At 32.9% G+C, this 72,089-nt stretch overlaps 6 protein-coding genes across 8 annotated transcripts in view; 1 reads left to right on the top strand and 5 right to left on the bottom strand.

Annotated features, from left to right (window-relative positions):
• The first annotated feature begins 30,983 nt into the window (after positions 1-30,983).
• LOC141686806 (phytochrome A-associated F-box protein) lies at positions 30,984-32,420 on the top strand. Its single transcript, XM_074491886.1, has one exon. It carries the CDS (start codon positions 31,227-31,229, stop codon positions 32,223-32,225), a length of 999 nt encoding a protein of 332 aa, XP_074347987.1. The 5' UTR covers positions 30,984-31,226; the 3' UTR covers positions 32,226-32,420.
• A 1,418-nt stretch (positions 32,421-33,838) lies between these two features.
• LOC141684388 (E3 ubiquitin-protein ligase RFI2) lies at positions 33,839-42,932 on the bottom strand. The gene is made up of 6 exons (XM_074489318.1): positions 42,658-42,932; positions 41,291-41,463; positions 41,050-41,108; positions 35,119-35,144; positions 34,666-35,044; positions 33,839-34,561 (listed from the first exon to the last, which is right to left on the bottom strand). Exons 1-6 carry the CDS (start codon positions 42,764-42,766, stop codon positions 34,174-34,176), a joined length of 1,134 nt encoding a protein of 377 aa, XP_074345419.1. The 5' UTR covers positions 42,767-42,932; the 3' UTR covers positions 33,839-34,173.
• Positions 42,933-44,312: 1,380 nt separating this feature from the next.
• Positions 44,313-47,891, bottom strand: LOC141682533 (uncharacterized). 2 transcript variants are annotated; one of them, XM_074487221.1, is made up of 3 exons: positions 47,464-47,880; positions 44,651-44,772; positions 44,313-44,565 (listed from the first exon to the last, which is right to left on the bottom strand). In XM_074487221.1, the coding sequence occupies exons 1-3, from the start codon at positions 47,798-47,800 to the stop codon at positions 44,446-44,448; spliced, it is 579 nt and encodes a 192-aa protein (XP_074343322.1). In that variant the 5' UTR covers positions 47,801-47,880; the 3' UTR covers positions 44,313-44,445. The 2 variants fall into 2 exon arrangements, with proteins under 2 accessions (XP_074343322.1, XP_074343323.1); XM_074487222.1 differs by lacking the exons at positions 44,313-44,565; positions 44,651-44,772 and adding an exon at positions 44,782-46,709 and having other exon boundaries at positions 47,464-47,891.
• Positions 47,892-48,746: 855 nt separating this feature from the next.
• Positions 48,747-55,871, bottom strand: LOC141683626 (ABC transporter C family member 4). Of its 2 annotated transcripts, none has more exons than XM_074488358.1 (12): positions 55,718-55,871; positions 53,360-55,570; positions 52,739-53,059; positions 52,347-52,433; positions 51,613-52,242; positions 51,267-51,431; positions 50,860-51,154; positions 50,373-50,587; positions 49,839-50,144; positions 49,637-49,700; positions 49,260-49,499; positions 48,747-49,084 (listed from the first exon to the last, which is right to left on the bottom strand). In XM_074488358.1, exons 2-12 carry the CDS (start codon positions 55,454-55,456, stop codon positions 48,984-48,986), a joined length of 4,521 nt encoding a protein of 1,506 aa, XP_074344459.1. In that variant the 5' UTR covers positions 55,457-55,570; positions 55,718-55,871; the 3' UTR covers positions 48,747-48,983. The 2 variants fall into 2 exon arrangements, with proteins under 2 accessions (XP_074344459.1, XP_074344460.1); XM_074488359.1 differs by having other exon boundaries at positions 55,679-55,870.
• A 9,686-nt stretch (positions 55,872-65,557) lies between these two features.
• LOC141686247 (uncharacterized) lies at positions 65,558-66,307 on the bottom strand. Its single transcript, XM_074491293.1, has one exon. It carries the CDS (start codon positions 66,305-66,307, stop codon positions 65,558-65,560), a length of 750 nt encoding a protein of 249 aa, XP_074347394.1.
• A 5,609-nt stretch (positions 66,308-71,916) lies between these two features.
• LOC141687289 (sm-like protein LSM4) overlaps positions 71,917-72,089 on the bottom strand; it is a 3,669-nt gene continuing 3,496 nt past the window's right edge. The window contains exon 7 of the mRNA XM_074492507.1: positions 71,917-72,089. This exon is cut by the window's right edge and continues 123 nt beyond it. The gene's annotated coding sequence lies outside the window, so the exon portion shown is untranslated.

Here is a 72,089-nt window from a genome sequence, read left to right as displayed (position 1 = left end):
CAATCCTAGATCAGTTGTACCCTTGAGGTACTTGAAAATTCATTTCACAGCTATTAGATGAGGTTCTCTTGGATCGGCCTGAAATCTTGCACAAAGACAGGTAACATACATGATATCAGGTCTACTAGCAGTTAAATAGAGTAAAGAGCCAATCATACCTCTGTAGTTAGTAATATCTACTAATGAACCAGTATCTTTATCTAACTTGGTTGCAGTGGCCATGGGAGTGGATGCAGTTGAACAGTCTTGCATTCCAAATTTCTTCAGTAAATTTCTGGTGTACTTGGATTGACAGATAAAAGTACCTTCTTCATTTTGCTTGACTTGAAGTCCCGGAAAATAACTAAGTTCTCCCATCATACTCATTTGATATCTTGACTGCATTAGTTTTGCAAACCTTTCACAGAGTTCGGCATTAGTAGTTACAAATATTATATCATCAACATATATATGTACCAAAAGTAAGTCATTTCCATGGTTGAGGTAGAACAGTGTTTTATCAATTGTGCCTCTGTGAAATTCACTTTCCAGAAGGAATTGTGCTGAAGTCTCACACCATTAAGGCCATAAAGTGCTTTGTCTAATCTGTAGACATGATTTGGAAATTTTGAATCTACAAAGCCTGGAGGTTGTTCAACATATACCTCTTCTTCCAATTCTCCATTGAGAAAAGCACTTTTCACATCCATTTGAAAGACTTTAAACTTTTTGTGAGCAGCATAAGCCAAAAAGATTCTTATGGCTTCCAATCTAGCAACTGGTGCAAATGTTTCATCATAATCAATACCCTCCTATTGAGAATAACCCTTAGCAACCAGCCTTGCTTTGTTCCTTGTAATTATTCCAGCACTGTCATTTTTGTTTCCGAACACCTGTTTTGTGCCAATAATAGATCTGTTCTTTGGTCTTGGCACTAGGGTCCAGACTTTATTTCTTTCAAATTCATTCAACTCTTCATGTATTGTTTGTACCCAATCAGCATCTTGAAGAGCTTCTTCCACTTTCTTTGGTTCAGTCTGAGATGGAAAAGAATGATAGAGACATTCATTTGATGTTGCAGTTCTAGTTCTGACACCTGCTTCAGGTTCTCCAATTATTAAGTCAGGTGTATGTGATTTGGTCCACTTCCTTGCAGATGGAAGTTGATTTCTAGAACTGGATCCTCCCCCATGATCCATGTTGTCTCCATCAGCATTTTCTGATGCTCCCCCTGTAGTTATGCTCTCTGAAACTTCAGAATTTGAGTTGGATCCTTCAGGATTTGAAGTATCGGAGTTTCCAAAATTATAATAATTTGGCTCATCAGAACTTGATGAATCAGAACTTGAAGAGCCAGTGAAAGGTTATGATGCTTTTTGTGAGTCTTGAGTTGTGGTAGGATCTTCAGCTTGCCCCCCCTGGACAGGTGCATTTTCCCTTGGAGTAGTTACCACAGTTTCAATGACATCAAAATTTAACCCATCAGAACTTACAGGATCATAGTTTAAGTCATCAGAATTTACAGAATCAGAATTTAAATCTTCATTTTCAAATCTCAGCTGATCATGATCATTGAAATCTTCAAGTCCAGTAATCTTCTTATCATCAAAAGATACATTGATAGATTCCATGACAACCCTTGTTCTTAAATTATAGACTCTGAAGGCTTTTGTGGAAAGTGGATATCCAACAAAAATTCCTTCATCAGCTTTTAGATCAAATTTTGACAGCTGTTCAGGATGAGTCTTAAGAACAAAACACTTACATCTAAATACATGAAAGTATTTCAGATTTGGCTTCTTTTTCTTCACCATCTCATATGGCGTTTTTCCATGCTTGTTGATGAGTGTAGCATTCTGTGTAAAACAAGCAGTTTGCACAGCTTCAGCCCAAAAGTAGGTTGGTAACTTTGCTTCATCAAGCATAGTTCGTGCAGCTTCAATGAGAGTCATGTTCTTTCTTTCTACAACTCCATTTTGCTGTGGAGTTCCGGGTGCAGAAAATTCATGTTTGATTCCATGCTCTTTGCAAAACTCTTCCATGATTGAATTCTTGAACTCAGTGTCATTATCACTTCTTATAATTTTGACAGAATCTTTGACCAATTTATCCAGTTGTTTGACATGATCAGTTAGAGTAGATGCAGTCTCATTCTTCTTGTGCAAGAAATACACCCAAGTGTACCTGGTGAACTCATCTACTATAACCATAGCATATTTCTTCTTTGTAATAGACATGACATTGACTGGACCAAATAGATCAACATGTAATAGGTGATAAGGCTCAAGAATTGAGGATTCAGTTTTGCTCTTGAAAGAAGATTTTCTTTATTTTGTCTTTTGACATGAATCACAAAGGCCATTAGGACCAAATACTGATTTTGGAAGTCCTCTCACAAGACCTTTCCTTACAAGCTCATTTATGTTGTTGAAATTTAAATGAGAGAGTCTTCTGTGCCAATTCCAGCTTTCTTCAATTGATTCTCTACTCAACAGACAGATTGCAGAAACATCAGTACTTCTTGAAAGTCTGGCTTCATAAATGTTACCATGCCTGTAACCTTTCAGAACCACTTTGCCTGTAGAATTGCTTACAACTTCACAGTGTTCTTCAAAGAAATCCACACGATAACCTATGTCACAGATTTGACTCACATTTAGCAAATTATGTTTAAGTCTTGAGACAAGAGCTACTATTTTAATGATGACATTCCCAAGATTGATATTGCCATATTCCAGAGTTTTTCCTATGTTGCCATCGCCATAAGAAACTCCTGGGCCAGCTTTCTTCATAAAGTCTGATAGCAGGGCTTTATTTCCAGTCATATGTCCTGAACATCCACTATCCAACACTAGGATATCTTTCCTGTTGCCCAGCAATCACAAAGACCACTAATGGTTAGTTTTAAGGACCCAGACTTGCTTGGATCCTTTGGCCTTTTTTAAGCTTGTTAGCATTTGCAGCGGATTTAATTTCAGAGTTTATGCTAACATGCTGTTTATCAGAATTTATATCAAACTTTGCATCAGACTTTACACAGAAGGAATAATACTAACTTTCTTTAAAGAAGGTTTTATTTAATAATAATCATAGTACAAACTATGATATTCCTTACAAGTATAAATGGAATGCCATAAACTACCACAATGAAAGCAAGGATTTTATGGCTTAAACCTAACAGACTGACTCTTAACTCCTGATTTAGGAGGTAAAGAGTTTATATCTTAATTCTTCCTGCAAAAAGAAGCAAGATGGTTAGAGTTTCCACAGTTATAACATTTCTTTCTAGGAGCATTAGGAACAGGCATATAATTATTGCTTTTGTTCACACCTTCATTTCCATTCCTATTTTCCCTAGCTTCCTTTACCTTGTTGACATTCCTAATCTCTTTCAGCTTATGCTTAAGCTGCTTCTTTGTCATTAAGCCTATGTTGACTTCAGCTGGTTTATCCTATTTTAATTTTTCAGAAGTTGACTTATCCTTAACTTCTGTCACAGACTCTTTCATCTTTTCAGAATCAGACTTTACAGTTTTTGCTACAAACTTAATAGGATTTACCTTTGGCTTAACAGTCTGTTTAACAAAAATTGGCTCAATTTGTTCAGTTCCTTTTTCACTTTTATCATCTCCATAACCTAAGCCCTCTTTCCAGTTTCCACTACTTAATAAATTCTGAGTTGATCTGCCAGAGTTAGTCCAAGTTCTGATAATCTCTCTTTCCTTTTCTGATTCAGCTTTTAGAAATTTATTCAATTTTAACACTTCATCTCTAACATATAAAGCATCATCTTTTTCTTTCTTAGTATGATGAAGAATAACTAACTCCTTTTCTAAATAATCATTTCTCTTTTTATAAGCAGAATTTTCAGATGTTAATCTTTCATATGTTGAAGTCTGGTCTCTATAACTAATAAACATGGTTTTAAGATATAATCTCAACTCAGTAATATCATCAGTATGAAAAGCATAAGTTTTTTGAGGTGACTTCAATTCAGCAGTTTCAGGGCTGCTATCAGCATTTGCCATTAAGGCATAGTTTTCATCATCTTCAGAATCTGAAGTGTCTGTCCAACTTTTCTTCTTTGTGACAAGTGTCTTTCCTTTGTCACTTTTTCCTTTCTTACAGTCAGGAGATATGTGTCCTCTTTCACCACAATTGTAGCATTTGACATTTAAGTTGTCTCCCTAGTCAGACTTTGCACTTTTGCCTTCAGACTTTCTGAACCCTTTCTTATCAGAACTTACACCTTTCCTGGAAAATTTCTTTCCCTTTCTAAATTTCCTGTAGGCTATCTTTGTGATACCCTTCACCATAAGAGCACACAATTTCATCATCTCTTCATCAGCATCTATTTCAGGTAAACTTTTAGTTTCTAAATCATCATCATCAGAATATGATGACTCTGAATCAGACTTTATGATGAGAGCCTTTCACATTCCCCTCTTTGAGGAAACAACTTTAGGAGATTCCTCCTCAGCCTTAAGAGCAAATTTCCTTGACTTTCTTCTATGCCTCTTCCTCCTTTGATCCATCTCAAGTTCATAAGTCTTGAGCATACCATAAATTTCATCAAGAGTAGTTTCAGTAAGGTCATAGTTGTCTCTTATGGTAGTAGACTTCAAATCCCAATTTTCAGGATGAGCTAAAAGGAATATTAAATTTGAATCTTCAAGATCATATTCCTTGTCCACCAGTGACAGATCATTCAAGAGTTTGAAAAACCTGTCATATAAGTCATTTAAAGACTCATCAGCTTTTGAGTCAAAGTGCTCATACTCTTGAGTGAGTATTGTCCTCTTGTTCTTCTTGATTGCATCAGTTCCCTGGCATCTTGTCTCCAAAGCTTCCCATATCTCCTTTACAGTCTTGCAATGAATTACCTTGTTTGGCATGACATTATCAATGGCACTATGCAGCAAATGCCTTACCTTTGCATCCTTGGCAATAGATGAGATGTCTTCAGCTGTGTACTCACCTTTCTCTTTTGGTATGGTCTGTGCTGGTTGATCAGCAACTACAATAGAGAGCTTGGTAGGCTTATTTGGTCCTTCATTAATTCTGTCAAGGTATTCTGGATCTGTAGCTTCCAGATACATATTCATCTTCACTTTCCATATGGGATACTCAGAAGGTCTCAGTATGGGAACCCTAATAGTCTCATATCGACTGTGGGTTTGAGTCTTTTGAGTTTCTTCAGTTTTGGTGGGCTTGGTTGGAGTTTGTACTTCTTCAGACATGATTGTTTGGATCTTTGCTATATGTGTGTTAACAGATAAGCTCTGATACCACTTGTTAGGTCACACAACACTGTAGAAGGGGGTTGAATACAGTGTTTAATACAATCAAATCGATTTTGAACACAAGTAACAGTAAATAGATATATTCAATATAATAAATTATGTTACAATGGAACTCTTCTCTCTCAGTGATGAACAAATATCACTAAGAGCTGTTAGGTTATAATGTATAATCTTCTCGATAATGATAACATATATAGTGTAAACCCTAAGTCTGTGTTTAGATACTACACAGTTATAAGATATATTCTAATTGATATGGAATACAATTTTGTCTCCTAAAATATTTCAATCAGATATCTTCTACCAGTCTTCCAGTCTTCTAACTCTTTCCATGCATATCTTCTTTTGTTTTAGTCTCGATCTTCTACTGTAAATCAGCTTCCTTCCTTATATGAAAGTCTTTCCATACTTAAGTTCTGATACGATCTTAAGTTCTGATATTAAGTTCTGACTTCCAGTAAGTCCTGATTTCAGTAAGTCCTGATTTGTCTTTTTGTTAAGTTCTGAAAACTAAACACAAATCATATTAGACATGACATCTCAAATATATCTAACATATAATATCAACAAGTCCCTATAATTTTCACGAAAATGGTTTTCATAAATTTTTTATGAAATCCACACGATAACCTCTGTCACATATTTGACTCACATTTAACAAATTATGTTTAAGTCTTGAGACAAGAGCTACTATTTCAATGATGACATTCCCAAGATTGATATTGCCATATCCCAGAGTTTTTCCTATGTTGCCATCTCCATAAGAAACTCTTGGGCCAGCTTTCTTCACAAAGTCTGATAGCAGGGCTTTATTTCCAGACATATGTCCTGAACATCCACTGTCCAGAACTAGGATATCTTTCTTGTTGCCCTGCAATCACAAAGACCACTAATGGTTAGTTTTAAGGACCCAGACTTGCATGGATCCTTTGGCCTTTTTAAGTTTGTTAGCATTTGCAGCGGATTTAATTTCAGAGTTTATGCTAACATGCTGTTTATCAGAATTTATATCAAACTTTGCATCAGACTTTACACTAGAAGGAATAATACTAACTTTCTTTAAAGAAGGTTTTATTTGATAATAATCATAGTACAAACTATGATATTCCTTACAAGTATAAATGGAATGCCATAAACTAACACAATGAAAGCAAGGATTTTATGGCTTAAACCTAACAGACTGACTCTTAACTCCTGATTTAGGAGGTAAAGAGTTTATATCTTAATTCTTCCTGCAAAAAGAAGCAAGATGGTTAGAGTTTCCACAGTTATAACATTTCTTTCTAGGAGCATTAGGAACAGGCATATAATTATTGCTTTTGTTCACACCTTCATTTCCATTCCTATTTTCCCTAGCTTCCTTTACCTTGTTGACATTCGTAATCTCTTTCAGCTTATGCTTAAGCTGCTTCTTTGTCATTAAGCCTATGTTGACTTCAGCTGGTTTGTCCTATTTTAATTTTTCAGAAGTTGACTTATCCCTAACTTCTGTCACAGACTCTTTCATCTTTTCAGAATTAGACTTTACAGTTTTTGCTACAAACTTAACAGGATTTACCTTTGGCTTAACAGTCTGTTTAACAAAAATTGGCTCAATTTGTTCAGTTCCTTTTTCACTTTTATCATTTCCATAACCTAAGCCCTCTTTCCAGTTTCCACTACTTAATAAATTCTGAGTTGATCTGCCAGAGTTAGTCCAAGTTCTGATAATCTCTCTTTCCTTTTCTGATTCAGCTTTTAGAGATTTATTCAATTTTAACACTTCATCTCTAACATATAAAGCATCATCTTTTTCTTTCTTAGTATGATGAAGAATAACTAACTCCTTTTCTAAATAATCATTTCTCTTTTTATAAGCAGAATTTTCAGATGTTAATCTTTCACATGTTGAAGTCTGATCTCTATAACTAATAAACATGGTTTTAAGATATAATCTCAACTCAGTAATATCATCAGTATGAAAAGCATAAGTTTTTTGAGGTGACTTCAATTCAGCAGTTTCAGGGCTGCTATCAGCATTTGCCATTAAGGCATAGGTTTCATCATCTTCAGAATCTGAAGTGTCTGTCCAACTTTTCTTCTTTGTGACAAGTGTCTTTCCTTTGTCACTTTTTCCTTTCTTACAGTCAGGAGATATGTGTCCTCTTTCACCACAATTGTAGCATTTGACATTTAAGTTGTCTCCCTAGTCAGACTTTGCACTTTTGCCTTCAGACTTTCTGAACCCTTTCTTATCAGAACTTACACCTTTCCTGGAAAACTTCTTTCCCTTTCTAAATTTCCTGTAGGCTATCTTTGTGATACCCTTCACCATAAGAGCACACAATTTCATCATCTCTTCATCAGCATCTATTTCAGGTAAACTTTCAGTTTCTAAATCATCATCATCAGAATATGATGACTCTGAATCAGACTTTATGATGAGAGCCTTTCCCTTTCCCCTCTTTGAGGAAACAATTTTAGGAGATTCATCCTCAGCCTTAAGAGCAAATGTCCTTGACTTTCTTCTATGCCTCTTGCTCCTTTGATCCATCTCAAGTTCATAAGTCTTGAGCATACCATAAATTTCATCAAGAGTAGTTTCAGTAAGGTCATAGTTGTCTCTTATGGTAGTAGACTTAAGATCCCAATTTTCAGGATGAGCTAAAAGGAATTTTAAATTTGAATCTTCAAGATCATATTCCTTGTCCACCAGTGACAGATCATTCAAGAGTTTGACAAACCTGTCATATAAGTCAGTTAAAGACTCATCAACTTTTGAGTCAAAGTGCTCATACTATTGAGTGAGTATTGTCCTCTTGTTCTTCTTGATTGCATCAGTTCCCTGGCATCTTGTCTCCAAAGCTTCCCATATCTCCTTTACAGTCTTGCAATGAATTACCTTGTTTGGCATGACATTATCAATGGCACTATGCAGCAAATGCCTTACCTTTGCATCCTTGGCAATAGATGAGATGTCTTCAGCTGTGTACTCACCTTTCTCTTTTGGTATGGTCTGTGCTGGTTGATCAGCAACTACAACAGAGAGCTTGGTAGGCTTATTTGGTCCTTCATTAATTCTGTCAAGGTATTCTGGATCTGTAGCTTCCAGATACATATCCATCTTCACTTTCCATATGGGATACTCAGAAGGTCTCAGTATGGGAACCCTAATAGTCTCATATCGACTGTGGGTTTGAGTCTTTTGAGTTTCTTCAGTTTTGGTGGGCTTGGTTGGAGTTTGTACTTCTTCAGACATGATTGTTTGGATCTTTTCTATATGTGTGTTAACAGATAAGCTCTGATACCACTTGTTCGGTCACACAACACTGTAGAAGGGGGTTGAATACAGTGTTTAATACAATCAAATCGATTTGAACACAAGTAACAGTAAATAGATATATTTAATATAATAAACTATGTTACAATGGAACTCTTCTTTCTCAGTGATGAACAAATATCACTAAGAGCTGTTAGGTTACAATGTATAATCTTCTCGATAATGATAACATATATAGTGTAAACCCTAAGTCTGTGTTTATATACTACACAATTATAAGATATATTCTAATTGATATGGAATACAATTTTGTCTCCTAAAATATTTCAATCAGATATCTTCTACCAGTCTTCCACTCTTCTAACTCTTTCCATGCATATCTTCTTTTATTTTAGTCTCGATCTTCTACTGTAAATCAGCTTCCTTCCTTATATGAAAGTCTTTCCATACTTAAGTTCTGATACGATCTTAAGTTCTGATATTAAGTTCTGACTTCCAGTAAGTCCTGATTTCAGTAAGTCCTGATTTGTCTTTTTGTTAAGTTCTGAAAACTAAACACAAATCATATTAGACATGACATCTCAAATATATCTAATATATAATATCAACAAGTCCCTATAATTTTCACGAAAATGGTTTTCATAAAATTTTTATGAAATCCACACGATAACCTCTGTCACAGATTTGACTCACATTTAACAAATTATGTTTAAGTCTTGAGACAAGAGCTACTATTTCAATGATGACATTCCCAAGATTGATATTGCCATATCCCAGAGTTTTTCCTATGTTGCCATCTCCATAAGAAACTCCTGGGCCAGCTTTCTTCACAAAGTCTGATAGCAGGGCTTTATTTCCAGTCATATGTCCTGAACATCCACTGTCCAGCACTAGGATATCTTTCTTGTTGCCATGCAATCACAAAGACCACTAATGGTTAGTTTTAAGGACCCGGACTTGCTTGGATCCTTTGGCCTTTTTAAGTTTGTTAGCATTTGCAGCGGATTTAATTTCAGAGTTTATGCTAATATGCTGTTTATCAGAATTTATATCAAACTTTGCATCAGACTTTACACTAGAAGGAATAATACTAACTTTCTTTAAAGAAGGTTTTATTTGATAATAATCATAGTACAAACTATGATATTCCTTACAAGTATAAATGGAATGCCATAAACTACCACAATGAAAGCAAGGATTTTATGGCTTAAACCTAACAGACTGACTCTTAACTCCTGATTTAGGAGGTAAAGAGTTTATATCTTAATTCTTCCTGCAAAAAGAAGCAAGATGGTTAGAGTTTCCACAGTTATAACATTTCTTTCTAGGAGCATTAGGAACAGGCATATAATTATTGCTTTTGTTCACACATTCATTTCCATTCCTATTTTCCCTAGCTTCCTTTACCTTGTTGACATTCGTAATCTCTTTCAGCTTATGCTTAAGCTGCTTCTTTGTCATTAAGCCTATATTGACTTCAGCTGGTTTGTCCTATTTTAATTTTTCAGAAGTTGACTTATCCCTAACTTCTGTCACAGACTCTTTCATCTTTTCAAAATTAGACTTTACAGTTTTTGCTACAAACTTAACAGGATTTACCTTTGGCTTAACAGTCTGTTTAACAAAAATTGGCTCAATTTGTTCAGTTCCTTTTTCACTTTTATCATCTCCATAACCTAAGCCCTCTTTCCAGTTTCCACTACTTAATAAATTCTGAGTTGATCTGCCAGAGTTAGTCCAAGTTCTGATAATCTCTCTTTCCTTTTCTGATTCAGCTTTTAGAGATTTATTCAATTTTAACACTTCATCTCTAACATATAAAGCATCATCTTTTTCTTTCCTAGTATGATGAAGAATAACTAACTCCTTTTCTAAATAATCATTTCTCTTTTTATAAGCAGAATTTTCAGATGTTAATCTTTCACATGTTGAAGTCTGGTCTCTATAACTAATAAACATGGTTTTAAGATATAATCTCAACTCAGTAATATCATCAGTATGAAAAGCATAAGTTTTTTGAGGTGACTTCAATTCAGCAGTTTCAGGGCTGCTATCAGCATTTGCCATTAAGGCATAGTTTTCATCATCTTCAGAATCTGAAGTGTCTGTCCAACTTTTCTTCTTTGTGACAAGTGTATTTCCTTTGTCACTTTTTCCTTTCTTACAGTCAGGAGATATGTGTCCTCTTTCACCACAATTGTAGCATTTGACATTTAAGTTGTCTCCCTAGTCAGACTTTGCACTTTTGCCTTCAGAATTTCTGAACCCTTTCTTATCAGAACTTACACCTTTCCTGGAAAATTTCTTTCCCTTTCTAAATTTCCTGTAGGCTATCTTTGTGATACCCTTCACCATAAGAGCACACAATTTCATCATCTCTTCATCAGCATCTATTTCAGGTAAACTTTCAGTTTATAAATCATCATCATCAGAATATGATGACTCTGAATCAGACTTTATGATGAGAGCCTTTCCCTTTCCCCTCTTTGAGGAAACAATTTTAGAAGATTCCTCCTCAGCCTTAAGAGCAAATGTCCTTGACTTTCTTCTATGCCTCTTGCTCCTTTGATCCATCTCAAGTTCATAAGTCTTGAGCATACCATAAATTTCATCAAGAGTAGTTTCAGTAAGGTCATAGTTGTCTCTTATGGTAGTAGACTTCAGATCCTAATTTTCAGGATGAGCCAAAAGGAATTTTAAATTTAAATCTTCAAGATCATATTCCTTGTCCACCAGTGACAGATCATTCAAGAGTTTGACAAACCTGTCATATAAGTCAGTTAAAGACTCATCAACTTTTGAGTCAAAGTGCTCATACTCTTGAGTGAGTATTGTCCTCTTGTTCTTCTTGATTGCATCAGTTCCCTGGCATCTTGTCTCCAAAGCTTCCCATATCTCCTTTACAGTCTTGCAATGAATTACCTTGTTTGGCATGACATTATCAATGGCACTATGCAGCAAATGCCTTACCTTTGCATCCTTGGCAATAGATAAGATGTCTTCAGCTGTGTACTCACCTTTCTCTTTTGGTATGGTCTGTGCTGGTTGATCAGCAACTACAACAGAGAGCTTGGTAGGCTTATTTGGTCCTTCATTAATTCTGTCAAGGTATTCTGGATCTGTAGCTTCCAGATACATATCCATCTTCACTTTCCATATGGGATACTCAGAAGGTCTCAGTATGGGAACCCTAATAGTCTCATATCGACTGGGGGTTTGAGTCTTTTGAGTTTCTTCAGTTTTGGTGGGCTTGATTGGAGTTTGTACTTCTTCATACATGATTGTTTGGATCTTTGCTATATGTGTGTTAACAGATAAGCTCTGATACCACTTCTTAGGTCACACAACACTGTAGAAGGGGGTTGAATACTGTGTTTAATACAATCAAATCGATTTTGAACACAAGTAACAGTAAATAGATATATTCAATATAATAAACTATGTTACAATGGAACTCTTCTCTCTCAGTGATGAACAAATATCACTAAGAGCTGTTAGGTTATAATGTATAATCTTCTCGATAATGATAACATATATAGTGTAAACCCTAAGTCTGTGTTTATATACTACACAGTTATAAGATATATTCTAATTGATATGGAATACAATTTTGTCTTCTAAAATATTTCAATCAGATATCTTCTACCAGTCTTCCAGTCTTCCAGTCTTCTAACTCTTTCCATGCATATCTTCTTTTGTTTTAGTCTCGATCTTCTACTGTAAATCAGCTTCCTTCCTTATATGAAAGTCTTTCCACACTTAAGTTCTGATAAGATCTTAAGTTCTGATATTAAGTTCTGACTTCTAGTAAGTCTTGATTTCAGTAAGTCCTTATCTGTCTTGTTGTTAAGTTCTGAAAACTAAACACAAATCATATTAGACATGATATCTCAAATATATCTAACATATAATATCAACAAGTCCCTATAATTTTCACGAAAATGGTTTTCATAAATTTTTTATGAAATCCACACGATAAACTCTGTCACAGATTTGACTCACATTTAACAAATTATGTTTAAGTCTTGAGACAAGAGCTACTATTTCAATGATGACATTCCCAAGATTGATATTGCCATATCCCAGAGTTTTTCCTATGTTGCCATCTCCATAAGAAACTTCTGGGCCAGCTTTCTTCACAAAGTCTGATAGCAGGGCTTTATTTCCAGTCATATGTCCTGAACATCCACTGTCCAGCACTAGGATATCTTTCTTGTTGCCCTGTAATCACCAAGACCACTAATGGTTAGTTTTAAGGACCCAGACTTGCTTGGATCCTTTGGCCTTTTTAAGTTTGTTAGCATTTGCAGCGGATTTAAGTTCAGAGTTTATGCTAACATGCTGTTTATCAGAATTTATATCAAACTTTGCATCAGACTTTACACTAGAAGGAATAATACTAACTTTCTTTAAAGATGGTTTTATTTGATAATAATCATAGTACAAACTATGATATTCCTTACAAGTATAAATGGAATGCCATAAACTACCACAATGAAAGCAAGGATTTTATGGCTTAAACCTAACAGACTGACTCTTAACTCCTGATTTAGGAGGTAAAGAGTTTATATCTTAATTCTTCCTGCAAAAAGAAGCAAGATGGTTAGAGTTTCCACAGTTATAACATTTCTTTCTAGTAGCATTAGGAACAAGCATATAATTATTGCTTTTGTTCACACCTTCATTTCCATTCCTATTTTCCCTAGCTTCCTTTACCTTGTTGACATTCGTAATCTCTTTCAGCTTATGCTTAAGCTGCTTCTTTGTCATTAAGCCTATGTTGACTTCAGCTGGTTTATCCTATTTTAATTTTTTAGAAGTTGACTTATCCTTAACTTCTGTCACAGGCTCTTTCATCTTTTCAGAATCAGACTTTACAGTTTTTGCTACAAACTTAATAGGATTTACCTTTGGCTTAACAGTCTGTTTAACAAAAATTGGCTCAATTTGTTCAGTTCCTTTTTCACTTTTATCATCTCCATAACCTAAGCCCTCTTTCCAGTTTCCACTACTTAATAAATTCTGAGTTGATCTGCCAGAGTTAGTCCAAGTTCTGATAATCTCTCTTTCCTTTTCTGATTCAGCTTTTAGAGATTTATTCAATTTTAACACTTCATCTCTAACATATAAAGCATCATCTTTTTCTTTCTTAGTATGATGAAGAATAACTAACTCCTTTTCTAAATAATCATTTCTCTTTTTATAAGCAGAATTTTCAGATGTTAATCTTTTACATGTTAAAGTCTGATCTCTATAACTAATAAACATGGTTTTAAGATATAATCTCAACTCAGTAATATCATCAGTATGAAAAGCATAAGTTTTTTGAGGTGACTTCAATTCAGCAGTTTCAGGGCTACTATCAGCATTTGCCATTAAGGCATAGTTTTCATCATCTTCAGAATCTGAAGTGTCTGTCCAACTTTTCTTCTTTATGACAAGTGTCTTTCCTTTGTCATATTTTCCTTTCTTACAGTCAGGAGATATGTGTCCTCTTTCACCACAATTGTAGCATTTGACATTTAAGTTGTCTCCCTAGTCAGACTTTGCACTTTTGCCTTCAGACTTTCTGAACCCTTTCTTATCAGAACTTACACCTTTCCTGGAAAACTTCTTTCCCTTTCTAAATTTCCTGTAGGTTATCTTTGTGATACCCTTCACCATAAGAGCACACAATTTCATCATCTCTTCATCAGCATCTATTTCAGGTAAACTTTCAGTTTCTAAATCATCATCATCAGAATATGATGACTCTAAATCAGACTTTATGATGAGAGCCTTTCCCTTTCCCCTCTTTGAGGAGACAACTTTAGGAGATTCCTCCTCAGCCTTAAGAGCAAATGTCCTTGACTTTCTTCTATGCCTCTTGCTCCTTTGATCCATCTCAAGTTCATAAGTCTTGAGCATACCATAAATTTCATCAAGAGTAGTTTCAGTAAGGTCATAGTTGTCTCTTATGGTAGTAGACTTCAAATCCCAATTTTCAGGATGAGCTAAAAGGAATTTTAAATTTGAATCTTCAAGATCATATTCCTTGTCCACCAGTGACAGATCATTCAAGAGTTTGACAAACCTGTCATATAAGTCAATTAAAGACTCGTCAGCTTTTGAGTCAAAGTGCTCATACTCTTGAGTGAGTATTGTCCTCTTGTTCTTCTTGATTGCATCAGTTCCCTGGCATCTTGTCTCCAAAGCTTCCCATATCTCCTTTACAGTCTTGCAATGAATTACCTTGTTTGGCATGACATTATCAATGGCACTATGCAGCAAATGCCTTACCTTTGCATCCTTGGCAATAGATGAGATGTCTTCAGCTGTGTACTCACCTTTCTCTTTTGGTATGGTCTGTGCTGGTTGATCAGCAACTACAACAGAGAGCTTGGTAGGCTTATGTGGTCCTTCATTAATTCTGTTAAGGTATTCTGGATCTGTAGCTTCCAGATACATATCCATCTTCACTTTCCATATGGGATACTCAGAAGGTCTCAGTATGGGAACCCTAATAGTCTCATATCGACTGTGGGTTTGAGTCTTTTGAGTTTCTTCAGTTTTGGTGGGCTTGGTTGGAGTTTGTACTTCTTCAGACATGATTGTTTGGATCTTTGCTATATGTGTGTTAACAGATAAGCTCTGATACCACTTCTTAGGTCACACAACACTGTAGAAGGGGGTTGAATACAGTGTTTAATACAATCAAATCGATTTTGAACACAAGTAACAGTAAATAGATATATTCAATATAATAAACTATGTTACAATGGAACTCTTCTCTCTCAGTGATGAATAAATATCACTAAGAGCTGTTAGGTTACAATGTATAATCTTCTCGATAATGATAACATATATAGTGTAAACCCTAAGTCTGTGTTTATATACTACACAGTTATAAGATATATTCTAATTGATATGGAATACAATTTTGTCTCCTAAAATATTTCAATCAGATATCTTCTACCAGTCTTCCAGTCTTCTAACTCTTTCCATGCATATCTTCTTTTGTTTTAGTCTCGATCTTCTACTGTAAATCAGCTTCCTTCCTTATATGAAAGTCTTTCCACACTTAAGTTCTGATACGATCTTAAGTTCTGATATTAAGTTCTGACTTCCAGTAAGTCCTGATTTGTCTTGTTGTTAAGTTCTGAAAACTAAACACAAATCATATTAGACATGACATCTCAAATATATCTAACATATAATATCAACAAGTCCCTATAATTTTCACGAAAATGGTTTTCATAAAATTTTTATTTTTGTAGTCCCCGTAATTCTCATTAAAATGTTCTTCAGCAAGAACTGTAGCTAATGAAATATGCTTCATGTTGATAACTCCTCAAGATTGGTAATTTGACTTGGCTTTATCACATGATTAGAATATGATGGTTCACTAAAATTATGTCTTCCCTTGTCCTTTAATATAAATATATACAAGTGATGTTCTAGATATACGTGTGTAGCGACGAGACTAGAGAGGGACAAGATTGAGACTTGGTCCTTCCAAATCTCCAAAATTATGAAAACTTTAATGTAAACTTTTGATGTTTTTTAAATAACTCGGATCAGTACCTCTTAAATATTATTCGGTTTCCACTATATCAAAATCACGGTCGTGTATGTGATTAATTTCATAGTTGAATTTCTGTATTGATTTGGTTGACTTCGAGGGAGGGGCATGTGCTCTTTCATGCAAGTTGAATATCATCACAATAATGGCTTCTTCAATCTATTGTAACTAATTATCTTGTTCTTCGTGTTTAAATTTTTTCGGTGTCAAATGCTGCTAATGTCAAAAAATATAGCCCACTGCCCTTATTTTTCTGGTAAGGAAAGATAATGAAATACTCTAATACTATACTACTTTAAACGGTTCCAGGCGATACAAATATATAAACCTTGTGATGGATCTTGGGAGATCACCTTGTTCAATTTTGATTACTTCGATTTACCAACCTGTTAGTCAATCGGTTATAACATTGAAATTGTAATAAATATAAAGGTTATGATTGCATGGGCTACACTTTTTTGATCCTGGTTCCACCATGTTGCATTAATAATGGATGTGGTGTCTAGTACGCGAATACATACGCTGCTCAAGATATTAATAACAGCCTAGTAGAAGATTCCTAATTTTTTGGGACAACTACTGACGTGCCTGTTAGATTAACCTATAGGTCCCCTGAACCATTTTCATTTTCATTTTTCGATCTCTTGGGGAGGGGCATGTGATCAACTTAATAACAATCCTTCTAGGTTTAGGATTGAGATATGAAGGATCAATATGAAGTTTAGGAACCTGAAACTGACTTGTCTTAGGAATCTCTTCAATCCTGACTCCACTAGACCTTATCCTTCTTTGAGAGGGAACAATATCTTGGCTAACAGTTGCAGCTTTTCTTTTTCCACATCTTCTACTACCTTTAGTCTTCTTCTTTCCTCTAGAAGATCCTTGATTAGATGCTTGTAGCTGACTTAAAATCTCTTCTTGTTGTTTAAGCATCTCTTCATGTGACATATCTGGAAATTCATCATCTAGATGAGTTAATGCTCTTCTTTCAAACATTTATTCAACTATTATATCCTTGTGATAAAGAGTAATGCTTGCACCAGCTTTAGTTTTGAAAATCTTGTAAAATTTCTCTGCATCTTTAGGATTATCAATTATCACCTCATCTCTGTCAGAAATTGTAGATCCTGACTGTTGCTTTTCCATCAGGATTGGAGAGTGAGTTACTATTTTGGTCTTTATAGTCTTAGCACCATCCTTGGAGACATGAGTTGACTGGGTAGTCTAAGTTTGTGTCTGAACACCATCTCTAGACTAAACTACCACAGCATCAGAGGTCTTATTTGCTTGTTTATCACCATCATTATCAGAATTGGCATTTCTTCTCAAAACTAATTCAAGTGCACATTTTGTCTTTGGTACTACTATCTCCCCTTTTTTGGCATTTAGACTTTATATAAGAGAGGGAATAACATCCAATTTGAGATTTGTAGCTTGTTGTTATTTTTCAATGGCGGCCAATCTCTCAGTTATAACCTCTTTCTTAGACTCCATGCTGAACATCCTTTTGACTAAACCATTGCTCTTATCTGTGCCTTTGATAGAGACTGAAAGATCTGCAACTTTCTCTTGTATATAAGTATTTGCTTCCTCTAATGAATGGATATAAGAATTCATGCCCTTGATCAATACAGTAGTGGCCTTAAAAGAATTTTTGATGTCATGATTTGAGACCAAGTTAACAGCATGATCAGTAATTGAATTTGCATCCTCAAAAGAAATGCTTTCATGTGGCAACCTCCATGTATAATTTGAGATCTAAGACCATCCAAAGGAGCATGACCTGATGAAGATCCAAAGTTAGACATTTTAGATGCTTTCATTACAGCTTTGAGTGCATCATCATCAGGATTATCATCATTGTCATCGGAATCACTATTGTTGACTTCAGAAACATCAGGTAGTGTGTCAGGAATCTTTCCTTTAAGCTTCAAATCAGAAATTGATTTAGAAAGCCCAGTATCCTGTGATGAACTTGAAATTAAAGAACCAAGAATACCTAGATCTTTATTTTCTTTTAAAGTGATCTCATCACTTTTCACACATATATTACTGTCAATAATAATATTTAGCTCACTTTTATCACTCTTAACTACCTCTCCTTTTGCCAGTACAAGAGACTGCCTCTCAATATTTCTGTTTTTCTCTTGATCTTTTCTCACAAACTCACCAGAAAGGCTCAACTCGCTAAAAATTGAAGAAATAAGAGGGAGCAAAGAGGAGTGGTCTGTAGTCATATAAATAGAGGTATCCCTAAAAACAAATATATTTATAATCATGATATCAGATAAAGTAGATTGAGAAAGTAATGTACCTTTAGAGTGTGATTTCATGGGTATAACAGACAAATGAGTGACCAAAATGGCTCTAGTGTTGTCCTTAGCAGTTACCAGTGCATCAGGAATTGAAGAATCAGGAACAGCTTTACAGGAATTGACTTTATGTCAGGAATGGACTGGTTGTCAGAAATTGATCCCCTGTCAGGATTTAATGCTAAGTCAGCAACAATACTTTGAATTGTTGGTTCTTGTGGGACTAGAGGTTTTGAAGCTTCTTCAATACTTTGAATTGGAGGTTCTTGTGGACTTCCCTCAAAGATTGGATCGTTGATGACAACATCCAATTTAGCAATATGCTCCTGATGAGTTTCCCTTTCTTATATAATAACTTGAATATCAGCATTTATAGAAATATGACTCCCTTAAGCAATGTCAGGAATAATTTGTTGATTAGCAGTGCATGCACCCTTACTTTGAGCGGGTGGTTCTTGTGTAGCTGGGGCATTAACAGTTGTATCTTCACTTTGAGAAGATGGTTCTTGTGGACTGTACCCCTTCTGTGGAGACTGAAGCTTGAACTATTTCCTTACATAAACCGTTATCCTCAGCTTTTCTTTTGGCATGTTTATCTAGACCAATTTCGCTAGCTATTTCCCACACCCTTTTATAAAAAACTTTAATGAATTTTGTTGGTGGGAAATCAGGAATTCTGATCACATTATCAGGATTTGACTGAGCTTGGTTAGGAACTAATGATGTGATGTCAGAATTTACAGTTTCCTGATCAAGAGCAACATGAGCTAGAACTTCAAAACTGTCTTTCTTTTGTTGAGCTTGAACCCTGTCAACTGCTTTCATCAATCTTCTTCTCTTTGGCAAAGAACTAGCAGCTTCAGTGTCAACTCTTTCTTCCTCTGCAATAGCACTAGTAACCTCCATTGGTCTAGCAGGCATTTTAAACACAAAAGGCCCATCACTTTTATTACCACAATTATTCTCATCAATCAACCTAGTATCAGTTGTTATCTTCTTTCTCTTCTTTATACCAATGATTTTCTTAGGTCCAGAAACCTTCCTAACTCAACCTTGTTTCTCCAATGATTTAGGTGAAGGTGTACCAACTCTTGGACCTGATTGTCTCTCAGACACATCAGTCTCAGCTAGTGATTTTGATTTTATAGCTAATTCCTTTTGAGAGAAATCAGAGATGAGAGACTGTTTAGATTTGGGTTTTGAAAGTGAAACTTGGGTCAGGAACGGGGTTGGATGTGCCATGTTCCAGTGTCAGGATTTGATGTAGAGTATCTGTGAGGCATTTTGTTGGAAAAAAATGCCCATATTTCTCTTGGTAAAGCAGTGCTCCTTCTGAAACTATCCTTTCTCTTAGCCAAGTCAATCAAAGATTTAGAATTAATTTGAAAAATCATCAGTAATTCATACTTGGCAAAAGTAACATCAGGAAAAAGATATATCCCAAAATTTTGGGATTTTTTAAAACGATGAATGAACAGTAATCCTGACGATTGAGGAAAAACTTTTTAGCCCACACTATATTAGAGTATGAAAATTAAGTTTCCGAGTTCATATTATGGTTATACGTACTAAATGAGTGTATATAAAAGTCGTTAGTTTTCGAAGAAAACCAATATTACAAAACGACCTTATTTTATGAACTATAGAGGAATACGAGAATCACTTCACAATCAATGATTTGGAATCCTACGAACTATGACTTCAATATATATTAGCATTTTAAAGTCGATAACTAGTTTATAAAATGTCTAATATGTACATATTATGTGATATCGTTCTCATTTGTTATTAGCATACAGATATATGATTGATTAATTATATAATTATGAATATAAATAACATTAATTAGATCGGTGCTCTACTCTCGTCGTCATGGAATAGAAAAAATCTTTTAGCAAGATTTAAATTCACCATCTCGGTTGTGCTCTAAACAACTTACAAGACCTTGTATTGATTTAGTGCATAATATGATTTTAATTTAAAAACAATCTTTTTATTTACACCGTCTATTGATACTATATTGTTAATTAACTAAAATTTAAATTTGGTAATCTCTCATTGACCAATATTTAGATCCATCTATTATCCCTTTCAATGCAACATATAGGCCATATACAAACAAAAAAACACGAAAAAGAAAAAGATATGATCATGCTCTCTCAAAGTTATCCCCGTAGATAAATGAAAGAGAAGAAGAAGAAAATGTATTTGTATAAAAATAAGTATAAATAGCAGTAAATAGTTCAATTTAAATAACATTGCGGCTTTACGTGACATTCTTTTGGCACTCAAAATGTATGTCACGGACCTTCAGCCAACAATTATATAAGAGAGATAATAATCATAAAAAGAAATTTGTAATATGTATTTTGAAATTTCAGGTATATAATGAACATGCTGTTTTTTTATATATAACTTTTTGAGTGTCTTTCCGATGAATATCATCCACTATATATTGGTATTATTTTTATTACTTATACTTTAAGATATAACATACAATTTATCGAATATTAACTAAAATTATTATACGAAGTCAACAGGAGAAGTCGAATCAACATCACTACCATCTGAACTACTATCAGGATCCTGAGATAAAACATAAAACAGTAACCAAGAAACAACATTAGGTTAATTCAAATCTTCGACCCACTCAACTCCCTAATCTAATCACTTTCTCAATCTACTCAGCACATCATACTATACCTAATAGTCTTAACTCAACTCTATATGAGTCAAACACTCTCGTGACTATTATATTCTAACACCCTTTTAATCATAACCTGTCTCAGGGACTAAATCATGTAGCTCTAATACCAACCTGTGACGCCCTCAAACTTGGTGTTAGGAAAGAGGACCCATAACACTAATATACTAATATAATATAGCATCAGAAATAAAATAAACCCCGGAAGCTACAAGGATCTAAACAAGATAAAGTATAAGACAAGATTACAACTATCAACCAGAATATTATAATTACAATCCTTTATTAATATATCTAAAAATATATGATTTCGACTTGGAATCTTCAGATAACCCAAAAGTATCTGAACCAGCTATTACAATCCCCACCAACTATCCTCGCTTTCTTACAAAATATTTACCTGATCTGGCATCTGAAATCTGACAGTAAGGAAAGGAGCGCCAGGGACACTCTTATGAGCTTTGCGCCTAAGTCTGGCCATCTTCTTGCTTAACTGCCATGGTTAGATTAACATAAATAAATGAGCTAAAAGGCTCAGGAAGTAACTAATAAACAGTTCTAAATATCGAAACAATAGAGGCATTCTTATTCTCATTAATTAGGTGGCAGTATCTTATCAATAACTATGAAAGGATTTCAAGAAAAAGATTTAAGGCAAAAAGAGATTCAAGCTCTGTATAATCAGTTTTCAAGATCAATGACAGGGTTCTCAAATGGATTCTCATAACTTTGAGAAGTTCAGTCAATACTATTCAATTTCAAATTAAATTGCAATAAATAGTGCTCATTGCACAAATTATAAATCTTTTTTTTTATTTTAACAATACAGAACCCTTGATTAGAATATCCATATTTTAATTATAATACGGGTGATCAGCCCGTATTGACCTCCATTTGGTCATTAAGGTACCTATGACATTATTTCAGCCTATAATACTGGACTAGCCCCGCTAGCCTTTTACGCTTCTATCCAATCTTTAGGAATTCATTGAAAATATTTATACTGGAAAATATAGAAGTTTTAAACTAAATTATTTTTAAGATTACCAGCATTTGAAATCATTAGACTCTTTCAGTCAAAAATCATTCTTAGGTTCAATTCAAGATAAATAAGTAAATGGGAAACGAAAGGTACGTAGGTTGGAGAAATGATCAATCATCAATTACATGTATTAACAAAGCTATTATCATGGTAGTTTTAAAGGAACAATACTTTATTAAGGCACAAGTTCACTATTATAAGAATCCGGGTTAAGAAGGTATATGGTAGGAAAGATTCATCAAGTTACATAGGGTCAAAGGATCATAAGGATAACAAGAATTAAGAACAGGGTAATTGTACTTGAAGCAATTGAACTAATATCAGGGTTTAATGACATGATTCAATAACTATTAAAAGGGCCATTTACTATATCAATTCATATTATCAACAATTCTTTATAATCAAATCACAATAACAGGGCATAGTTACTTGCCTCAAAAAGTTTTCCTTTTTCGTGGGATTTGAATTACTGCCACCTAAAACATCTTTTCCTTTCCTAGATCCAACGCCTTCGCTTTCCGAATCTACAATACAAAATGAACCCTAATTAAAAACTTTATCAATTCCTGACGTTTCTCAGAACGTCTAACTGTGACGCACCCGACCTCGGGTTGTCCTTAGGAACCTGACCTGGGAACGCCAAATAAACTAAACAACTCAATAAATTCTTACAAAATCTAAAACTTATTTAAAAACATAAAGTTCGTGCAACAATCTCAAATTTCCCAAAAAGGTACTATACATCATAAGATCCTAACAGGGTACAAACATAAGTCTACTGCAACAATTTTCGTCAAGATGTTAGACGCCTCTTGACCCTCACTAAAACCTTAGTTTATCACATTTTTCTCCCTTCTCGAACTTCATACTCCAAAATTACTTCCTGTAAATGTTAGTCACATAATAGAGAGAGCTCATAAAGCTCAGTAAGCATTTATCGTATTAATTCAACTAAGGTTTATCCAAGAAAATCGGAGTTCTTCAAATCATCAAATAAATAGGATAATCATAGTTTCATCACAATCATCAAGAGTTCATCAAAATAATTCTCACAAGATTAAAACGGAGTATTCAAGCACGATAGGTTCATCAATTCATCAATTCGCTTACTTCCAAAAGGAAGCATCATCATCAGTTCATCAAGTATCAGTGCAAGAATACTCATTTTTCATCAGTGAATCATCAGTCAAATCAAATCAATCATCATTTAAAGATCACAATATCAACAATGAAATAGTACAGTATATACTTATCGTGCACCGCTTAACTTATTCTTTATGAATCCCGAACTTTGAATTGATTTTACTATCGATCTTTCGTCCACTTGAATCTACAGTGATATGGTTGCTAAAACTTAATTCCACTTGTTACGAGCTTCGATTCGACTACTTGCACGCTAAAATCGGAGTTCGATAACGCCTTCGAATCCTCGTTTGATTCTAAAGAACATTATGAATATACGTATTTTCTTTGGGTAATTATAAGATTTTACTGTTTGTTTATGATTATCTGAACAAGGTACTGTAAGGCTATTTATAGTTACAGAAAAGATAAGATAGGATTGCACATACTACGAAAAGATAAGATAGTATTGCACGTACTACGAAAAGATAAGATAGAATTGCACGTACCTTCGAAAAGATTAGATATGATTGCACGTACTACGAAAAGATAAGATAGGATTGCACGTACTACGAAAAGATAAGATAGGATTGCACGTACTACGAAAAGATAAGATAGGATTTTAATCAAAATATCTCATATATCAAAAATATCTGGTTTATCGGTTAAACGAAACAAAAATAATATCGTAAATATTTATGTCGGGAACCGTATGGGTAAAACCGTAATATGGATTGAAAAAATCAAAACACGGAAAATGTTCGAAATAATCAAATGAATATAAAAATGAGTTTTCCCGAAACTTCTGGGTGGTGAAAACGTAAAAACCGTTGAAGTTGGACGATTCCCGATTATTCAAAATAATTAATTTGATAAATAAGTAATTAAATCTATAAATCATTTATAAAATCATATAATGACATATAATTGCTAGAAAAATATCAAAATTATCTATACTTTATTTTAGATATATAAAATTAAAATTTACAAATTTTATCGCATGTAAACATCGAACACAGATGTCAAGTAACAAATAATTTGAATATTTATTCTATTCATTTCATATAATATTTATTTTTAAGTTGGGGGTTTTACACTAACTTTCTAACCCATTCGTATTATCCTCTTTTCTAACTATATTTACATTACACATATCATATTATAGGTAAGCATCTTAATACGCTTTATACCTTCGACTATCCATTCACTTTACAATAACAAGTAATCACGTACTCACATAGTCCAATTTGATTTATCTATATCCAATATTATTAAAACTTTCACGTCTATATTCCTTATACTTATATATATATATAACTTCTCTCGTAAATCGGGCATGACGTATTCGTAAATACGCTAAACCTTTACTCAACAGTCAGAACAATTAATCAACAACCAGTCACAAACTGTCATAATCCCAATCAGTTCGTAGTAATTAACTTCTAACATAACCTTTTATATAATAACCCAACGATCAACAACTTATCCATTTATTCTTATACAGCATAACATGCAATTCACTTAATGCGATTACCCAACTAACGATTCAACATCTCGAATCAAAGTTATAATATGCGACTTGAATTTCAGGGACTCGATTCTTACTTCCTTTAAAACTGAATATAAGTTTAGATTCTATAACTGACAATTAAACTTATTACATGCAAATCTATGTTAGCACATAGTTCGATTCGTATACCACAAAATCACATAACTCGACTGTAACCGATTAACCGAATAAAAAACCTTATTTCGAATTATAAAATCTGAAATTTCACATCTCGGCATGCAACCTTAATTACGATCAGTTAATCACTCAACAGGTCATAATACCACATATTAACTAATATCTGGATGAATAATTCAAGAAAATTCGATATTAAATTTCTGAAATTTTTCGAACACAACATGCAACTCGAAATTTAACTAAATTTTTTCATTGATTTTGCACTCAATCATCATCATTGTCCAATCCATCGGCTCACCGGAATTCATTGTCGGCGGTGGAGTCGAATGGAGGTGCCCTAACGGGTTTTCAATCACATCAAACTCCTATTAAAGCATATATATCAATTCTCAGTCGAATATAATCAATAGCAATCACAGCATCATCAAAACCGAATTAAGATTTGGATTTCGAACCAAGAACCCGAAATGGAATTACAGAAAACTATAAAAAATACACATGCAAGCAGGGACGAGTAAAGATGGAGTAAAACTGAGCTCATAACCGGCTTTGGATAAAAAATCGGGTAAGAAACAGATGTGTAATGGTAGAGAGAAGTTACCGAGATGAGAGAAAAAGGAGAGACTGAGAGAGAGCTAGACAGGGAAGTGAAAAGAGGAGGGGGAGGCTGCTCCTGGGTTTTATATGCCCAGGGGCGGTTTCGTAATTTAAAAAATATTTCAATTAACCCATTTCTGATTAAAATAATATTGATTATTATTGGTAAATTCAATAATAAATAGGAAAAAGAAATTATAAAATCGAAACTTATTTTTAAAATAGAGTTTATGAAAATATCTATCTCCCGGTATTTTTAAAATAATAATTGAGCGAACGGTTTATTTTATGTGAATTTAGCAAGATAACTCGGAAAATAGAAATAACTTTTGAAAAATCACTTTAAAATACCTAGACCTTAAAATAAATCCCACTCTTATTTTTAAAAAGTATCTAGTACTATTTCAGAAATACTAAAATAAATTTTACACTTTGACCATACTCTAATAATTTTATAAAAAACATATATGGATCAAATAATTCTTCAATTTACACGTTAAATCATTTTTGAAAATATTTAAAAACTCGCGAATCACAGATTCACACACGTGATCATCAATAACATACATTCATATGATAACATCAACAACAACTCGTATTCATACACTTTAATATATAAATTTCCTTTTATAATTGATTATGCTTATACCAAATATCCGGTAATTCGAATAACTATATAACATCCTGAAATTCGAATCCATATAATACAGATACATAGAGAACTCGATATCTTTCATAGCTAAACATAATTTACTTATTCCTTATAATTATAACCAATCTTTCCGTTAAATCCACTTTTCTGCATAACGGGTCACGTCCCATCTGACGACCCGACAACAGCTGACTCAATTATACTTTCAAAACATATCTTAAACCCTTTATTGACTCATCAAATTGGAACAAGATATTTGTATTTATTATTTCTTTAATTCATAGAAATTGCACATATGCCACAAAATTATATAGTATTATATTTTATTCTCATAAACTATGTCGCGAAAATCCCACGTTACAATATTAAATCGATTTATTTATCATTTTCACTTTAAAAAAATTGCTTTTAAAAAATAATTATTTTATATTTTCAATATTCATTGATCAAGATAATGGTGTACAAATCTTTTGAATTATTTTAATATTTTGAATTATTCAAATAAAAGTTATATTTATACTATATTGTAGCATTTGATTCAATGCATTTTATATTATTTAAAGAATATATATATATATATATATATATTATTCAATAATTTGAAATAATTAACCAGTTCAAGTGATATTTATAAAATTTTATCGAATTGAAAAATATTTAATGTTAGGTCAATAATATACAATGTTATCAAATTATTATATGAATAAATATTAGAGTCTTAATGAAAGAAACTGAAAAATGGTTAAAATAACGATATAATTACAATTTTTCTTTCGATTTCTTGAAAAAAATCATGGATATTAATAATAAGTATTTATAATATATAATTTATTTTTATGTTACAACAATGATTGATACTCGGTTGCGTAAAAAATAGATATGGATTGTTTGTCACTGATAATGTGAATACCATATATAAATTATTGTAATTTATTTATTACATAATTTTAATTTTTTAATAATTATAAATGCACGTTATTTAAGTCATCAATTGCCTCAGTAGATGTTAATGATGATTATGCATGTACATAAATCGGCTATTTGGCATATAAATAATTGAAACCATCGTAATTTACTAAGAAGTGTAATATGTGATAATTTACATGTTGACACACACATATAACTTAATCTTACTTTGTTAACATTAGTGTAAATAAAAAAACTAATATTTTTTCATACATAAATACGTTGAATTTGAAAAACAAACATTTTTCATTAGAATCAACTTTTATATCAACAGTAATATAAATTTTACATTATTGTATATTATGATTGCAAGTCATTCTGACTTCAGTTATGCATTTTTTATCTTTTTAAATTGAGTAACTTAATTATAAATTAGTAGTGAACTCAGTAATAATATAGACCAGCACATATAGTTATTTAAATAAAATTCAAATATTTTGGTCAATTTTGTATTCAACATATATGTTAATTTTTAGCTTTTTCTTTGAAAATATATATTTTTTGTTTAATGAGGTGTATTAGAAACATTGTGTAATTTGATAATGTCTTGTATGAAAATAATACACATTGATAAACAATGGGTGAAAAACCAAAATACCCGCCATTTAGGGAGATTTGGCCAAAACGCTGATTGGCGGGGGGTTCCGCCCTAAATACCCACTGAATACGCACTGCTCACATGCGAATTCTATTTTTTTAAAATTTGTAAAGAACACGCATGTACAGAATGCGGGGTTATTTTTTGATTTTTAGCGAATACGCATCTTCAAGATGTGTATTCTAACTAAATTCAAAAACAAAACACGCATTCTTGTAATGCGTGTTCTTTACATTTTTTAAAAGTCTGAATACGCATACGTACAATGCGTAATCCGTGGGTATTTAGGGCGGAACTCGCGCACATGGGTATTTTGGGCACTGGAAGCTGAAAAATGGTGTATTTTGGGTATTCTTTCGTAAACAATCAACTTATATTTGATATACGTAAGTTATTGTATAACATTTACAAATAAGAAAATAAGTAAGAATATTATAATTACATTATGTATAAAAAAAAACTTTAGAAAATGACTCATATCTCGCACGGGTTATTATACCAGTTGAGTATTATTGTTTAAAATTGACTAATTATTTAAAAAATAATTATTTTTATTAATTTTATATATAAATAGGCTAAATTTATTTATCGCCCTTTCGCATCTTGTATTTAACTTGCTCCCGGGTTTTTGATATAAATGTTGCAAGTAAGAACAACTCCAACAAGCTCTTAAAATTTTTGTTAAAAATAATATAGTTAATTGCCTCCTAGTGATTTAACAAACTTACTTGTCATCTTCAATAACATATTCATCTATCCCTTTTAAGTTTTTTTATTACTAAATGTATTTACAATATTTTAAGAAAGAAATGTTAAATTGCTAGAAAGTTGAAAGGGAATGCATATATATTAATAAAAAATGGAGTAGGGAGAGAAATGAGACTCCTAACTATGAAGAGAATGAAAGGGCACTTAACTTTTTGAAAAAGGTTCAGGAAATTAAATTATTGGAGTGTATTTTTATTACATCCTCCTCAGATTATAACTTGAGGAGCTCATTTAGTAACTTATTGGAATTGCTCCAAAGGAGTCGTAATAATGACAATGCCTAGCTAGTGAACTAAAGTGGTGAAGATAGAGTAGAATTTTAGCACAAGGGATTGAATGGCAAACAGGATGACACATATTTGAACTTGTGGACAACAAAATTCAAGTAATATAAACTTAATTATAAAATGAAATTGAACATGTGAGATGCTTGCTTGAAATTGTGGATTTCCACGATATAAGGATATGTGGACACAATTGCTCTCACATGTCCCGGACTTGAATGACCCCAATTGAAAAGGGCTTTGATACTAATTTTGTTTACAGTGTTTGCTGTCTCAAATTGACTGGGTCCTACCTTCCAGAAAATGGGAAACTAGCTGCCACACAAACAGTATCTTTTACCCCAACTTCAAATATGACGCAATTACCCGACAAAGTTCATGACTCCATTCTTGTAACTATACATCACTCCCTCCGTTCTGCCCGCTGTTTATATTTGATTTGAAAAGGAGTTTTAGGAAAATAATAAAATAATATAGAAAAATTAAAAAAGTGATTAAAGTAGCAGAATCGATTAATATTATATATAAAGAGTGTATAGTGTAGAGAATTAGTGGATGTACTTATTTTTTATATTATAAATACTTTACTATTTTTGAAAATTTTTGAAATATAAACAATTGGAAGAGATATCCCAAAAAAACAGTATTAACAAATGAGAGGAATAAATGGAGTATATAAGAGGTGATACGGAGGTTAGAATAAAATATAATTTAATAAAAAAAGTTAGAAGTCATGATATGAGAATAATAAATATTTAATGTGTAAGAGTATCTCCGATCCACAATTTGTTATCTACATTATCTATGTGGCAAGAAAATATAGCTATCTGGTAAAAAAATCTCACTCCAACGATCAACTCATGTTAGCTATATTTATAATTATCATATTTTGATCTTCCAAATTTGTTAGAACCATGGATAAAATATAGATTTTCTCTAAACAAATGCATGTCATTTGACTTTCTTTCTCTTTCTCTTCCTCTTTCCTTCCCTCTCCAAATACAAATATATGTTTTTATCTCCCATCTTATTTTTATAATAATAATAAAAAAATATTATTTTTAAAGGTTAGCTAACCATTATAGTTAACATTATTGGAGTACAACACCTTACTGGTTCGACGAATTTCAGCTAATCAAAAAATTATACGCACCAGATACTCCACTGATACTCCAGTATCAGAATCAGGATGATATGCCACTTTCAATGGAGTATCAAGATGATACTCCTTTGTCAATTGAGTATCATGACAAATACTCATCTGTTAATGGAGTTTCAGTCTTAATACTCATTTCCCAGTGGAGTATCACTTTTTTTTTAAAACATATTTTTTAAAGAATAAAAGTAAAATTTTAAAATTTTAGATGATACTCCACTGACAAAGGAGTATCTCACATATTACTCCACTGACAAAGTAGTATATTGGTCGATACTCCACTGACAAAAGAGTATATGGGTCGATAATCCACTGACAAAAGAGTATCATGTATCAACCGGATACTACACTGAAAATGAAGTATCCGGTGAGTATTTTGGACAGCTTAAAATTCTCGTGGCTATTTTGGGCGATTGTTATTTAAAAATGATTATTTTGATTTTTCGCCGTATTATAAATCTACTATTTTTGAAATGTATACAAAACATCAAAAAAAAATCAGTACAATTGAACACGAAAGATAAAGTATTAGTATAATAAATACGACTCGATTCTCGTCAACAATTTAATTAAGATGGAAAAAAATATCCTAATTACATAGTTAGAGAACTTACCTGACTATATATTATATTTTAATAATAAAATTGTAATTTTTTAATTAAATACTGTAATTATAACAATGTCTCTTACTACGCATTTACATTATAAACTTTTTTATACTCAGTACGTCCTTAGAAGAATACGAGTACTTGGAAATTTATGTGTATCGAAAACAGTAGGCAGCATGTTAGTAGAGAATCATCAAGATCTTTGTTGGGATGAAGGAGTACTTTGTTGGAGTAGTTGATGTGTTTATAATATTATTGTAAAGCTCACTTAATACTTAATTATTACTAGTGTTCTCTGATTTGATTTAACTATAAATAGCCTAACTTTACATTATTTAATTACTTGAATGATCCCATGGCTTACCACATATAGAAAATTATTGGTTCCAAGATATAATTAGATGCACTGCACTACATTAAACTAAATAATGCAAGTACTTGACATATCTGCATAATCAACTTCCATCTTCTACTTAAACTCAACAACTACAAGCCTTCATTTTCAACCAGAAAAACAAGTTTCATCCATACATAAAGTGTTCTCTCTCTCTCTCTCTCTCTCTCTCTCTCTCTCTCTCTCTCTCGTGTTCTCTCTACTCTCTCTCTCTCCAAGATAGCAACAGAAAATATGTCTGAGAATGTATTCTCAAAGCTATCAGATGATGTGATTCTGAAAATATTCATCAATCTCGAGGATGATCCAACACACTGGGCAATCCTAGCCTGTGTCTGCACTAAATTCTCTTCTTTAATGCGCACTGTTTGCTGGAAAGCTAAGTGCTCCGAGAGAATCCCTCTTGTTGTTTCTGATCTTCTTGACACACGCGCCGGCGACGCGCCGCCTGGAGGCTGGGCAGCTCTTCATAAGCTGGCAGTGTGTTGTCCCGGGCTTCATCAGTCTGGTGTGCTACTTGAAAACTCTGATTTTGGGCTTGAACGTGAACTGGGCCCTGATGAGAATTATCAGACTTCTAATCTTTATCAAGTGGGTCAGGCCCAAGTCTCAAATGCTTGCTCTGCAGCTGTTGTTGCTTCAGATTGTGGTTGGTCTTTATATGATGATTTATATTATGATACAGTATATGATACTTCTGAATCTCTGGATATGATTATTAATGATATTGATAATAATGATAATACTAAAAATAATCTTGTGATTAATGAAGAGCCCACTGAGTTAGTTGAGACTGCTAGTGATTTTACTGCCAGTAAAAAAAGGAAATTTTGTAGATTATCAAAATCACATTTAGCTTCTGGGGTATGGAATTTGAGCAGGGAACAAGGAAATAAGTTGCTGGCTAGTAGATTTAGAGGGGATTGTTTGTATATAAGTGATTGGCCTGGTTGTGTGCACAATGAGGAGAAGAGGGCTTATATGTTGTTTAGGGGAGTGTTTAAGAACTTCAAGAGATCAAGGGTTTGGAGAACGATTAACGATGGTGATCGGAGTAAGATTGATTTGAATTGCGAGTTTTGTTCGTGTAAGCAGACATGGGATTTGCATTCTGCATTCTGTTTGAAAAGAGTTTTCGGATACCATGATGACGGAGAGCCTGTTGTTAGAGCTTATGTTTGCGAGAATGGACATGTTTCTGGTGCCTGGACTGACTGGCCTTTGTACACTTGAGTTTCTTCTATTCCGGAGAGTTTGACTGCAGCTGATATGTATGTCCTTATTACTTGAATAAAGATGTACTTGTAGGAGGCAAAACTATGTATTCAAATTTCTCCCATTCTCCGGGTATCTAGCCTCATAAACTTGTTGTATTCTGATTACTAACGATATATGATTTCAGTTTGCAATTATCTGAGTATTATTATTCGTCCGATTGCCATTTTTAATATCATGGTTTGGAATTGCATTGCAACCTGATGTTGTAGTTGATGAAGAAATACATATAAAAATTATATTTTACAACATTGTTTTATAATCTACTACCTAGATTATGACTAATTTAACATTTGCTAAACATTCAAGATTACAACAATTACGCTGCCATGTTAACTGTGTAAGCTAGGTTAATGACCAAAGGATTGCTAAGTTGCAAGAATCTGAACTTATTTTGCAACATACATATTTTGTTTCCCATTTTATCATCTCTCTTTTAATGTGAAATTTGCAGTTTTTGAGGTATCCACATAAAATTAATGCTCCAAAACTTTAATATTCTGTATCATTTTTAGCCAATCTTGCAATATTCTCACACTCAGCATGTTAATTAGTGGACCACTAGATTCCAGGTTCTGACAATTTGCTGGTTTTGCAACTGATGGCTGAAAATATATTTGTAGAAATGTAGATGGTGAGTTTTCACGGTTATAGAAAAGTGCTTATACATTAAAATTATTGTAGCAGACCAGAGAGTTTGTCATTCTCTTATCTTCAATTTTTGCGGCCGTCTTTTTCTTTCAACTGGGTTTAAGTGCTTTGATGGAGACTCGGACTACAATTATTCATGGCACAAGTTGCATTTGCTATATTATTGAAAAACATTAAAGTTTGTTGTCTATTTACCAAATACCAATTCACCAACTGAATTGTTAGACCATCTTCCATGTATTATATTATTTTGGTGTGAAATTTATATCAAAATGGTATAAAAGTTGTACTATATAAATAACTTTAATACACTAGAATACAAAATAAAGTATAAAAGTAATAAAGTTAGTAGGATACAAAATTAATAGTTTTATTTTAGGCAAGGAAAACAAGAATAATGTATTATTGGCATTAATAAAAACTCTAAATATTTGGTGTGACACCAAATTTGGTGTAACTTTTGATGTAACATCAAAATGGTTTAAGATTTAGAGTTGGGTTGAAGAAGAATTTTACACTAAAATACAAATTTGAAGTTGGATTTGGAGATGATCTTATTGCATCAAGAAAACAAAGCTATTAGCAGAGTAGTTAAAGAGGGCAAGGGAGAGAGAGATGTACTGATCACTCTACGAGGGGAAAGGTTGAGATTCCAGGAGTGTAAGAAGGAATCGAGTGCTTGTTGAGAACGAGTGCTCACTCGACAAGCACAAAGTTAGGAAGAAAATGAGCACTAGGGACAAAAACATAATTATTGTTAATTCGACAAGTAAAACTTACCCAAGAGTATGCTTCTTTTACTTCTTAAAATAAAAATATTATATTAATGGAGCATTACTCTATCACTTTTTAATTGAAATTAACCAAATCTATTTAAAATTATACTCCACGGGAATATCAATCCTTCATGAACTAGAAACTTGTAACATGCAATTATGCAAATTACTTCATTTCGCAAACAAACAGCCAAATTCCATAGCAAAAAATGTTGTTGCCAATAAATTAGTCCTCGCAACCCAAGCAACAGTTTATATAGGAGCCACAGTGCTATAAATAGGTGCCAATGTTATGCAGACCACATGATTGGCAAGATAGGGTTTCAGTTTTAGGATCACATGATTGTACCGTTTGAAAACATATAGACATGCTTGCTCATTTTAATATGAACTTTTCACAGTTTGTAAGCAAGTTTCAAGCACTGTAATTGGCTGATAGAAGTCTTGCAACCAAATTGGGGCTTAGCCTTCTATGACCATTACCGCCAAAAGTTGCCAGACCTGTTGCTGGAATCTATACCACCCGAAGCATGTGGCAGGGATCCCCAACCTTGGTCCCTATCAAATAAGACAAACGGGAAACGAGATAAATGGTCCCTGTTTTCCGCTTCATGTAGGTTTTGACCTGATGAGCCTGGAGGAAAAATATAAAAACCACCTTGATGATCTGCATGAGGAAGAGCTGGCATCATGAGAGGCAATCCACGTGGTCCGCTGAATCTTCTGACACCGGGCATGACAGGCGATATCAAACTCGCAGGATTGCCTTGTGGATGATGGGAAACCTGAATCCTTTCATGGGGTCGAGTATTGCTAACGGGATGATTAAGTGAAGGGACAAACGGACTTCTAGCTCTTGGAAACGAACTGCAAATGAAGATTAATGAAAAAACAAAACAATTTCCCCATTATTTACTCGAAAATTCAGAAAGAATTTAAAAGGGGTATTTAAAGGTTTCAGATGGGCTTACCCATGGCCATGAAGAAAGGGATGCACAAAAGGTCCAGATCTTGATATAGCATCAGCCTCCACCCTAGTTGATCTCAGTGTTGGAGGTACTGAAGCTTGATCGATGCCATTAAGATGGTTCCTATTAGCAGACATGGGAGGTGAATGATGACCCCAGCTTGGATACTGAACATTCATAGCAGGGAAGCCATTAGGATTATAGATCTCGTTATGCCCAGATTGCGCATTTCTGCGATGACTGAAGATGGGTTCATCCACAGTCTCGCTGGCATTAGATAGAGCACGGGGAATAGGCCGGACATAGGCAACATGGGAATGGGCCAGAGTTGACGCAGTGACGTGTTCAGCAAATACTGCCTGGTTTCCTTGTAACTCATGATCTGAATGGGGAATCCACTTTAACATCACTTGTATACTGAAATTTTTAAAAATCATCAAGTAAAATTTTACTTACATGTGGTTGATGGTGGATCCACTTCCCTGTAAGATTTTTAAAAAAAAACTAGGTTAAACAGACATTCTAAGATACTCGGACGCAAAACAGGATATTGTTACAAGGAACACTAACATGATGAAAATACATTAAAAGGTATAGGCAAAACAAATTATACAAACATCTCCCAAGAGAGGGATGGCATCCTAGTTCATGTGGATTGATCCAGCCCCACGGATTTTGATTTCACTAAGCATGTCTAAGGAAGAAAACTGTGCAAGTCAACCCACATTCACGCAGCCCTAGTTCTTCCGGAATTACATATTGTAGCCAACCACGGCCAGTAAAGCAATTCAAGGACCAGCAGGCAGCAGGTACTTTTTTACACTCGTCAATATTCCCTTTATGCACTAGTAAGTTAATTCTTACTTCTAAGTATCGAAATTTTGTTGATAACTCAGAAAATATTTTAACAAATGAAATAAGAAATGAATTTCCTTTTGGTTCTTTCCCACCCATTTTATACACCGTCATTTTTTCAATAAAATTGCTGAATTGAACTCCATGTTCTGTTGTACTTCTATCTATCACAACAACTTGTCACTACTGTTGTCAATAGTGCTAATAACACATTTCTAAATCCTCCATTCATCAGATTTCTGCTCTCACTACCCTAATTAAGGTAAGCATTTCCCACCAGCGACTATCTTTCCTTTCAACAATCAGAAAGGTCAATAACAAATCCAATCAGAGTCCATGAAAGTTGATTGCCGCAAAAAAAAGAGAGTTTAAGTGCAGTTCAGTAGCTGACGCTGAACTTTACAAGATGCAAATTGTAATTGATTGGCGGCTGTAATATTAAATCTACAAGATGTTGGCTATACTTGGAATTTGAGTTTCAAAATGGCGAAGATCATTGGTCTTTTTAATACACTATTAACTACTCACCACCTTCTTTAACAAAATATATTTCCTTTTCATCGAACAGCCATATGTGAATCTTATCAAAATTCGTAACTTCAACATCTCCCACGTTTCTTAATCATTTTCAATAATTCAACTTTCAAAACAATTCCCTGAGATATCATACAATTAATTTTAGCAATAACTCCTGAGAAAATAATAATAAATATAAATTTAACAAAACCAAATATTATCAAATCCATTTCACCCCAAATTATTTAAAGAAAGAAGTCTTGACAAGAAAAAATAATAACAATTGAATTTACGAAAGTGATGACTAGAATCAACAAGCATGACAAATAATCGGGTGCACTATGCTTACACATAAAAAACTACTAACATTAATAGAAAAAAATAAATTTTAAATTCTTTGTAAAGAAGATTACTTTCATTCAGTTACAAGTCATTCTCTTTCAACCTCTTTAAAAAAAACATATATATTCGATGTTTTCTGTGAAGTTTTCTTCAAATGAAATAGAAGGGGATGATAAGAGATTTGAATGGGAGTTGAGTCGTTAAAAATGAGTAAGGAATGAGAGAGACATCAAAGTTTAAAATTTTAATACAAGTCATTCATGGTTGTTTAGGCATAGAGGAAAAATATTTGCTGAAGAAGATGATGAACAATGATGGTGTTAAAATTGATGGTAGCCACCGATTTGAAACACAATTCTTAAATACAACCATCTCGTATATTTAAATAAACAGCCACCAATTCTCTATACCTTGTAAAGTTCAGCCACTAAAATGCAATAAACTCCACAAGAGAGTCCTATCTGGCCATCTGCGAGGGGCTAGCCACTATTGCAGAAGTAGGGTCAATTGACCCCACTACACTTGCAATTGTATATACATATTTACCATATCAAGTATACATATATTAAAATTTGTACTGAAACTTAAGTTTTGAAACAACACAATTTAAATTGTGACACCATATAGTTAGAAGTATGACCCTGCTAAGTGCGACCCTACTTGACTTACTAACGGTTTAAATTTTTTACCACTGGATCATCAATGTATGGCTACGCCGCTGAACTGGCATTTCTGCCTCCACGGAAATAAGCAGGACCAGATAAGGAATATGCATCTAGGAAGCACCGACACTGATACGGAGACACGGGACACGGGACACGGGACACGTCAATTATCAAAGTGGCAAAAAAAGTAATAAAAATAGAAAAAATATAAGATTTGTATGTCAAATATTGAACAACTTCATTCATAATAATAATAATAGAGTTTCTTTCATAATAAGTGATAAACTACTGTAAGATCTATTCTACATTTTCATTCAAATGATCATCTTGTATTTTATCGGATAGAAAGGTGAAGAGGGATGTTAAAAAAGACAGAGAGACGTGAAATTAGGGTTAATATAAGATGGTTTGGACTTTTTTAAGATGATTTTGGGCTTTTTTTATATGGGCCGTGTCGGTCGCGTGTCGAACCCATGTCGGTCGCCTTTTTCTGTTGACACGCCACATGGCGTGTCGGACACGTACTCAGCCGTGTTGGTGCCGAGTCGCCGTGTCAGCCATGTCCGACACGCATACGGCAACCTTTTTTGAGTGTCGGTGCTTCCTAGATATGCATTAACATAGACAGCTTAATGTATCTTAGTTCCATACAGGGGGATAGACTGTTGTTGGAAATGTACTATTCTCAGAGTGCCTATTATATTTGAACATGGGGGATCACTCGCAATTAGAAGTATGACCTTGCTATATGCCCCCCAAAAAGTGCGACCCTACTTGACAAATTACCGGTTTAAATTTTTTACTACACCATCATCAATGTCTGGCTACGCCGCTGAACTGACTAGAACTGCCTCCACTATAAATCAGGACAAGATAAGGCATATGCATTAACAGAGACAGCTTAATGTATCATAGCTTCATACCGGGGGGAGGGGGGTAGACTGTTATTGGGAATGTACTATTCTCAGACTGTGTATTGAATTTGAACATAGGGATCATTCGCAAATTCTCCGGGGAGTGGGAATTTTATGACCTTAAAAAATTGTCTTGATAAGCTGCATATCAATTGTATGATATATATAATAAATTCCCTGATGAAAGATATCTTTGCCCCTCCTGGCTCCCTCCATACCTACATATATACATATATCCAAATTCCATAAAAAAATACCTCCTTCCTTCACTGACCACCAAACAGACCACCAAACAGATATGCCCAATCCTAAAAGACCTACCAGCCCCCCAAACCCCAATACCCTAAATGCCAAGCTTTGAAAAGACCTTCTAAAACTTGAGTAACCTACCCAAAAGTTAAATCTTAGCTTTCAGACACTATTAGGTACCACAGTACAATATTATTCATCCCAAAAATGCTGTTAGTAGTCACGTTTAAATTTTGGATAAACTATGAACTTTATAAGTTACTAGCTTATAACGATTTTTTCTAACGGTTATCTACTGTTTTGGATAGGAATTGAATTGTTAGTCATAAAAATAAAATTGGAATTGGAATTTTTAAGATGTGAACTTTGTTTATTCAAATTCTTTTATATGATGATATGATTTGATAATAATTATACATATATATATATGATTTTTTTATTTAGAGGCATTTAATTTTGAAAAAAATAATATTACTAATTGAAATATATAGTATTATTGTTATTTCTATATGTATTTACGAAAGATAACATTTTTTAATTTAAACGGTAAGTTTTAGCCCAAGTCAATAGTATATGAATCACATTTAACTTCATTTTAATTTCGTTTATCCCGAGACCAATTATACTGACCAAATCCAATCAATATATTTAGTTTGATTTTAATTTTGTCTAAAACCAGATCAATAGTATAATTTTGTTAAACTCAGATGAATAGTATATATTATTTTGTTTTAACTGGTCGAATTTTATTTTGATTTTAATTGTGTTTTAGCGTAGATCAGCTTTATAATTTTTTAGCCTGGATGGATAGATGTATTATTTTGTTTTAACCCGACGCTATTATACCGATCGACGAATTACCAGTTCAATAATATAAATTTTTTAGCCGAATTAATAATATTAATTACTTTGTTTTAACCCGAAATCTATTATACCAACAAATCCAGCTAATTATACTTAGTTTGATTTTAAATTTATTTTAACCTCGACCAATAGTGTATATAGTATAATTTTAGACATGATGAATAATGTATATTATTTTGTCTTATTTTAAGGAAATTACAACGACGAACGAATGATTTTTATTTAGGTTTAGAAAATATTAGCATGAATAACATAGTTACAAAAGCAATTGCGCGTATTATATAAACCGAGTGACGAACTATCAAACCAATATATCAATATACTTATATAAAGGAGAAGACGGGAGCGTTTAAGTGGCGATTGTCAAGTCATCTCATTCTATTTTTCTAATTTTCTCAATTTTTTAGAGTTAATAAATATCATATTCACCTAAATATATTATAATCATTCGTAATATTCTCCTAAAGTTTCTACAACATCTTCCATTAATATATCTACTTACCATCATAATATTCTCCTAAAACTTCTTTTCTCTTTAAATTAACTAACCATCTTGATATTTCCCTAAATATATTTTTAATACAATTTCTCATCTTTCTCCTAAAACAAACTTACTAAATTATATTTTTCTAAAAATTTTCTTTTAATTTTTAGCCTATAAAATATTACAATTTACAAAGACTACTATCTATAAATTAATAACCATTCATAATATTCTCCTAAAGTTTCTACAACTCTTTAAATTTTTAGCTTATGAAATATTACAATTTACAAAGACAATTATCATTAAATTTATCACCATTCGTAATGTTCTCCTAAAGTTTTTACAACATTTTTCACTAAATTTTTAGAAATCAACTTACGATAATTTTAAATAAACTTATTATCTTGATATTCTCCTAAATTTCCTTTTTTATACCATTTCTCATCTTTATCCTAAAATTAACTTACTATATTACATTTTCCTATAATTTTTAATTTTTAACCTATGAAATATTAGAAAAACAAGTATCTATGAATTTATTATATTTATTTATTATTCATAATTTCAGATAAAAATATAAAAATGAAATATTATTTTAGAAGGCCGTTGTGAAGCGTGACTTAGTAAACTAGTTTTTAATGTTTCAACGTGTAATGCATAAATGTTTTTTTTCTTATTTAACAAATGTTTATTAATTTAAAATAGTTAAAAAAAAGAATCCAATTAAAGTTCAAACAATTAAAAACAATTATTGACTTTCATTTGATTTTATTTCGGCTCAATCTTGATTTATATAAATCAGATTTTGATGCTTTCACAACACACGCGTAACTCACGAAGTAATGTTCAATTAAGTGATGGTTTAAAAATTCTGTCCAACAAATATTATCCAGAATTTGAAGAAAAAAACAACTGCGGATTTTGCATTATTATTTTATTCAGTCTAGCACGCCGACTTTTTGGTTTCAATCATTGAAAAGGTAGGATAATTTATTCAATTTAGAATATCTAGTTACCATTGGTTATAAAATATTCCTTTATTTTAGATCCGACAACCATGATCAATTTGTTTAAAAATCTAAATGTCCTTATTAAATTGGTGGTACATGGATCATAACTACCAAAAATTTGGATAAGATTCCCCTTATACATATTATATTAACAAGGATATAATAGGGGTCCGTAACATTAATATATTACATTGTCCGTCGCACATTACACTTATATCATAAATCTACATCAAATTCTATATGTGACTTCTATATTCCTTATATTCCTGACGCCTGACCTAAACAAATGAGACATATGTGCGATCGACATACCCGGACTGAAAACAATTGCATACAAATTGGAAGACACTCACAAAAAAAGCTCAATTGTAGCAGAGAAAAAGAGTTCGAAGAAATAATAAATTTTTAAAAAAATGTTCGTTATGATCTAGATGTAAATGAAACACAATATGATTAAAAAAAACACAAAGGCTAATTATTGTTCTTACTCAAATGATGAATGGACTCCTGTCAATCCACTAAATGGGCACCAGTGAACTCCAAATCGCTGTGAGGTTTAAAAGCAACAACAAAATCTTAATACATCATGCCTCATAGTAGATAAATCTCTATCACAACTTCTGATATACAAGCATTGCAGTAAATAAAGGCCCGGGTATGGTAAAGGAATCGAACCAGAGGCTATCATCAAAGGCATCTTAGACTCTTGGATAAAATAGAAGTGCTTACCATTCCAGGGAAAGTATACTCATAAGGCTCCTCGCTAAAAGTCCAGTCATCAATGCCAAAGTCAGGCAACGAACGGGAAGAGCCATTTGCATATAGCCATCTGCCATCCTCGATCTTACGGCAATTAGGGCACTGCATTGCTCCCTTCATATTGAATGCTGAACCAATGCAATCTATATACATAGTGGAACAGAATCATGAGAATATGCGGACACGATCATCCAAAAGTAGAAAAAGTAGTCAAATATTATAACTCCCACAAAGGAAAAACAAAAAATACATTCCTGAAGTAGACAATCCCATGGATTAAGTCATTCTGACAAGTAAATAATAACTGTCAAAAAGATAATCGCATTTATTGTGATTTTTATTGATTCATATAAGAGAATCGATAAAATTGTGGTTAATAAGCTATATAGCAACATCTTCAAACTATCTCTTCCAGATTCCAGTAATAAAACCCTAAAGCTATAGGAAAAGAAAGTAAAATTTTAAATCAATTACCATCTGTTAGCACCAGCAGAGCAGCTAACTAAACATAGCGGAAAACTTTTTGTCAACTTGAATCATATAACAGAATTATGAAAAGGAATTTAAAGATGATGGGTTTGGAACCAAAGAGGAGTTAATTCCTGTAATAACTTCAATTCAACATTTAAAAACTTAAAATATTGCATTTCAACGAACACACTGTACTTTAGATGTTTTTCTCATGTTTCAGTTCTTTTTATGTAACTACTGTTCGCTTCACCACTAATTTCTTGAACTTTCAAGTATAGTCGAATCTATTTCTACCTTTCAAGACCTACAATTTCTTAAAACCCAGCCAAAACATCTGCAACTTGCAAATTGCAGCACTATGATCTATAAGGATCCTCAACTAAGACACACGGTATGATCATCTCGTCCAATTGAAAGATTCCGTAATATAACATAAGATTACGGTACTATAATGAACTATTCTACACGAACCAAAATAATGGATATGATCCTTGTATCAGTAAGTATGCGATCCAAGATCAATCTAACTAAACCTACACAACAGATACCTAATTCCTCAAAGCCAGCAAAAAAACAATCCGTAAAAAACCGATCATCATTTCTCCGTAATCTAATCAAAGTAACCCCAAAATTCAACCAAACAACTCATCAATTCTAGTAACACAATTACTACTTCCAGCACTTCAATTACACACACACATATATCACTAACAACAAAACATCCATATTAAGCTCCCTTATTATATCATTTCAAGCATGTATTACAATAAAATCACAATCAACATTTACACCAACACAATTCACCACATTTCAACAATTAATTCATAATAAAGGAAAAAAATATAGGAAAAAAATAGAAAAATCACCGAGATGAAACTCGTGACCGCATTGGAGCTTAGCAACAGATCGTTCCTTGCAATCGGCGACCAAATCGAGGCAAATCGAACACGAATTTAACGAATTAGAATCATCCATAGCATTAAATTTGGCACATTAATTGATCGAAATTAAATAGTTAATAATTAAAAATGAGAAAATGAGGTAACAAAATTAGCCACAAAAGCTATGAAATTATAATGATGATGATAGGTATAAGATAGATAGATGATATAGATATATAGTTGGTGAAATTTCAGACAAGAGGAAAGCATAAGAAAAGGAGATGAAAATAATTTTAATAAATCTAATTGTTATTACCTTTTTAATATTTATTATACTTTTTTTCTAAAATTTATTTCTTATGAATATTTTCTCTCTTTCTCCTTGTTATCTTTTTTACTCAATATCTATCTGTTGGATTACGTGGTGTTAAATATATAATATTGTAATTGAATATTTAAATGAGATTATAATAATCGTATGATCAGGTTCATTGGATGGTCAAGCTCAGTTTGACTTTTCTGTAATGTTACTGTACACACCTGCTAAAAGTAATACCAAAATATTAGGTAGCAATTAATTACGGAAATAATCATTTAGTAATATTCTAATGAATATCCACTGGTATTTTGATGGAATTTTGTTAAAAGAAATGGAGGATTCTGCTTTTTTAAATTAAATTAATGCGTACAAAATATATCAAGTTTTATACACTTATTATCGTAATTTATAAAAATTTCTGAATTGTTTGCTGTACAAGATTCTCGCATTGTATTATATTTTATTTTTCTGCTCACAATTACAAATTAATTTAACAAATTAAATTTGTAAATATTGTATTAAAATGCTTCATGATAACAAATTGAATTTGTAACTAAAAAGTAATGTAGTAATTATGCTATTAAATACAATTAGCATGTAAGCTCTTTAAGTTTAACAAGTTTAAGTACCATAATTGTCTGCTTAAATTTATAGTTTCGATGATTAATGAGTTTGAATTTCAGAATTTTCAATAATTAAAGCAAGTCTTTAAGATTAATTAATATGATAAGAGTAGTAGTTATTATTATAGTATTGATAACTCGGTGATAAATGAGTTTGAATTTCAGAATTTTCAACAATTTGTCAAGTCTTTAAGATTACTCTGTAATTAACAAGTGAAATATTATCTGGATCCAACTAATCAAGCGATATTATTGATTATTGAAAATAATTGATTGAACTAATATAATAGTAATTGCGTTTTAAAACACACATGCTAGGTCAACCATTGAGTGCCTAATTTGTTTTGTTTGGTTATGTTTGTAGTTAAAAGGTGTGGAACATGCATGCTATTAGTAATTAGGACTTTGAAGAAAGTCTGGTCAAGGTAAGGATGCCTAGACTTCCATATGTTTGTGTATGAACACATGCATATTGTGTACCACTTCTCACCTATAAAACTAAGCCAAATCTAAGTCAGTATAGAAACTAGAAAGAGTCAACAGAAGAAGTCCCTCTGCAGATGAAAACGTGTACCTGAGAATTATACACGCTTTCCAGATATAGAATCAAGTACACAACTAACAACAGTCTTGAAATTGTTAGTAGCACACTTTTCATTCCTATGTTGTTCTATGTTGAGAACTAAGTAAAATCGAGATGTCAAACATAGAGTACATTATAATTAAACATGTGATTGGAATTTGATTAATAAGGAGTCTCGGAAATCAAAACTGAATTGTAGTTTACATGTGAGATTAAAATCTCGTACATTAATAGTCGGACGTGACAAATTATGCTCCTCCAACAAGCAACGGATTCTGATTTTTCCACATCACATATCTGGAGCATAGTTTCTCCAGAGTTGATACTGAATGCTGCATCTTATTTAATTTGGTGTCCCTGAACATACTCTGCAAACCATTATATTGTTATGAAAGGGAAAGGAAAGGAACAAACAAAAGAATTGTCAAGATTTTAAGAATGTACTCTTTTTACCTGGTAGTCATCTCCATACTTCTCCACAAGTGGACCAATATGAACACGTTGCATTCTTGTCAATGGTAGCAGTGGCATGGTTTTCCCATCTCTACGCTTCTTTCCTAGTGCGGACTTCAGATCTGAGATTTAGTAAATTGTAGGATTATAACTACAAACATGACCAAAAAATATACAAGAAATACCAAGCTCCACACATCTACACTTGAGAAGCTACTAATATAATGTTTGAAACTAATGCTAACTCTGTTTTATTCAGTGTGTGTGTTGGTGGGGGGGGCATACAAAAAAGTGTATGCCGCAATCATGTCCACCCCATTGACGAAGCTTAAACCTGAACACTACTGTTTATGCAAATCACGATATGCTTTTGTAATGTCTTTTTTAGTCTTATTACCACGTAGTGATGTGTTTTAGATTAGTGTGAGGACTAGGGCTCGAACAAGCATGAATATGGTCACATAAGAAACCCTCAGTGTTTTTAGGTGGCCCATAATGAATATGCTTAGGTAAATTTTTGTAGTCAGTTTGTTAAAGGCATCTTAATCCATCAATTTGCATTGCAGTAAGATGTCATGGTTCACAAACATGGACTGATTATGCTTCTAGCTGAGGCATATATTCACCAAAAAAGTTACACAAGGGAAAACCTACGGTCATTTAAAATTATATAATCTCAGTGACCAGCTTAAATGGTTACTATGTTAATTCAGAAGAAAGCAGAAAAATTTCTTAACATCTTATTGAGTGAAACGCCGCCATAAATGATACTTTAGATAAACAAACAATTCATAAGAAAGATAACATGACAATTGTGACAGTAAAGCCATACCCAAATATGTTTTCCATGGTAATAGTGTGCGTACCACCTCAATCATGTGTATGATTAAACAAACATACCAACTCAAAAAAATGTGCATGTGCTAAGAATGACACTGTAGAAAATTAGGTAGGAGTATTTTGTTAAGTCTGAGAAAGTTCAATATCAGGAAGAAATGCTGTAGATAGCATATTTTAAGATTTGGCAACTTAACAAAAATTACCGACTGTCAACTGCTTGAAATTATGTCAGCTAACACCCATTTAAATAATAATCTGATATTAATAGGATAGGTACTGTATCTTTCAACAAAAGACAAGGTCACTGAGCACTTCATTAGATATAAAAGTTTAAGACTCCTTGTTGAACTTCTTCTTTTCCTTCTTGCCCCTTCTGTTTTTGTGCTGGTCACCTACTTCTACTCCATGTTCATTAGCAAGAATGCAAGATTATTTACCTTTAGACGTGTCAGCGCTATCAAGAAATTCCTATATTTTTCTAATATTATTTGGAGCTTATTTTTATCAATAGGGATAGTTTGCAGAAAATATGTATGCATATTCCAAACTGGAACATGGAGCATTTTTACTCTATACCAGTAATAATCCAATTAGTTCTGAATAAACAGGGAGCATTTATACCAAATAATGATTAAAATTACCAGATCTTCGATTAAATCTAACCACTAGCATGCTAATTTTCTGTTTTCAAGCAGTTTCTCAATGAGGAATATGTATGTCTTCATTGCAGGTTATTCACTAAAAGATCACGATCTGATAATCTCTACATTCATACACTTCGTATAGAATAGTGTGACAATGTGTGAAATGAGAAAGGGTGTAGCTTATAATAACGAGAATTTCACTCTTGCAGCATGTCTGACTTATGCAACAGAAGGAACTCGTGACTGGGAATGTGTGTAAGAAAGAGGATGAGAGTTTAAGTGGAGAGAGAGAAGGAAAAATTAAAAGTGCGAATAATATGGTCAAAGTAGCCAAGCATCCAATTATTACTTATAAGATAGCTTATATTATAAAGGTAGTTCAACAATGAAACATATCAGAATTGCAGAGGTAAGCAAGGATGTACTTCGATATTTAAAGATGTGAACAGAATTTATGACCAACTTAAGAATTAGAGAGAATTTAAAATGTGAAACTGATTGAGAGACAATGATCAGTTGAACCTTGATTGAGGAAGAGCTGTCTTTCTGGAATGACGATAAAGGTCGCAGATGTGCTGCGAAAAAATTCTTAATTGTGAGATAATGTCGCTAAAGCCATTTATATCAAGTAGTCATCCTCCTAGGATATTTGTTAATGATCTTACCTGATAAAAACTATTCAAGACAAATTGGTCAAAACTGTTTTTTTAAGAGAGTTCTTTACAGAATGTCATTAAAGGCACCTTGCTTTGAACAAGCAAAGGAAAATTTTACGTTTTGAAAACTACTCCAAACTCAACGAAATAATACTCTAATCCTGTACATAGAATCCTCAAAATTCAACTTCTCCTCTATGATAGTTTGCAGTACATAGAATCTTACGTTCACGCAGAGGAGGGTGATTTGGAAACTAATCTTATTACGGGTGAAGGATAAACCCCTGTCACTAGACTATCCCTATTTCTTTGTCACATATGAAATCAAGTTCTACACCAAGTATCATAAAGGACAAGCATTGCTTTATTCCACAAAGAGAAATTATCACATGTAAAGAAGTACATGCCTTTGTACAAGGCTTGTTCCGAAATTATATATTTCTACAATGACTGCAAGATTAAAAGAAGGAACAGCACTGACTTTCGTTCTACTGATCCCAATAATTTGATTGTAAATTACGGAGCAAACAAGTCAGAAATACAAGTCAGAAATAATCACATTAACGCACAAATCAAATAAATACTCAACAATAACCCAACGCTATAAACACAACAGTATCAACACAACAATCACATTATATCAAAAACCCGACAAATGTATCGAAAAACTAACCATCTTCCTCGACATCACTCCCGGAATCAATAGTCTCAAACTCCGAAACAGGGCCATCAATCTTAGGAGGAGGAGGAACCTGAAGAGAATCACTCTCGACAATCTTCTCATACCTAGACCTAACACCAAGCAAATTAGGATTCGAAACGACACCAAAAGTCTTGTAATTCTCAATAACACTGGCTTGGTCATTCCATTGAGTATCAGACAAATCTAAGAGCTTAACAAGCTTAGGTGGCATATTAAAAGCCGGTTTGAAAACATTGGGGTTTTTCTTGGGTAACCCAACTTTCACTTTGGCTCGTGATCTCTTCAGCTTTCTTCTTGAACCGGCCATTGATTGAGTTCAACAACTGCACAGGGGTTTAATTAGGGTTTTAGGGTTTTGAGATAGATAGGGCGTGTTTGTGTGTTTTTGTGGCCGCTTTTTATATTCTGGATTTATAAATATTTTGCTTTTTTCTTAATTATGCATTTTTTTTTTTAAATTTAGGTGTTCAAATTTCAGAAAGGTTTATCTATGGAATTAATTGTCGTATACATAAAATCCTATATTAATTTAGAAAAATGAATAGTTTTACTTGATATGTTATGTTGGTGTACCTTTATAAAATAATATTATGTTATGTTGGTGTAACTTAAATTTAAACTTTATATTAGCACAAAAAAAATTGCATAATCTAAAGTTTAGGGACTAAATACCTAATTTTTAAAAAAAATATTAAATCTAATATAATTTAGAAAAAAATTAATATATGGCGGAATGTATTACTTGTTTAATTTTTTTTATTTTTTTGCATAATTTTTTTTATTAAAAAAATAATTTTGTATTGAAGTACTAATAAAAACTCAAAAATCGCTTAATTTAGTTTCAACTTAATTTAACAATTTATGTTGAGATGCAATAAAGGATCCAAACCTTTTTTTTTTTGAATGAAAAGGATCCAAACTTAAAATTTAACACATGACTGAATTTTTTTGACATTGGAATTTCTCACAAAATACAGAAACAAATGCTTCAACAACTCTGTTCATAATTGTAGCATGCTTTATTTATTGCACCTCAAATATTCAGCCTCTTTTCTCCTTTTTTCTCATAATTAATCACGCACTAGACAAACATGTGACTTCCCGCAAATTGACACGAACTTAACCTCTATACCAACACTTTTTTTGTCTTAAATATTCAGCCATAGATTACACATTAGATAGTTCTCTGCCACCTCACCAAACCCCCCGTGGATTTTGGTTATGATTATGCTTCTTTTATACATAAATAAAAATAATAGAATTCTCAGATATGTTATTCAGAAACTCATCCAAGCTTCATCTCTGCTGGTACATCTATTGTCTACTTACAAAAATTATTTTCTACAATACAGGGTTGATGCAGTTTAGTAGCTATGTGGTTGCATTTCAAATGTTAACAGGTACTTATTTTGCTTCTGCATTTGTCAGCATGAAGCAACAGTAAGCTCCAAGCAAGCTTGGCAAAAAATGATAGCTGGTGGAGTAAGAAATTATAATCCAACTGAACGATTTGCGTACTCCTGAACCAGTGCTCCGAAAAGTGAACGTCTCTCAAGCAAGCGAGATGGTTTGTCAAATTCTTTAACCAGTCCTATCGAAGACAAAACAAAGGGAAATTAGCTAGAGACAAAGCTGTTAAAGCAATCAGCAAACTTTCATATCAACACTATATATAAAAACTTTCCGTATCAATTGGATGTTAGCTCTTTAAAAAACATAACATTCATTGATGAAGATAAGGAGTTTAGAGCAGATGGTTTACAAACCTGCATCCATAACCATAACCCTGTCACAGTCCATGACTGTAGGTATTCTATGAGCAATGCTAATGATTGTGCACGCATTGAAGTCCTCACGGATAATTTTTTGAATTACAGCATCAGTCTGTGAATCAACAGATGCAGTTGCCTCATCCATAAACAAGAGACGACTACGTTTTAGCATTACACGACCCAGGCAAAGAAGCTGTCTTTGTCCAACACTCCAGTTATCCCCATTATCAACAACTACAAAGGTTTATCAAAACGATACAATTTGTTAGTGACCCTCAAATCATATTGACAACTATATATTGAGGAAAAATTTAGGGAAAAAAATCAACAGGCTGTGAAGTAGTAATAAAATAGAGTATAAGAGGTAATACCTAACGAATCAAGTTTCCCTGGTTTTGCAGTAACCACATCTTTAAGTTGGCATCGTTCAAGACTCTATTTGGGGAAATTCTTGGGTCAGTTAACAAACCAACACAATGCAAAATATGATGTTTTTAATTTTAAAAATATTACTTTTTCCAGAGCTTTTCATCACTTCAAATTTATAAATAATGAAAACATTGCCACAATTACCTTCCATATATCTTCATCTGAGTATTGTCCAATCGGATCGATGTTGCTTCTCACAGTCCCTTCAAAAAGGACAGGTTCTTGAGGAATGATTCCAAAACGAGACCTGAGATTATGAAGTCCTAGTTTGGAAATGTCAATCCCGTCGATGATAATTTTTCCTCCAGAGGGCTCCACCAACCTAAAGAAAACTTGAATCAATGTTGATTTCCCGCCTCCTGTTCGACCAACCACACCAATCTTCTCACCCCCTTTGATGTTAAGGGTAATACCTTTCAGAACTAGAGGGGTGTTCGGACGATATCTTACCTGTTCGCCATGGGTAAAAGCACTCATGTTAAAATAAGTTTTCAGACAAAACAATAATGAAAAGGGAATGCCAAGCTAGCCCCAAGCAAATAATATACTATAGCCTACACATATTATATGCTCGTGCCAAGACGCGGTTATATCTAGTAAAGCGGATGCTCCTTTGTTCTTTTTCCCTGTAATGTAACTTATCCTTAGATTACATCGGAATAAATTTATGGCAAGTACCTGAACGTCTTTGAGCTCTACATCTCCATGGAAGGGCCAATTTGGAGAAGGAAGGTAATCTTTTTTCTCCCATTCTGCTTCTGCTGGTATATTTGTGAACTGTCTAACCCTCTCAACAGAAACCATTTTATTTTCGACAAAACAACTCATATATATAGCCCAGAACAATACACCGTTAAGAGACAGGCCATAAGAGAGAGACAAGCCAACATTTTCTGAAGAAAACAAATCAAATTAGTTTACCGGAAGAATCAGTGGAGAGTTGAAAGGGATTGTAAACAGAATACCATTTACTTCATATAATTTTCGGCCAAAACTTGCATGTTGACATAAATTAAGCATAATTTTGATGAACAGAAGTGTTTTATACAGGTTTTTAAAACTAATATACTTAATTTTTAGATCGGTCCTATTCCCTAGATGTTAGCATATTGATGGTAATATTGACAGAAAAATAAGCAAGGACACATGTAGTGATATAAAGTACCTGGCTTTATGATGGTGCTAGGCAGCAAAATCATGAACATAGTGGAGATACATAAAATAAGGCTTCCTAGTAGTTCCAAACGGAAACCAAGCCATTCGTTTGATCCATTATTGTGGAAATCCATCCGCAAGTTTGCATTTACTCGATTCACATTTTCCAGGAAAAATATCTGCTGCTTCCTAAAACCACGAATCGTCATGACACCTGAGATACTCTCAGAAAAGTGATGAATAACCGGTGCTTTTGTAATTGAATCTAGACGTGTTATTTCACGAGATGTGGCAAGAAAGTATCCCTGCAATCCAACAACCAAACAAACTATTATAAAATTTAGCTGCATTTTACCACTAATTAAATTGTAAAAAAGTATTCCAGTTTACTGGCCTAATTCACGAAATTGTTCATACCCGATACCAGAAATTAAGCCAACCGAGAGGAAATAGAAAGAACACGGTTGGCCAAGCATATTGACAGGTGATGATGATAATTCCAAGCAGAGTTATGTACATAGAGAGGGTGATTCCCATCATAAAAGGAATAAAAACGTCGATGTTCGTCTGATCATTTGATGCCTACAAGTAAAATATTTTTAATTAAAATATTTGCAATAAACAGTCAAGATACAGCTTACACAAACGCCAGGGAATAAATAGTCCAGATACAGCTTACATTAACACCATGGAATAAAAGTTTCTGGAAACAAAAACAGCATTATTGCAAACATAACATCTTCAAATTTGTTGAAAAACTTACCCGACTTAGAATTCTTCCTGAAGGTGTTGTATCAAAGAATGACATAGGAGCATGCAGGAGGCTGTTAAGAATTTGCTTAAAGAATATCTGGGCAGTCTTGAGCCCAATTGTGGTAACAAAAAGCATGCGCATAGTTACAATCAGCAACGCGACCACAGCAATAATGCCATAGACTTCAATGAACAACGAAGGACGAAACGCACTGGCCCTCTCTTCTGAAGTTTCATATGCCAACCAGTAATCACTTGACATTTGAGTTGCTTGCCACAAGAGAGATACTAGCAAAACCAACACCACACCCCACCAACCAAAAGCCTCTGTGCAATATATTTTGTAAACGTTTAAGCTTACTTTTCCAGTTTCTCTTTCTTCTTCTTTAATGAGCTTTGAAGTTCCCTTACTAGACTCTGACCGTTCTAAGGATTTGTTTTCCCCATTCATTTCCCTGTGCTCAAATGAATTCCGAGGAGATTTTGTCAATTTTGGGGAAGTAATGCTTGTTTTTGATGTCTCGGCATCGATAAGCTCCATGGAGGATTCATGGGCAGACACCAGAGCGGTAAAATCTAAGCCAGAGTTGAGTAAATCATCGTACTTTCCTGACTGCACTACCATTCCTTCTCGCATAACCTGGTATACGATATAATCTTTTAGTTAAGGAAAAAGACGATAAGAAGTCATTCCATAGACATTAAAAATTAAGATGGATTTTGGAAATACAAGATAATACTTACTAAGATGAGATCAACATTATGCAAAAAGTCTACTTGGTGAGTAACAAGTAAAACAGTCTTGCCTTTGAGGGCTCCCCTGACACACTCCTGTTCACAAAAATAGAACAAAATCATTAACTGGCTCATATGAATAGTTGATGAGTTTCTCTTTTGAGGTTTATCATAAAATATCATCCAAATAGTGATCCATTAACAGGGTGGTGTTACTTAAATAAATGACGCAGTTTCCAAAAGTCTATCATTAAGAAAAATCAAATGGTATGTCTTGCGGCTGTGGATAACTGTATACAGTTTAATTGCTGTTAAAGGAAGATCGCATACAATGACGTGACAAGGAAAAACAGTGAACTGAAACATCATTTAACAATAATTGTCCTGAACATTGTTTTTACCTTAAAAATTTCAGAGCCAGTGTGAGCATCAACGGCACTGAATACATCATCAAGAAGATAGATGTCAGAATCCTGGTAAACAGCTCTTGCTAGCTGGATCCGCTGCTTCTGACCACCACTGAGGTTAATCCCGCGCTCTCCTATTTCTGTCTGATCTCCATATTCCATCATTTCCAGGTCTTTTCCCAAGCAGCACACCCTGATAACTTCCTTATATTTCTCTCTATTCATTGGCAAACCAAATAAAATGTTCTCCTGAATAGTTTCATTTTGAATCCACGATGTCTGGGCTACATAAGCTGTGCTACCACAAACTTTAACCTGTTTACAAGACCAACAAAGGAGTAAGCATCACGTAATAGGCCAAAAACGAAATATACTACAGTTAATAAAAATACTAAATTCTTTCAACTCAAGCAACAGCAGCATATTAGAAATTTAGCAACATGCAACAAAAATGAACCAATAACTAGTATTTATTTCATATTTTTTTCAGATAATGTTAAAAGAATAACTTGATGCAAAACTATTACTTAGGTAATTTGGTTACCAGATAAAATTATATGCATAAACATCAAAGATTTAAATCAAAAGAAGGAAGCACAGTTTAGGAATTCATACCTTGCCGGACATTTTGTGCATTTCGCCAAGAACTGATGCCAGAAGAGAAGACTTTCCAGATCCGACAGTCCCAACAATTGCTGCAAGCTGTCCCTTTTTAATCTCAAAATTCAAGTCTTTTACCACTGCTTCGCCAGCTTCATCGTCCCACCTAAACACCCCATCTTTCACCTGTACTGCAGTCTGACCTCCGCAACCTTCTTCCCTGTCCACCGATGAGTCGACCAATTCCTTACTAAGCATGTACTTGTCCAACCTCCCCAAAGATATCATAGCTTGTGAAAGAGAGATCATAGACTGTGGAAATGTCCTAATTGGTTCCTGCAATATCTTAAGGAGTGAAGTTGCAGTAAACACTACACCTGCATCAAGCTTAACTCCCATCAAAAGTGCAGCACCAAATGTAAGAGTTGATATAAACAGCGGCGTACTCCAGAGCACAATTATGTTGCCGGAGATTGAGAACATAAACTTGGCTAGCCATCCATATTCTGACTCACGAAACGTCTGAATTCTCTTGTTAAAATGTTCTTCCCAAGCTTGAAACTTGATTACACGCATGTAATTAAGCATCTCATTGGTGGATTTCATTCTTGAATCACGCTCCTTCATTATATTAAATTGGAATCTATTGTTTCTCTTAGTGCCAAACACTACAAATACCATAACTGAGACGAGTCCAAGTAGAGTTACAATCACTGCGGAACCAAGGTGATAATAGAGTATACCTAAGGCCACAGATACTTGCAGTGGCATAAGCCATATGGCGTGCAGCTGCAGCATCATATCGGAAAGCTGTTGAGCATCCACAGCCATGTAATTCACAATTGGTCCAACCCCATGAGCTTGTCTAGCCGAGCACGATAGTCTAAGACCTTTCTTGTATAAAGAAGTCAAGAGTGTAGATCTGATAAGCATTCCAACATTCTTTGAATAGAAGTTGAAGTGGTGACCAGTTAAAACTTCCACGAATTTGGCAATCAGTAAAGTTAAAACAAGGTAGTATCCTTCATAAGGAGAACTGCTTTTCCCAGAAGTGAAGTCAACAAATTTTTGAATGAGACTAGGACCAACATACATGACACACAGCCTTACAACAGCAAGTACAGCAGTAAAAAGAAGGTCTTTCCAGAAACAACGAAGCAACGTGGTGCGAACTGGATGCTTTGAATTCTCAGAAGGCTTAGGCCAATTCATTTCAAATATCTTGGACATTCTTTCAGCTCTGTGTTCTGGTGAAAGTGATGGGATGTCATCTATCTGTAATGGTGATTCATAACCACTTTTCAGTAGAGGATTCATCCAAATCCAGAACGCTTTTGAAAAGAACGAAGCTGAAGCATATCTGCTAACATGAGACTTGTCCAAAAGGGATTCATACAGTTCAGGTTCTTCACCATTTACTGTTTCAGATTCTTCAATGATCCCAGTAGACCCTTTAATGGAAACAATAAGAAGAAAAACTGATAACGGTAGAATCACTATCGAAACTACATCATCCAATTTCAAATCAGGAACACTATCTTCCACAAAGGCTAGACGGATGATTCCAGAAGTAGCAAACAAAGCAACAACTACAAAGTTAACCACCCAGAAAACTCGAAGCGATAGAGGATGCCTAATAGCTCGAAATCTTTTCTCATGTAAAACTAAAACAGCAATTACTACATGAGTTATTGCTTGGATTAGCCAGAAATAGCCATCTATCAATTTCCAAGAATACTGTGTATTTCTATAAAAGGCCACAACACATAAAACCCCGAAAGAAACAGCTAAAAGAAGTGTGACAGCTATAGATAACATAAACCATGAAGTGGCTTTAACCACAGGCCTATTATTAGTAATAAGAGGTCTGTTAAATTCAGAACTGTCAGGCTTACTCGATGTAAATCTAGCGTAAAGTTTCTGAATTGCAAACACAAAAAAAACAAGCAATAACAAGATGTCAACAGAAGACAACAGAGCTCTTTGAGGACATGATGATAGAAATATGAATCTTATCCATTGAAAAATGGATGACACGGAGTGATCATTTGAGATTATTACATCAGAACTTGAACATGACAAGGATGTGATCCAAGAAGGATCAGAAGACATGATGATGATGTTCACAATACTGTCTTACAAAAATGTGAACTTGTATATTTTATGGGGGGGCGAGAGAGAGAGAGAGAGCGAGCGAGGGAGAGAGATTCAGCACTCTGCAGCTACCTAAAACAAGAACATTAGATAAAAGTGTTAATTGTAGTATTTAATAAGTTGTAGCAATAAAAATGGGGAGCTATAAATGTGTGTATAGCATTGAATACAGAAACTAACATGATGAGATATATGTCAGTAGGTTGATGAGGAGATTACCAGGCAGAAGCAAGGCAACAGAGAGGCCACGGCAACAAGTAAAGAAATGATAAAATTGAAAGCGGCTCGTCGGTAATGTAGAAATATATAAACACTAAAAAGAGGTTGAAAAAAAATTGTAGGGTAAACGAGCCAAACGTCTTGTTTTACGTGCCAAAATCATGCTTTGCTACTCGGAAAGGTGTGTGCAATAAAGTTAGTCATTATAATTACAAATTTGATCTTTCCAATCATCCGCCGCCGGCTTCCATTGAATTTGAGTATATTTCACCTGTTTGGTTAGAGCATAAGATGCAGAGACAAAATAATCTTATTTCATCCCTCATTTTATTTTTTAAGAATAGGAATATTTATATATTAATTATTATGTTATAAATAATTTAATGTAAATTTTATATAAATAATTTAAAACTAAAGTAATAATTATACAATATTTGAATAAAATTTGTTATTGTGTGCGTTCGAACATGAGAACTTATTTGTATTTTTATAAATAATATTCGAACTTGGTAGTTTGAGTTTTATATTATTTTAATATCTAGATCTAACGATTCTAATTATTTGATCAAGAAAATACGGTCATTATGAGAGTGAATAACTAAAATGATGGTTGAACTAAATTATATCATATTCCTGTTTTTATATTTTAGTATAGAAAATATTTATTTCTTTCAATTTTTATATTCTTTTTTCTATCTTTCTTTAAATTTAATATTATAATATTAATATAAAGCATGTCTAAAAAAATGTTGTTGAAGTCCTTTTCCCTTATTATATCCAAAATCTAATTATCTATTTATTTATTTATAAAGAATGTGACAAGAGACCAGAGAGACTCGGCTCTTAGTAACTTTACCAAATTTGCTTTGGACTTTGAAATTATACTTCATTTGCATCTATTTTCAATTTTGTTAAGCTTATTATAAAAATATTAATTTAACGTTACATTACTTATATACATATTCATCCCTCATTAATTGTTAATCGGTCTGTTTTTTTTATGACGCTTTAATTTTTACATACAGTTTGAAAAATATAATTCTAAAGTGTTATATGAAAATTTTAATAAATTTGTATTGTAATTTAAAAATGAATATATATTTTTGGAAAATTTTCTTTTACTATTTTGGGATGGAGAAAAAGGAAATATCATTTTTTAAGAATTATAAAAATAGACTATGTATCAAATTGATGATTATATTTGAAATCACACCCAATATTTAAATCCTAACAAAATCCAATTTATGAAATCTTAAATAAATATACGTGTGGGTAATATATATAATAATTTTATTCTGTGATTCCAATCTTTTGGAGATCTATAGAATCCTCAATTGAACAATACTATTATAATAGACTGTTTTAGATACCGAATGTATGCAAGCTCATCCCGAGTTTAAAACTTATATAATTATATTCAGTAAAAAACTCGGTCATTGTTTATTATTCTTTTAAAGAAACGGATCTTTTTATATATATTTACATTTAGTCATAATTACTAGCTTCGATGTATGATTTGAATATTATATCTTCGCAGAGTGAAATCCTACAGATTTATATACACTGTTCATAACATTACCGAATTGGTTGCATCAATTATTATTTCTTGTATTACAATAATAAAGTCCACATCTGATTACAAAGTCAATTTCAAATCATTCATTCAATGATCAAAAAATGTGAGCCAAAGTTAGACAAAATATGTGGTCCCCACGATAGAAACTTCGCATATGTTATAATGGCCTTCTATTTCATATTAGAATGTGTTTGTGAGTGTACGTTAAAAATTACTCCCTCCGTCCCTCCCAAATGTTTACATTTGGGTGGGGCGCGGAGTTTAAGAAAAATGATAAAATAATGGAGAAAAATTGAAAAAGTGAGTAAAGTAGTGGGACCGATTAATATTATATGTATAAAGTGGGTATAGTGGAGGAAAGTAGTGGATGTAGTTAATTTAAAAATTATAAAAACTTTACTATTTTTGGAAAATTTTGAAATGTAAACAATTGGAAGGGACATCCCAAAAAGGAAAGTGTAAACAAATGGGAGGGACAGAGGGAGTATATTTTTAAAATTTTTGTGACAATTACCTATCTTCGTTAAAATAGGATATTAGATAAGTAAATTTCTCCCTGAAATTCACGTAATTAAGTACGTGGTATCATATACCCATCCCCCAAGTTAAGAAAACTACTATATAATTCATGTACGATTGTTTTTATCATTATATATTATAAAATATAATTTTAAGATATGAACGGTTATTTTTATCAGCATATATTATAAAATATAATTTTAATATATTATTGTTGATATTCAAATCTTATACCTCAACTATAATAATTTTATAATGCATCACGGTTATTTTTATAAATATATATTGTAAACTATAATTTTAATATATTGTTGTTAGTATTCGAACATTATACATTTTGTATAATAATTTTTAAGATTATATCTAATGGTTCTCATCAGTTTAATCATACAGTTCTACATTGAGTAATCAAGTATCAACAACCAAATTTTTAATGTTCGTCTTTAATATAATTATATAGATTTTTAATGGAATTGAATTCAAACTGAACTCATCATATTTTGAACTTTTTCTAATGTTCAGTGAAATTTATTCGAGTTCTTGAATCGAATTCAAGCCTACCAAACATTGTTATGAGTCAAGTTTTAAGTTTGAAATTAAAAACTCGGCCGAATTCGAACTCGAATCCAAACCCAATTTTTTTAATTAAATTCGAGCCGAACATAACAGGGTTCGATTCCACTCGGCTCAATTACACTCGTATTCCATCATAATAGAGAGTAGCGTTGTTCTCATAATCATAGCAGACCAGATGAAGTTAGGCATTAGAGGAAATCTCACAATATCGTAATAGATGCCTAATCTAGGTTAAACTATACATAAAGTCTTATTTGTATGTTTGATTACCCATAATTTTGGTCATTCCTCTCAAACACAGTAGATTTCTCAAATCGAATAAATCGAATAACCATAGCTGTTACATTCGAATAATTAAAACACATTTAAAATTTTAATTGTTGTCTCAAATAATATTTAAGACCGATCATAAACACGTGGTGTTATAAACTGATTAGCTACAATAATTATGAAACTTAATATTTACGTACGTATCCTGTTAAAAAAACACCGATTTTATTGATTTATCATCCGATTAATCATTATAATTTGTTTTTGCCGATTCAATTTTATAATCCGAATAATTACTGTATTTTTTTCTTAATTTAGTATATTTAGTTTGATAAATTAAATTATTTTTTTATTTTATTAAACACATCTGATTAATACTCTGATTAATCAATTCAATTAATCATCGATAAATCGATAATTAATTACTGAAAATTTATTCTACCTAACAACATTGATTTCCGCTATTACGTACATATCATCAATAAAATCATCACAATTTAGCCTATATATTTACATACATATCAACAATAAAATTATCACAAAATATCTAATCATTGATAGCAATTTTTTATATCAAATTAAATAGATTTGGCACTACCAAGTATAAAAGCACTTGCTATATTGAGCAACTACGCATTTGAAAAGTCATGAAGGGGATACGGCACGGGACGGGATCACATAAGTTTTTAATAAACAATAAATTGCATGGCAATTGAGTGGAAATTGTGGCGGTGTTTCGACTTGAAGACCAAAAAAATGATTATAAAAAACATTTTCTACTATTAATACCATAATACACTTGAACCTCGTTTAGATAATAATTAATAAAATAATTATTTTATTATAATAATATTTTTTTTAGTTTCAATGAAGGACTGTATTTTTACATGCGATAAAATAACAAACTTGTAAAATTATTATTTTCCTTAATTTTAAACCTAATCTTTTAAAAAGGTTTATCTCGATAAATATTGTTGTATAAATATTAGGCTCTTGCATATAAAAGTTGAATAATATTTTTGTAATATTTGAATTAACCTCTTATATAGGGGTGAGCAAAAAACCGCACAAACAGTAAAAATCGCCCGCACCGCACCAAACCATACCGCAAAACACGGTTTTTAATTTTCGTGGTGCGGTTGCGGTTTGAATTTTTAATAAACCGCGCGGTGCGGTGCGGGTTGTGGTTTTAAATTTTTGAAATGCGGTTCAAACCGCACCGCACCGCCATATTTAATATTATATATATATATATATATATATATATATATATATACACACTTATAATCTTATCGGTTAACATAAAGAACCATTTTATATTTTTAGTTAAACTGAATTTCACCAGATGACCATAGCATCCTTATTGAGTTAGAATTATATGTTAAATTTGTTAAGGGATTCAAATGGATCGCACAATTTTCTGACAAATAAAAAAGAGATTATACAATCTCTTGTTTGTATTTCTTCACTAGGTAAATCAAAATCCAAATATTTATACAAGTGAACTAAGATGTTGCATTCTGATTGACTAAAACTATTTTCGAAAATTTAATTAAATTTAAATTTTGTATTTATTTAATTTTTTTGAACTTGTAAAGTATAAACCGCAATGAACTGCACTATACTGCACCGCATTTTCGTGGTGTGGTTTATGCGATTTTCGAGGATACGCGGTGCGGTTGCGGTTTGGAAATTTTAGCAAACCGCATGTGCGGTTTGGTTTGCGGTTTGAGAAAAAAACCGCACCGCCCGCACCGCGCTCACCCCTGCTCTTACATTTACAAATATAACCTTCCTTAATGTTAAAAACTTATTTAATTCTAATAATTACCTTAAGGTCTAAATATATTACGTTAAAAGTTTTTCGAGCCAAAAAACAAACAAAAAACAACTGGGTGTTGTGTGGGGTGAGTAATACCTAACAAATCGGATTCCTGGATCGGTTTCGAATCAGATCAATTTCGGATCGGTTTTACCTTTGGATTATGACATAATTAGAGACCAAATGGATCGGATCAAATATGATTCGGTTCGGGTTTAGTCCGGATTAAAAGCGGATGAAATTTTGATAAAAATTGGGCAAATTCAGTCCGGATTAAATTCGATTTAGATATTTTTGGATCTTAACTTATTCATTTTTTCAATTTCTAAGACTTAAAAAAATATCCTTTTATTAAATATAGTACTTTTAATATAATATAATGTACTTTTACAAAATATTATGATTAAATAATAATATTATCATAAATATAAAATACTTTAAAATATGAATTTTGATTATTTTGAATAATATTCGGTTCAGATAATATATGACTCGGTTTTGATCGATTCCAATTTATAACAGGATCTAGTATTTTAGATAATTTTTGGTTAAATTTTTCTTCTAACAATTTTCGGCAATTTAATTTAATTTTCAGATAATTATCAAATTATATAATTCAAATTTCGGATCAAATCTCGATTGTATGGATTTCGGTTCGGTTAGTCCAAATCTCATCTAGACCAATTTTGACATGTGTGGGAAATGATTCGGCCGAAGGGCTGTATGACACTTGACAGATATTTATATCAATTTGTAATTGGAACTTTTTCTTTTTATTCTTGACAAAGATACCGTCCGAAATTTGGAACTTCCCATAGCGGGGAAAAGGGCAACTAAAATAAAGGAAATAGATAAACAACCATCTTTATTTGTCACATCAATTCGATAAATAAACAATAAATATAGGAATTAAGAGCAAGTTTATCCATTTCATATTAAAAGTGAAAGAATTAGAGAAATCACGTGATTGGTGGGGTTTGAGGTAAGATGTGTGATATCATATGATGTATTTGGTGGAGTAATAGCATTTCTGATGATATTTTTAAACTGTTAGTTAACAAAATTTAAAATAGAGATTATTTAAAAATTTACTGGACCTCTGAGTTTATTTATTTTCGTGAATTTGACATAATAATTGGTTACATTTTAAAAATAAAATATTGCTATTATTTCAAGTTGTTATAAATAAAATGTATTATTTGAATATGCTAACAGGTTCTTTATAATTCGCAAAATAATATGTTTTACAATGTTTTGCAATGTTTTTATGCAATATTTAACTTGCAGAACACAAGTGGTCTCCAAGATCTCCAAAAAAGAGTGGTCTTCATAGAACTTAACCCATATTTTCATAGTTCACTAATTTATGTTTATATTAAATATTTATAATTTATTGTTTAAATAGCATTTTTTAACTAAAATTACTCATACTTGGTCCTATTTTCAAACTAATTTCATTGTACTTGATTTTTAACTTAATTGGATCAAATTCGAGCAAAACTTGAATTAATTGAAATAATTAAGCTTGAAAAAAAGAATTGAAAAAAACAAGGGTCCTAAAAAATCCCAAGTGAGTACTACTGTACTAGAATATGAGAAAAGAAGATAACTTTCAAGCAATTATATAATAAAATTATGTTTAAAGATATTTGAAAATAATTAATTATGTTATATGTCATTTATAAAATATTGAAAGTTAAATACATATTAAATTTAAAATTTATTAGTTTAATATTTTCTGTTTTTATATCGTGTACTCTTTCAAGATACATGAAAATATAATTAATTATATTATATATTATTTATAAAATACTTCAATTCAAATAAATATTGAAAATAAAAAATTATTATTTTATTTATCCAAATTTTAATTATACTTTCTGAGTTCGGAATACTCGTTATTCCATACACTCGTCAAGTATTCGAGTCAAATCGAGTACCAATTATTATAATTATGTTAATCAGAGATGAAATGAAAAAATTACATATATCACCTCCTTTGGTATAAAAAAAACATATCTTTGCAGTTCTAGGAATAAATTAAGAAAAATAGATATTTTAACCAAATTATAGACGTTGAATTATTATAAACGAAATTTATAACTCATTTCAGGATATCTCAAATCAAGCGACTCCAAGATAAAATATAATATCTTTGTGTCGAATGAATACAAGTACATTTTAAATATTTGCACGTATTACTATGTACCAGCAGAGTGTTCATATCATATTTTTTTAATTTTTTAAATAGTTTTTTTTTCAAATTAATATTAGAAAGAAAATTTGTAAAATCATTTGTGAAGCTTCTTATTTTTGCACTTTAAAATACGTTTCCAAATTCAAATAAACTACTTTAACTCGTTAGAGCATCCAATAATACAAAATCTTTGGCTAAAAGTGTACGTGACATTTTATAAAAATTATTATATGTATATTATGTAAAAATATTATGCACTCCAATTATACAAAATTATTAGCTAAAATTTTAGTCGATTATATAATATTGGTCATATTTGTTTAATCTCTGTAGACCTATAGCAATGTGTTAAATCAGTTGTTACCTTATTAAAATAAAATATTCTATTTATAACAAACATAAATAATAATAACATACTATTTTTAAAATATAGTCAACCAGCCACTGAAATATAATCTCTTAAAAATTCAATAAAATTTAGATAATAGTATTTTATATTATTTAAGCCGCCGTTTTAACGAAGAACCGGGGGAGATGATCTTATACAAGACGACATAAAGAGCTCATAAATTTAAAAATTAGTGAAGTTAAATTCATGAAGCTAAAGTTTCATATTGAAATAAAAAGTATTTTTAACGAGGAAAAAACTAGGAAATGGCGGAATGAGGACAAAAGTTTAGTGGGTGGTAGCATTTTTTTTGATATAAAATTCTTTTTTTTTATTATTTTTTTTTATGGATGCTGATATATAATTAGGTATAAATAAAAAATTTATTTATATTATTGTTCTAAAATCAGGGATCTCAAACACCCCTTAGCCTCTTCTAATTATAATTATAAAATTTGTTTTCACCTACATCACATTATTCTGTAACAAATTTTTATATCCCCCGAAATATTACCGTTTTAACAATTTGAATAGACAAAACAGGTTTAAAGTCAAAGAAATAATTACACTATAAAGATCAATATTTTGTCATCATCCAGACTTAGCGGAGTCTATAAGAGCATATGCACCGCGTTAGTTTAGTGCATCAATTCGGCAGGATTTTCAATGGACTAATGGTAGTTGTCCATGCACCGCACTAGAATAGATACCATCAATTTTTTACGCTCCATTGATTCAGCGTGCTGGCCAGCAATTTTCAACGGCCTTCATGATGGCCATTAGTTCGTGGGCCCCACATTTCTTTTAACTTTTTGACAAAATCTGTAGCCATGTGCTTCCTTTGCAACGTTAATATTTTTGAATAACGGTCCGATTTGTGTGTATATATATTGCTCCTTCTGCCTTAATTATTTGTAACAAATTTTACAACACCCACATTTCTAACTTCTCAATCTCATATTTCTTTGATATTATTATATTTTTAAATATATAATGGGTACTAATTGGCTTCCTTCCGAAGAATTACAATTGTGTATTTCATGGGCTCGACAATCTGTTGATCCGATTACCGGTTGATATTCAAATAAGAATAATTTATGGGGGCGAATTCACGAGGATTATGCAAAAAAATGGTGTGGCACTCCGGAGAATCCTCATGCTAAACCACATTCAAAAATTGCTCTTAACTCGCATTGGGCACCATTGAAGAGAGTATTAAAAAAATAGAAATGTGCAAAGAATCAAGCTAGTCGATATAGTGCGAGCGGAACCAATTTGGTAGATGAGGTAAATTTAAATATATTTTTTAAATACGTTTTTATATTATTCATGTGCTAATTTGGTATCTAAAATTTGTTATTTTTTCAGATAACTCAGGCTCAAGGACTATATTTCAAGAAAATGAATAAGACATTTGACAAATGGGAATGTTATGAAGCAGTTGCAGCCCATCCTCAATTTGTAGACGTGTCCACCACTTCTCCCCCATTCCAACGAAATTTTCCAACACAAATGGAATCACCAATTAATTTGAATAGTGATGATTGCGTTAATGAAGAAGGTTTCACGACTCCAGAGTCTAACCGAGAAACAGAAAGTCCTTCAAGTCCGGTTAGACCGATGGGAGTAAAGGCGTCCAAACATGCAAAAAAGAAAGGAAAGTAACGGATGACCGAAAAAGAGGATATGTCTATGGCTATCTTTAATAGTATGCAATGTCACCAAAAACAACTAGTGGGGGCCAACATCAAAAGAGACGAAGAAACCCTTCAAATGTCGAGGGAGATGCTAGAACTGGAGAAACGAAAAGAAGCAAGACAGGCAAGACTTGATGCACTTGAGGAACGGAAAGAAGTAAGATTGGCAAAACACGAGGCTATTGAAGAATTAAGGGAGCAAACAAAGATCTTGACAATGGATACTAGCCAAATGACTCGTAACACGAAAAAATGGTTTAAAAGAAAGAAGGCTGAGATCATGGAACAAGTGAATCAGACTACGACTAGTAGTGCTTATTTTCCTCGCTTTGATGATGATTTCAATGATTAGTTTTAGCTATTATGTTTTAATTCAATTAGGTTCCATGTTTTTTAATTTTAACTATGTTGACTACTTTTAAATTCAATAAAATAAGTTTATTTAAATTGTCAAGTCGAACATTTCAAGAGAAAATAAATTGATAACTATTGATTAGCTTCTATTGCCCAGTTGTGCTCCACCAAATCATTTTGAAGCATTGTATGAATATAAGCTGATTCCAAATTCTCAATACGATCCCAAAATGCTTGTTGATTTGTTCCATTTCTCTGTACTGGTGCAAAAGGAATTCGAACTCCATTGCAATCGACTGGCCCATCATAAACCTGTGAAGCTAATGGATTCATTAAATCTTCTTCTACCGGCTCTACAAACTCTTCTTCCACGAATTCATCCTCGACTATCATGTTATGTAATATGATGCAAGTCATCATGATGCTTCTAAGTGTAGAACGTTAATGCATTCGAGCACCATGACGAAGAATAACCCATCGAGATTGCAAGATACCAAAACACCTCTCCACATCTTTGCGATATGCCTCCTGTTTCTTAGCAAACAATTTATGTGATTGAGTGGCAGGATTTGATATAGTTTTTACAAATGTTGAATACCTCGGATAAATTCCATCAGCAAGATAATACGCATTGTTGTATCTTTTCCCATTAACGTGAAACATCACCGTTGGACTATTTTCTGCGATGACCTTATCAAATACAGGAGACTGGCCTAGAACATTAATATCATTTTGAGCTTCAGGCACACCAAAAAAAGCATGCCAGATCCAAGTGTCATAGGAAGCGACTGCCTCTAGAATAATAGTAGGTCGTCCTTTCCGACCACTATAAGCTCCTCCCCACCCGCCTGGACAATTCTTCCACTCCCAATGCATACAATCGATACTTCCAATCATACCTGGAAATCCCATTTGTTCCCCCCTTCCTAGAAACCTTCGTAAATCTGTTGGTGTTGGAGTACGGAGGTACTCCTCACCAAAGAGCCCTTCCACTTGTTGACAAAAAATTTTCACACACTCAAGTTTGGTTGATTCTCCCATTCGACATATTTCAGCACACTGATCAGCTGCTGCACCGTAAGCTAGCATTCGTAGTGCAGCAGTCATTTTTTGTTGTGGTAACAACCCAAGTAATCCAATTGCATCTGTTTTTTGATGCCAATAGGAATCTTGAGTGCAAAGAGCGGTCATGATGCGATTGAAAATATGAGGGCGCATTTTCGATACCTCCGACGAAAAGTATCCTCATTGAATATTGGACGATCAACGAAATAATCTTTAATGAGATTTTTTCCTCTCGATAGCCTTTCTCTAGGATGATTAGAAGATTTTCTAGGTCTTGAGCCTCGTCCTTTTTGTTCATCTGGGGTATCGATGAACTCCTTCATCATCGCCGCTTCGGTCACCATGGTATTCATAATTTCTGCTTCTTCTTCACTGTGTTTTTGTCTATGACTCAATAATCTTTCTAATGCATTCATTACTGCAAAGATTGTATTGATTTTGAGATGACTATAATATGAAGATCATAATATTATTTATAGACAATTTTCTATCTTAAAAATATAGATCATGTCACGTGTCATAACGTGATTCAACAAAAATCTTATAAAAAATTTAAAGTTATCCACTATGTTATCAAAAATCTAAACTTATCCAGCAATGTATTATTGGATATTATTTGTGAGACCATTAAATAATAAAGATGAAATTAAATTTATAATATATAATATAATCATTTATTTGATGAATAGTAATTGATGGATTGATGAATTGATGGAGTTATGTGGGTATATAAAAATTAAGAAAAAAAATGATTCTAGCATAAATAGTAATCAACTCCATTGATTGAATTGATGAATTGATGGACTTTAGGGTGCATATGCTCTAAGATTCAAACCAAAAAAGAAGAATCACGTGAGCACAGAACAACTGAAGCAACTAGGACAAAGACAACCCGACACAATTGAAGATTCATCCGTAACTGCAAGGAAGCAGACAGAAACTAGGATTTAGTGAACAGAGTGGGTCCCAAGTCCGGCCCAATACACAAGCTGAGTCTTCGTCAAAGTGTACAAGTAAACTGGAATACAAAAAACCAACTTTGCCAAGAAAGTACGGTGCAGCAAACTGTAGAGTGTTGCCAAAATATCAAAATCGTCAGCCATGACGTCACCGTGGAAGTTGGGGGTATCTTACTGAAAACTTGGCTGACAAGGATGGCAATAATAAAATATTAAAACAGGGACGGGGTTTGGTAAAATGGGATTAATTATGTTCAGTGAGGCTGGTAACATATGTGATTTCTCACGTGGGAAGAATCACCAAAAATACAAGCACGTGAGTTCATTTATCAGAATCTCTATTATAGAAATCGTCCGATTTTTCAAAAATTACCGATAAATCGCTAGAAAATCGGTCAAAAATATTTGTCCGATTTACGATAAATTGCCGATTAATTATCCGATTTTTTAAAAATCGTCCGATAAATCATAAATCGGTAACTCAACCGAATAGTTCCAATTTATGAAATCTGTAACACTAATCAGAATACTGCGGTAGAGAGAAATATGGAATTCACATTCACGTGCAGTACCCATATCCAACGGAATCTATGCACCAATTAACCCCCCACCCCTGGCTCCTCTCAACCGGTCAACCGTTGGTATTAGGATCAGAATAATATTCAGAGTCAAAATAATTTATTATTAATTTTTGAGACTAATCGGGATTAAAAATAATTTTTTTAATAATTTTTAATAAGTTTGAAAATCATGAATTAAGGTATTATCTCACTGATTTTTATGTATTTTTATATATTATTGTATATCAACTTTTACCGAGAACACATATATTTGTGCACACGAGTCTAAGTATGTGTATATTATATTTTCCTCAGACACTACTTCTTTATGCGGTAAATATTGAATACGTTGATTGATTAATTTTTGTAATGTTACGTTAAGATTAGAACAAATTCAATGATGATATTAAAATAGACGTAATTATTAAAAGTGTTTTTTTTTATGTTAAAAATAGAATTTATGGTCTAATAATCAATGTAAAATTATACTAAATATCTAAATAAATCTATATTCTAATTACCTAATCTTAAATTGCACAATTATACGTGTCACGTTTACTTTATTGATTATTATGACACTGTATATTTAGTTGGCAATTATATTAACATCTGTATTTGATTTTTAAATTTAGTAACAAGTATACTCTCTCCGTCCTTTTCATTTGTTTACAGTTTTTTTAGATATCTCATTTATTTCTTTACATTTCAAAATTTATTAAATATAGTCAATGAATCCTACCATTTCCCCACTTTTTTTTTTCACTTTACTTTTATCCTATTATCTCATTTTATACATTAAAAATCAATATATCCCACCACATTCACCCACTTTTTTCTTTAAATTTTTCACTATTTTATAGATATTTATTTTATGTTCGTGTTCAATCCTTTTAATAACAAAGAGTATCATTTTGCTATTTCAGTTATATCGAAGTTGGTTTATTCTGCTGGGGTGATATTGCAATATTTTTTAAAAAAAGAGAAAAGATAGCATCCACTCCTCCATTGGACTTGCTCGATCGCCAAGTCGTTGAGTGTTGTGGTGTGAAATGATTAGCGAGGGCATCTCATTCTCATCCTCACAGATGGTCCACATAGTACTGGACTGCTGGTGTACGAGTAATTAGTACTACTACTACTACTGTTTGGTGAACTTAAAAAATTATCTGGGCTCCCCCTCACTTATGACTCTGAAAACACCAAGCATACCTGTAAAACAGACGGTACGATATCGTTTTGTATGGATGGTTGGGTCCAGAGTTGGGTGAGCCGTTACTGCGATTCGGCCAATTATTTGATTATCTGTTCACCCGGATTAACATTGACATTTTAGTCATGGCTGATTAACAAAATTTATATCAAATCATTTGCTGCTACATAATAATTTGTAAGGTTACGTACACGTTGTTCACTTCAGTGTTGTGGATGCCTGCCATCATGGCTGTTAAATGACTCGGGGCATCTCATCCTCATCCTCATGGATGGTCCACGGAGTACCGTACATAAGTAATTATTAACACTCTCTCCTTGTAATTGATTTATATACAAATCATTTGGACACGCCGTTTACGAAAAAAAAAATTAATGAGAAAAAATATGAAAAGTGGATGAATTGACGGGTCCGGTCAATATTTTATAAATAAAGTGGACAGAGGGGAAGTAGTATGTTGCTCTTAGGTCAACTTGAATATATTGGGGCTCGTCTCACTTGTGATTCTGCAAACGCAGCATACCTGTAAAAGGACCACTTCCTGTGTTCTTTCATTTCATGAATGGACATAATATGAAATGCACATGGAGATGTACCATTTATCAAAAAGGAAAATTTTATATCAAGAGCAATATGTTTAGTTCCAGAGTAAAACTTATTGAAAAAACTAAACTGCCCCCATGTTAGTACAATAATAAAAAGTAATAAAAAAATAATGAGGATATTATGATCTTTTCAATAACATTTTGCTCTGAAAATTAAAATTTTGCTCTGGAAATAACACTGCCCCAAAAGGAAAAAAGTCGGAGGAGATGGCATCATTGAATGTGTTTCTGGCTGTAGACCAAGCTCCATCATATAAAGGAACAACCAACACTACATCAAAAAAAGGTCTGTCAAACAATATGTACTTCCTCATGCAAGTAAAAGCTTACCAGCGCAACCTACCAAGTTAACACGGAGCACTAATTAAACCATTTCCGTCATAAAAATTTGAGATCAGTTCACCTAAAATTTTAAATTCGTAGAGATGCGTCAAGTGGAGTGTACAAATAGAAGCATTCGGTAACAAAAAAGACAAGACATGCCAAGGGAGTGTTTTAGACTAACCAAAACATTATTCTAGTTTAAAGTCAAACAAAGATTCAACCTCACATGCAAGTTATAGTACAAGTCTTCATTAGCCTGATTGCTTATACTAAATAGTTCTAGACTTCAGAAAACATTAGCCAAACAGAGGGTGCTGAATTTAATAATGTAGCTCATCTGAGACACCAAATACTTGTAGTTTAGAATATAAGATATTTATATCATCAACTACAAACTTGGCACACCAAACAGAACCATGTCAAGGGACAGATGACTATCAATATTTGGTGCGGAATGGGTTTATTAACTTTTGTTGGAAAAAATTCGGATGATTTCAAAGAGGATGATGAGAGAATTATTTTACAAGCTGAATCACCAAAAACTATGGCCATCGAAGGAGATAGAAGGTGATCACTGCTGACCAGTCGATAAAAATCTGAAAACAGCTATTACAGTCCTACTGAAAAACACAATTCCTTTCTTCCAAAGCCCAGGTACCATTTTGCAAGTTGTAAAATCCAGTCACCAAAGGCAAAAGAATATACAACGTAAGATGAGTCCACCGAAATGAATCCGTTAGAAAATTAAGATTTTAGAGCTTAATTTAATTATGTTCTTGATGTTAATCCTAAAATCTAATGATTGAAAATTGTTCAATGATATTTGAACTTAAATTTTCATGTATGGTTTTAAGAATTTTCTTAATAAAATCCATATGAAATGAGAGTTGAAAGTAGCTTGGAAAAGTTTGGAAAATTTGAGAATGTTTGTCCCACATTGAAATAAATAAAGGGGGTTGTGTGCTTTATATGGTATTACCCACATGGTCCATTGTGTTGTTGTGTGCTTCACGCGCGCACACACACACGCGCGCGCCCGCCCCGCCGCGCACCGCACCGGACCGGACTGGGTCGAAGGGCGATTTGGGCGAATGTCTCGGCGTCTCGCGTACGCGAGGCGACCTGGGCGAGGATTTTATTTATTTGAGAATTATTTTAATTCGAATTTATTTATCGGTGATTGGATTATTGGGCTGGGTATATTGAACCTGCAAATAATCTGATCTGTAACAAGTTCTGATATTAGAATCAGAACTGATGAATAAAATCAGAACTTAACAAGTTCTGATATCAGAATCAGAACTTAAGTACTGATGAGTCGAATCAGAACTTAAGTACTGATGAGTTAAATCAGAACTTAACTTAAGTTCTGATAATAATGTGGGTGTTAATGTGAAAAGCTGTTACAAATAATTTAAATTCAAAAGCTGATCAGTTTTGATTTTTTCATTAATGAATTCAAAATCTGATCAGTTTTTATTTTTTATTAATAAAGCAGTTTAATTCAGACATTAAGTGTGTTGACAGTTTCATTTTTCCTCTCCTATAAATAGAGGCTAAACTGAATGAATAAATAATACAACACACTACATTCTCATCTCTTCTCTTCAACCTCTCTGCATTTCTCTCCCACAAGAACTGAAGTGCTGATATTTTCCGGCGACTGAGGTGCTGGTCGAAGTGGAGGTTTTGTTGCTGCTGTTAACATAAACTCCGAGCTGTTTTATCCTGGTGGAGATATTGCGCACATCCCAAACGCAGCAGGTAGGGGGCAATAATCTCTTCAAGAGCAGCCAGGACTTCAAGCAAGGCCTGGTGACTCAGCTGTAATCATTTTCTTGGCGTTTTGTATCTGTAAACCTTTATTTCAGTCACTGTTGAAAGCTATGGTTTCGGGTACATCTTTCTTTCTCTCTACGTTATTTCAGTTACTGATTTTGTTTACCTGCATGTTTTGTTTTGTTAACTGTGGTCTTGGCCTAAACTTGTTAAATTCTTTATACACTTGTCTCTATGTTGCTATACTTGTTAGTGAGGTTCTCAACAGAATCTAGCTCGATAATATAGCTCGATAATATATCATCTGAATGCCAATGTATATTTATAGAGAAGGATAAAACACAAAACAAATCACAAGACAATGATGTACAGAAATTCTCAACTGCATTAGCTTACATTTCTATCCTAGTATTAGGACAGAATTAGAGAAACATATTATAATTTTACCCCCAAAGTACAGAATTTAACATA

This window comes from Apium graveolens, chromosome 9, assembly GCF_009905375.1.
Source record: "Apium graveolens cultivar Ventura chromosome 9, ASM990537v1, whole genome shotgun sequence".
Classification (NCBI taxonomy): Eukaryota; Viridiplantae; Streptophyta; class Magnoliopsida; order Apiales; family Apiaceae; genus Apium; species Apium graveolens.
The sequence above is the reverse complement of the archived record's forward strand: the minus strand, read 5'-3'. Positions and strand labels throughout refer to the sequence as shown.

Excerpts from the sequence above, each read along its gene's own strand:
- LOC141686806 (XM_074491886.1), top strand. The coding sequence starts at position 31,227 with ATGTCTGAGAATGTATTCTCAAAGCTATCAGATGATGTGATTCTGAAA.
- LOC141684388 (XM_074489318.1), bottom strand. The coding sequence starts at position 42,766 with ATGGATGATTCTAATTCGTTAAATTCGTGTTCGATTTGCCTCGATTTG. Across the intron at positions 41,464-42,657 it reads CGGTCACGAGTTTCATCTCG|ATTGCATTGGTTCAGCATTC; the intron begins GTGATTTTTCTA and ends CTATGTATATAG. Across the intron at positions 35,145-41,049 it reads GGAGTCCATTCATCATTTGA|GGAAGTGGATCCACCATCAA; the intron begins GTAAGAACAATA and ends AAAATCTTACAG.
- LOC141682533 (XM_074487221.1), bottom strand. The coding sequence starts at position 47,800 with ATGGCCGGTTCAAGAAGAAAGCTGAAGAGATCACGAGCCAAAGTGAAA. Across the intron at positions 44,773-47,463 it reads GAGTGATGTCGAGGAAGATG|ATCTGAAGTCCGCACTAGGA; the intron begins GTTAGTTTTTCG and ends ACTAAATCTCAG. Across the intron at positions 44,566-44,650 it reads AGTATGGAGATGACTACCAG|AGTATGTTCAGGGACACCAA; the intron begins GTAAAAAGAGTA and ends AATGGTTTGCAG.
- LOC141683626 (XM_074488358.1), bottom strand. The coding sequence starts at position 55,456 with ATGTCTTCTGATCCTTCTTGGATCACATCCTTGTCATGTTCAAGTTCT. Across the intron at positions 52,243-52,346 it reads ATAATGTTGATCTCATCTTA|GTTATGCGAGAAGGAATGGT; the intron begins GTAAGTATTATC and ends ATCGTATACCAG. Across the intron at positions 51,432-51,612 it reads CAGGAAGAATTCTAAGTCGG|GCATCAAATGATCAGACGAA; the intron begins GTAAGTTTTTCA and ends TTTTACTTGTAG.
- LOC141686247 (XM_074491293.1), bottom strand. The coding sequence starts at position 66,307 with ATGACCGCTCTTTGCACTCAAGATTCCTATTGGCATCAAAAAACAGAT.